The sequence below is a fragment of the Podarcis erhardii genome (assembly GCF_964252035.2).
Source record: "Podarcis erhardii genome assembly, chromosome: 2".
Taxonomy (NCBI): Eukaryota; Metazoa; Chordata; class Lepidosauria; order Squamata; family Lacertidae; genus Podarcis; species Podarcis erhardii.
This window is the reverse complement of record NC_138498.1, coordinates 92,850,632-92,922,720: the sequence shown is the minus strand read 5'-3', so window position 1 is coordinate 92,922,720 and position 72,089 is coordinate 92,850,632. Positions and strand designations below refer to the sequence as shown.

The window sequence follows — 72,089 nt, the reverse complement described above, 5'->3', positions numbered from 1 at the left end:
TTTTATTGTTACAAAATGTGTCCAGTTTCTTCTGTTGCAATATTAGTGTTAAGACCAAGTCTTAAGCGTTGCTTGGATAACTTGCCAATTCATAAAACCAAACTGAATTTCTCACCATAATGTGCAATATGTGTTTTTTTTTCTCTAGCCTAATACGGCATTGTTACAAAATGTATTTAATAGGGTGAGGGCGTTACTGTTTATAAAGGATCAGATGGTCTGGAAAATGTAACACAGATTTTACATTATAATTTGTATTAAATACTATTTCTTAATTCTGTGGTGCCTGTCTTTTCTGGAGTTTTAACAGAAAATGATATGTGACTAGAGGACGCTGTGGAAGAGGGTGTTTCATTTTCTGCGTCATGTGTAAGACTGGCCAGTTTTTACCCTCTACAGGCTTTAAATGTTGGAGGCCCTCCTTTGGACATGCTGTCATGATGTAACTGCAGAAACCTGTCTTATATTTGTCTCATTGAGCTTTATGCTGTCACCAGGTGACTTGAACGCCCAAACCCAAATTCATTGTTGCTGCAATCTAGGAACAGTATCTCCTTCGTGTGTGTGTGTGTGTTTTGTGTGTGTGTGTGTGTGTGTGTGTGTGTGTGTGTGAGAGAGAGAGAGAGAGAGAGAGAGAGAGAGAATCCTGCTAAGTTTAAAAGGTGCAGCTGTATTTTTCCTGCAAGCATTTACAGTTTCAGGTAGCTAAAAAGGATTTGCTTGAATCTACCCTTATTTTATGAGCATATGCCATAGGAGTACTCTTAGGTATGAAACCTGCCAAATTGGGCAAATGGGTCCAGGGCTTTCTGTACTAGGTGCTTTTAAAAATTGATTTGGGGGGGGGGGTGGAAAGACCTAAAAGGATTTGCTTCCCTTTCCTATGGTTTTGTGGGCAATGATTTTATTATGAAAATTGATTATTTTGTAGAGGTGCCTCGAGGAAAGCAAGCTGCAAACTTTCAGAAAGGATGAAGGATAGGAGAGTTGGTGAATTGGTGAATTGGCAGGGGGGGAGCTTTAGGCTTCTGCTCTGCTCAGTTGGTATCTAGAGTCATAGAAACTAAGTCCAAATATGATTTGATGAGGGAGTGGATGTGTGGGCATCTAGGACAGAGGCAGAAGGATTTCAGTATTCAACATCTTCCAAGCAAGCACGATTAACTGAAGTAGCAAACAGCACAGAACAGATAAGAACAGGATACATAATTCCAGTATCCCCTTCCCAAAGCACTGAGATTGGAAAGCCCTGGTAAAATAATTCCTTCTGATTAGAAACTAGGCCAGTCAGTCACAAAAGAGCTTTCCATCTCCCCACTTCCTTATCTGGCAAGCTGGAGATGTTTCAGTTTTTGCAGTTTGTTAAAAACATCTGAATTGCGAAAGTGCTTCAGTAGTAAGTTTGGGGCACTTTGGATATATTCTTTGGCTTGGACAAGCCCTGAATCTATCCGTAATGTCTTTGCTTTGTTTCTTGATTTTGGAGTTCATCTGAATCTTATGCACACTCCTGTTGAATATCCAGCCCTACTGCTTATATCAGAGGTTTTCAACCTTTTTGATTCCCTGGCTCCCATGACCAACTACATTCTTTCTGTGGTACCCAAGCCTAGTTATGTCACCCTGTGTCTGCCAAATGGCAGCGTCTCACACTTTTTCAAACACCCTCCCTTGTGGAGTGTCCTCTCCTCTCCTCATTGGGAGTCCTGTGGGCAGCTGCCACAGTCACCCCAGTCTCTGAGCTGCCTCAGTTCCTGGCAACCAGCACCCTTTGACCAGCCCCAGGGGACCATTTGCCTGGGGAGCTTGTAGCCAGAGCTGCTGCAACAAACAGCTGTGCAAGCCTTTGGGAGGCAGAGATGTGAGAGGGCATCAGAGAAGGGAGGGAAGGAAAGAAAGGGACAGGCCAGTGTTGCCCACAGCACCCCTGACCATCATTCAAGGCACCCCACCAGGGTGCCACTGGCTTATATATTTAGATATAAACCTTGCCTCTTTGTTTTGACAATAATTATCATCAGGGGTATTGCAAAACCCATGCGCGATGGCAAAATATATAAAGGTAAGATATGCCACCTGTCTTCTACGCATAGTGTCAAAACTCTCCATTACTAGATTTAAAAAATAAGATTGGTGGAAAAAGGAGGAATTAAAACAGGCTTGGAATCCGTGTATTAAGAATATCAAGTTCTCCTATCTGACAATCAACAGGGTAGTGCCAGTCCTTCATGAATTGCATATGAAGGAGTACCTTTGTAATTTAAAAGGTAGGAAAATAAGCAGGAGATGGCATATTTTGAGGACCCAAAGCTTGAGCGATAGAGTTTTGGAAATGTGAAACATTTTACCTAATAAGGCTGTATATATAAGTATGAGACTTTGATCATAGACAGTGGCAATATGAAAGCTCAGACACAATGGCGGCAATGAAGACAGCTCACGCTCATCTGCAAGACACCGACTTACGTAAACTGAGTGTCCACATAGAGGAAGGAGTATGTACGAATCATCCCAAAGGCTAACTTCTGGTTTGTTCTGCTTTTGTGTGCTACAGATGTGATTTGTACCCACAAGAGGGCACTGTGGCTTCATTGAAATCTTTCCTAAAGGGTGCAGAAAAGTGTAATTGCATATTTAAACACTTGTTTTTGAAAAAACATTTCCAGAAGCTTTGCTTTTCCTTCAGTTTGGTCAGGGAGAGATGTGCAGAGAGTTGAAAGATAGAGGAACCAAATTCAAAGTGCATATACTAGACTACATTACAAGCTGCTTCATGCTCAGCCAGACCAATTGGTCCCTCTAGCTCAGTATTGTGAACACGTGGCTGGCAGAGGCTCTCCAGGGTTTCAGGCCAGACTCTTTCCTAACTCCCTACCTGGAGACACCAACAGCTGAACCTGGGATTATGCATCCTTGAGGCATAAGGTGGTTCTCATCCCGCCACTTGCCACCCCAAGTGACATAACATTCCAGCTGCTTCCTTTCTGGACATGTGGAATCCCCTGCCATAGTTCCTGCAGTGTGGTATGTGAAGCCTTTAACTTCTGCACTCCAAATGGCAGGTGCAGGATTGATACCCCCACAAGAGACACAGATAAAAGTAACAAAACTATATTCGCATAAGGGGATGTCCTATTCCTATTTTGATATTAGTGTAAGATTGCTTGGGTATGCAGTGCTTAGTTACTCAAGGTTACGCAAACATAGTAACAGTTGTTTATAATGAAAAGAGTCTGCCTCAACTTATTAAATCTTTTAGCCCCCTGCCTTTTTTTTTTTTAACCCATACCAAATTCACCTCTCCTGCATCCCTGGTCAGTCACAAGTAGGGACAGATGCTTTATGCTCCTCTTCCTCTGCCTCAAGAGCTTCTCCTGCTTCTAGGGTAGTTGAACTGTATTAAAGAGTGCCTGCTAAGCCTCTTGGGCTTGCTGATTGTAAGGTCGGCAGTTCGAATCTGCATGACAGGGTGAGTTCCCATTGCTCTGTCCCAGCTCCTGCCAACCTAGCAGTTTGAAAGCATACCAGCATGAGTAGATAAATAGGTACCACTATGGCGGGAAGGTAAACGGCATTTCCATGTGCTCTGGCTTCCGTCACAGTGTCCCATTGCACCAGAAGCAGTTTAGTCATGCTGGCCACATGACCTGGAAAGCTGGACAAACATTGGCTTCCTCAGCCTGAAAGCTGCACCCCATAGTCGAATTCGACTGGACTTAACTATCCAGGGGTCCTTTACCTTTTACCTTTACCTGCTAAGGTTTTCTCTCCTGTCAGACCTCTCACTGAAACCTGCTATGGAGAACAGCTGCTTTCTTGAAACCTTGCCAACCCCTCATGACATGGTTCCTTGTTCTCAGCCACTGGCTCCCATCTTTGTGTCCTGTCCACAGCACAGTCCTCTCAGAGATCTCTAACTGTGGCTGTCTCCCAGTTGCCTTAACAGACCTGACTGTGCCTTTTCTTGGCCAAGACTTCTGACCAACCAAGCACCTACTCTTGTCGGGACACCCTGCCCATTGGTTGTCTCTTTTTCTAAGTGCATAAGATGAGTCCTGCTGGATCAGGTCCACGGCCTATCTAGTCTAGCATCATGTCCTCACAGTGGCCAACCAGATGCCTGTGGGAAACCCTCAGCTAGGAGCAGAGCATGGTCCCCTCCCGTGCCTTCCAGCAACTGGTAGGTATTCCAAGGCATTAGTGACTCAAGACTGTGGAAGCAGAGCATAGACAGCATGGCTTAGTAGGTATCGATAGCACTCTCCATGAATTTGCCTTGCCCTCTTTTAAAGTCATCTAGGGATGTGGGTGGCGCTGTGGGTTAAACCACAGAGCCTAGGACTTGCCGATCAGAAGGTTGGTGGTTTCAATCCCCGCGACGGGGTGAGCTCCCATTGTTTGGTCCCTGCTCCTGCCAACCTAGCAGTTCGAAAGCACGCCAAGTGCAAGTAGATAAATAGGTACCACTCTGGCGGGAAGGTCAACGGCGTTTCTGTGTGCTGCTCTGGTTCGGCAGAAGCAGCTTAGTCTTGCTAGCCACATGACCCGGAAACTGACTGCGGACAAACACCGGCTCCCTTGGCCTATAGAGCGAGATGAGCACCCCCAGAGTTGTCCGCGACTGGACCTAATGGTCAGGGGTCCCTTTACCTTTACCTAGGTTGGTGGCCATCACTGACTATTGTGGCAGCAAGTTCCATAGTTGAGCTTTGCATCACTGGTAGCCAGTCAGTGGTTCTGTATGGATCTTCTAACCACCAACCAAATTTGTTCACCTATCCACATTATATTCTCGTGTTCACCTGGCTGGTGCATGAACAAGTGAACACTGTCAGCTTGAAGCCTCTTCCTCTTAGTAACGGTTGCTAAGGCAACCACAACGGTCTTCTCTCCGATACAAAGCAACAGCACCAGTCTTCACCTTCTGGCTTGCTTGGTTACAAGACCAGCCATAAGCAGATGAAAAACTACAGTGGTTCTTCACGTTCCTCCTGGCTGAAACAAATGTGAGCATTCTGACTCTCCAGTATAAGGAGCTCCTGGACTTGGCTCTCTTTCAAACAGGCAGCAGGATTCTGCATGTGAACACGTATATGCAAGATCATCCATTTTCTCCATGTTCCCTTGATTAAGATGCTTTCCTGCCCCCCTCCCTGAAAGTCCATGTAGCTGCTAAGTAGATCCTGGTGGACCAAGGATCAAGTTTCTCCTGCAGCTGTGCATCTCAGCATGGGTTACATTTCCTGCTGTGTTTAGAGTTACAAACTGATGATTTTTTTTCCTATAGGAGGTGTACCGTACCTCTGCTTAGAGGTGTCATGTGAAAAAAGGCTACTGATTTATTCATTTATTTTTTAAAAAAACACACAATAACATTTTAGAGCTTGATGTTGACCCTAACCTTGTCTGTGCTGTCTATTCTGCTCTTACATCCTTTTTTAGTCCCATTGTTCTCTTTCTTCAAATCTACTGCCACACTTGGCTTCCTTAGGTGCAGGGACCTCTTCCAACCGAGCTTTGCGATCAGGTTCTCTTAATTGCCGTTCGCTTCAATCCATGACATATTAGTCCCTTCCAAAATGACCTTTCATTTGCCTCATTATGAACATTCCATGACTGATACCAGAGCAGCTCCGCTAACAAAATACCTTGGTGTGTTGCAATATAGGTGGGAATTTATGCCCATGTTTACTATAACAAGGGTAACCTGCTGCTACAGTAGAGGCCCTTCAAAAAAATTTTTTTTGTGTGTGGTGAGTTTCACTAAAGCGCTTAAAGTCTCTTCAAACACAAGTAGATGCAAAACAGATGGATGGTCTAGCAAGACACACATTTACAATAAGAGCTTTGTAATAATAAGCCAGTGATCAATCAACCAGAGCTCAGGTCCAGTTTACCCATCACACTCATTGCTTCTAAAATGTGCCTCTTATGAACCGTGTGGGAATTGTTATTGCTCAGAATTGCAGATGCAAATTAAAGCCATATAATGTTAGCCTTACTTTTATCCTTCCCCCGATGAGTCTCTATCCTTAGGCACCTATGATATATGGGTCCTTTTAACTTTTGAAGGCCCTGATCATGTACTTCTTCTAGCAGAGAGAAAATACTGCTTGTATGTGCTATTGACCATTAACTTCAAACAGGTTTTCACAATCTGTTAACCCAGATTATCTTCTAGTCATTCAGTTAAGGTGAGCAAAAATGCCCGAGAGATGTAATTATTCTGGGTTTTGTTTTTGGGTTTTTTCTTTTGTTTGCAGGGCTACAGCTCCTAGGGATGGATTGTGGCTATTGCTTATCTCTTCATTTCATACAAAGTACCCGTATTTTTCGCTCTATAACACACACCAGACCATAACACGCACGTAGTTTTTAGAGGAGGAAAACAAGAAAAAAAATATTCTAAACGAAATAGTGGATATATGATCACTCCGTGGACTGGATTGTGTCTGCGCAGACATGTTTTTTGGCATCTGTGTCTGCGCAGACGTGATTTTCGGCACCTGCGTCTGGGCAGATGTGATTTCCAGCACCGCAGAAGTGAGTCCCCGCACCGCACTGCGCAGGTTTAGCGCAGCGTGCGCGGACTCACCAAGCGGGCGACTTGTTTCGGGAGCGGCTTGTGGGCCGGTTAAATGACCCTTGTGGGCCGCTTGTGGCCCATGGGCCTTAGGTTGCCGACCCCTGGTTTAAATCCTCCCTTGGCTGCCCAGTTCCCAGGAAGGAACAGGATCACACAGCCAAGACAGCAGGACTTAATCTCTGCTCATCAATTGATTAAATCCTGCTCAAAAGCACTGTTTGAAGCAGCTTGTGTACAACTGCTGCAAATGGGTGCTTGATAGCAGTGGGCTGGGGGCAAAGTCTCGTGTTTCAACATGGGGGCTGCCTTAAAGCGCTTCTCAAAAGTGCTGCCTGAAGCACTTCAAAGGTGAAAGGGGGCAGCTTTTGTAACCCAGTGCTAAGCAGGATCGCTTTCTCTTCACAGCAGCTTATGCAATGGAGGAGCAATCTTGCTGAGCAGAATTGCTTGCAAATTTCTCTGCTTTGCTGCTTTGCTTGGGAAAGGTGTGCTTCTGTAATGCGGTAGAAATTTAACTGGTGTGTTTGGCGTGTATGTGTATATTGTAGCTTCATTGTTTTATTTTTAGATTTATGAGCCATGGTGGCATAGGAAAAGGGGTTAAAAAACTCCAATTAAACTCTTACCAACACCAAAATTACAAAATAAGCAGCAAGGGCAATAATAAACGGAAAGCACTAAAAGAGCAATATATAAGTTTCAATTTAGGTATCCATTTTAGCATAAAGTCTGAACAGAGTCCAACAGCATAATAAAACCCTGACCTTCCTTTTTAATTAAAAGCAGTCTAAAACAGAAACGTTTTCAGAAAGCATGAGAAGGGGTCAGCTGTGTCTCCTGATATGGAATGGAAGTATTGGGTTGACTGAAGTGACATCTCACAAATGTTGCACATGACCTGTGCATAGCTCTTGATGGGTCTTCGCTAGTAACATGGCATCTCCAGTGAATTCTGAACCAAGAGCTATGTATTTGGTGGCACCTTGAAAGAGTAAGCATAGGCCATAGGGAAACTGTTCTGGGCCAACTCTGGGCAGGGGATGCTCCCAGTCATATTTGGAGATGTAAGGGATTGAACCTGGAACCTTCTGAATGCAAAGAAGAAGAGAAGAAGAAGATCTTGGATTTGATATCCTGCTTTATCACTACCCGAAGGAGTCTCAAAGCGGCTAACAATCTCCTTTCCCTTCCTCCCCCACAACAAACACTCTGTGAGGTGAGTGAGGCTGAGAGACTTCAGAGAAGTGTGACTGGCCCAAGGTCACCCAGCAGCTGCATGTGGAGGAGTGGAGACGCGAACCCGGTTCCCCAGATTACGAGTCTACCGCTCTTAACCACTATACCACACTGGCTCTCCAGTGCTTTGCCACTGAGCTACAGTACATCCCAGCCAGGGGTGGAGGAAGGGGTGTGTGGGCCGCCCTGGGTGTCACCACTGAGGGGGGTGACAAAATGCCAGGTCTCACTGCGGGGCCTGCAGCACGCCCGAGCCACACATCTCTTCTGGAAGTGACGCAGTGGCTTGGGCACCCGCAGGCTCTCTACTGCCTCAAATGGTCTGCCTGCTGCTCCCCCTCAGCTGTAGGGTGGCTGAGTGGGAGGAGGCAGGCAGACTCCTCAGAGGCCCCATGGAGCGTCCTGCCCCAGCTTGCCCCACCTCGCAGGTGGCTGGCCCTGCCCCTGGGTGCAGGGCACACTCACCACCCCAGGCGCCCAATCGGCTTGCTCCGCCACGGATCCCATCCCCAAAACACGCCTGTAATTTCTTACAATGTTATCTTTTGAAGCTTCTGCTCAAGTGAGCTCTGACCCACAACAGCTGGTGCTCCAGTAAATTTGTTGGCCTTAGGTCACAGGAGCTACTAATTAAATTTGATGTTTTTATCTAATCAGGGAGAGTCAAGATTTAAAATAGCTGATTAGCTCCCCCCCAACCTGTTTTAATAAATACTGATAGGTGATTTAATTATCTATTTTGGACATTTTTATCCTATCTAAAAAATGAAATAGATTCCAAGGCAGCTCACAATAAAATTTCTCAGCATCTAAACCATTTAAACAGTTGCATAACATCATAAGAATCTTATCTAAATCTAATAATAAGATCCATAATAAAAAGCCTCTCGGAATAAAAAGGTTTTGACAGACTAGTTAAAACCTGGCAGAAAGGGGCTTGTGGGGAGATAGTACCACCACCAAGAAGACCCTGCTCCTGGCACCTGAAAAGTCTGATCTTGACTAAGGCGGGCCACAGAGGAAGACCTCTGATACAGGTCTTAGGCCTCAGCTAATCACATTTGAGCATAACCTGCCGTTCACATAACTTGCTCCTGTGCCATTAAGGGTCTTTAAAGATCAACGCCGAGACATGAAAACTGAGTCTGTAAATGAATGGTCATAGTCAATGTAATTTACATAGGATTGGTGCAAGATGTGTTGAGCTTGAACCTATAGTTTTGGACCAGTCCCAGTTTCCAAATTGTCTTTAAAGGCAGTTTTATGCGTGTTTGCACCGTCATGAAGTGTGACATTTGCATGCAAACCTGTAGTTCTCGTATGCAATCCTGACACCTATTTTAGGATTATTTGACAGTGAGGTCTTGGTGTGTCATAATACTGGCACTTTAATGCTTTTTAACTGCATACAGAGCCAGAGAGTGATAGTTGTCTGCATAGAATACCAGGCAGCAATTTTTATAGTATTTTGTAAGTGGTAGCGTCACCCTTATTCCAAAGAACTCATTCCCTCTCTTCCCCCATCCCTTGTGTAAGTGTGTGCGCACGTGTTGAGAGAAACCATTTTGTGACTACAATAGGACTTTGACTGCAGAAAAAAATATAGGCCTGCTCTGAAGATGGAAATGCTCTGAGCTTCACTTTGCTTATGGCGAGTAACTGCATGAATTGCATGAATGACATATCTGGTGCCTGTCAAGAAGCAAAGGAAAGACAAATTAGGAATCTTAGCTGGGAAGCATACTACTTCAAGAGATAATGCATGTAGTATTCCTGTCAATCTGATGGATTGTTATGTTTCGGTTCACGGAGTTTTATCCCAACCTGAAACAAGATTGATCATTGGGACAGTTTTATTGCTGTCTATAACAGGTGTCACTGTCTTTTTTTTTTTTAAATGTCCAGGTTAGCCTAAATCAGGCAGTCTGAGTGTACATTTTAACACGAAGGGAAATAATTTTTGTTACAGTTTTACCCCAGGTAAGTGCTTAAAGCTATGAATGAAGGAGCTTGCGAGGAACAGCCGACACCATCATTCACGCAAGGCGTTCTCCTGAATAATGATGGACATCCCCTGAGACACCACAAGGAGGCTCAAAGGAAAGGACGGGAATTAAGTTGTCAGCAAAAGTTGATTTGCACAATCGCAGGCAAGGCAAGGTGGAATAACCTAAATTATGGGAGGCGGTTGTCTAAAACAGAACGAGGAAATTGGAGCGCCGTGAAAATTTATTAAAATCATAGCACTTTTGTTTCCATTTACGTAACGCAGTTACATATTAAGTGAAATAACAAAAGAGTGGCGTGGCAGCTTAAAGAAGAACAGATCTATTGTGGCATAAGCTTTTGTGGACTAGAGTCCATTTTATCAGGTACAAAGTGCAAGCAGGTGATAAGATTTTAATGTATTTTTAATCTTTGTTGGAAGCCGCCCAGAGTGGTTGGGGAAACCCAGCCAGATGGGCGGGGTACGAATAATTAATAACAATAACAATAACAATAATTTGTTGTTGTTGTTGATAAGGAGGTCCAATTACTACAGAATTCTAGGCCAATCAGGCAACAGAGAAGGATATGTTGCACAAGCTACCTGGGTGTGTTGTTTCAGCCAGTACTGTAGCAGCAAAATCAGGGGTGAGGAAGGGCCGCATTCCCTCATGACAAACCTGTCAGGGGCCACATAACACATGGAATGGCAATGCAGCAGATTTCAGGGAAAGGTTTAAGCATGACTTGACCATCTGTATGCAAGCTACAGGAATGGAAGAAAAAAGAGGATCTTCAAAAGATACCCACATTTTTGCATATAGCAGGGCATGAGGCAGTAGATATTTTCCATGCCGTGCAATTAAGCCAGGAAGAGCAGGCTTGATTCTAAATAAATTTGAGTATTGCATGACCAGGAGCAACGAGACTTATGAAAGGTGTGAGTTTTAGCTCAAGAGTGTAGTATAAAGGGCAAACATTGAAATAATTCCTTACTGACCCTAAACTGATGAATCAGATACGTGACTTGGGGAGTTTAACAGATTAATTAATTAGAGATCTGATAGCTTTGGGGATTAGAGACTGGAAACAGCAAAAGAAGACTCTTGGAAGACTGCAATCTAATGCTAGAAAGGCATTGAAGGCTGCACAAGCTGCTGCTGCAACATGGCCTGGAATGCAAGCCCTGGAGAGGAAAAACTGCAAATGTTTCCATAGATACAAATTAGTGAAGATGGAAGCTGCAGGAGTCCTAGATGCAACGGGAGCAAGTTTACACCGAACTGTCCCTTGAATTAACACCTTGTCGAAAGAAGTGCATGCAGTGTGGAGGCTGTCAGAGGCACAAGCCCTGTCTTGCAATAGGGAAGTGTTGCAATGCCTGCAAAAATAAAAAAATAAATAAAATAAGCCACAAAGCATGTGTTACCAACCTAAGGCAAACTCAGGGGGAAAAACTATTAGTGTAAAAGGACAACTCCACACAGGACAGTGCTGTCACTGTCAGAGGAATACTTTTTTATAATAATGATTGGCTGAAAACTTTACTTGTTCCTTCTGATGCCAAGCTGTCATATTGCACATTAGTTTTGCTGTTAGGAAAACTATCTTGTTTATTCGTAGTATGGGGAAGTTTGAGTTCGTTTATTGTATCTCAGCATTGGAACAACACCTGCAAAAAGCAGTTTCAGAACAACGTATAAGAGTGGGGAAACCAGCTGTTTAGAGCACTTTAAAACTGCATGGGACTAGCACGAATGTTTTCAAAAGACCAGGTGTCTTCCAGAAGATTTGTGGTAGAAACACTAGTGCCACCTACCGGACAATAATAACACCACTGGAAAACAACAACACATAATTACTCTCAACTGGCAAAGTTGGTCAAAGATAGGCAAGTCTCTTGAAGATCAAACTCGCAAAATTTACTGAAGCATTTTAATCAGATGAGTGAAAATTCAAACCAATTGAAGTACTAATATGCACATTTTGGTCTTTAAAAACTGTTATTGGAAATTGCAAATATATTGCCTCTGACCTGCCTAGAGAGCACTTTCCTTCCTCCCCCCCTCCCCCCCCTCTCGTTCAGCTATTTATGTTTTAACCACCCAGTAATTCTCAGCTGCCTCCTGAACAATTAGTAAATAAACATAGTAAAGTGGTACCTTTGTTTGCATATGTTTTGGATTACAAACACGTCAATCCTGGAAGTGCGTGTCCCGGTTGCAACCTTTTTTTGGATTACAACCCATTTTTGCAGGATTACGAACAAATTTTTTTTGGAAGCCCCATTGGTGAAAACTTGCCTTGGGTTACAACCTGTTTTGGTTTACAAATGGACCTCCAAAACAGATTATGGTTGTAAACCAAGTTACCACTGTATTGCACTGAACATTCTAGCAGATGGATGCACAATCCAACAATTGTAGTCCTTTTGGCAGAAGAAATGCACTAAACAATACAATCCGTGGTTAATTTAAGGCATAAAGTTGTTCTAGTTCTGTTTAAAGAACAAGAAGTCCATGTTTACAATTACGGTTTTGAGCACTGTTCCCATTTTCTGATGTTCTTCCCAGATTCTCCTGGGTGAGGGTGAGTGATAATACTGTCAGTGTCATTTTTTTAAAAAATGAGGTGGCAGTTTTATTATGGCTCTGAGAATTCATCTTTAACGGAATTACAAGATCTGTCAGTTGAATAAGTAATTGTCATAGATCCCTCATTAATCATAATTAATAATAAGTGTTGCTAACTTTGTGTAATTCAGGTTTGGATGAATAAAATTCCTCACATAGATATGTTTCAAAATAAAACTGGCCTTTGCTGTTTTTTAATGGTGGGATTGCATCTGTAACTCTTTAATTTCACCTCCTGGTACATGCTATGGAACTACTCTTGAGCAGCTCTCATGAATGCCAATGTGGTTGTGCCCAAACATTTCCCAAAGGTGTGCATAGCACATTTCATTACTCAGGGATTTTTTTTTAATAAATTATTTCAACGAAGGAAAAAGAGGCGGGATTGAGAGTGGGGGAATGACAAGACATGCAAGTACTAGGAAGAGGTAAATATGTAAAAAGCTAACAAAACAACCACAACAAGAGTTGTGGTTTGACTTCCAATAAGTCAAAAAGGAGAGTTTTTCCTGCAGAGAAAAAGACCCATGTCAAGCTGAGCAGAGGCAGGTCAGACTTGGAGGGCCAAGGGCAGGATAGTGCCTCCTTCTCCTTGTTTGCGTGCCACAAAAAGCAGCCCCTCCACAAAAGGTGGCCAGTGGAGCTCGAATGGAGACAGAGCCATGACACAGAGACATATGCAGGCAGAAGAAAAACGCTGGGGTGGACCTGCAGCTTCTGTCTGCAAAGGAGTCCATCTTTTTCCCTTGACACCATCACTGGAGCCAGTCACCCCCTGGCTGCATCCAGAAACAGACACAGGCAGAAACTTCAGATCCATTCCAGCCTTTTTCTTCTGCCTGCATCTCTCTCTCTGCTTCCCTTAACCCCACCCATACATATTAGGGTGTGCCTGGCTCACCTGGCTCACACCTATGTCACCTCCTGATTGCACAAGCACCTCTGTACAATAATGACTGACATGAGTATGCATGTGTGATTTCATCCCAGTGTGTAGTCTTTGATCTCTGGGACGTCGTAAATGCCTAAAGTTTACACACCTATCCTGTGACCCCCTCAGCAAGCGCCAAACAAGCACACCCAAGTCAAATAGGGATGGTACTACCAAACCAGGATTTTAAGCTGTTGGATTTCAGGATTTGAAAAATGGAAGCGATATTGAAAATGTTTTATTCATAAAGAGAAAACTGAAGCTTTCCTCTGCTGTTGACACATGATTATTAGATTCCTGGAGACTTGCTCCACCTATGCATATTTTGTTAGTGACACAACACAAATGGTACCAGAGCTTCTTGAACCATGGAAGCAATTTAGAAATTCAATACCAGTGGTGGAGAAAAACAGGTATTGTCTGTTAGCATACAATGGTCCTTTAAAAACAAACAAATAAATAAATACTGCTGCAATTTCATGGCTGACCTGAGCTGTAATCTGATACTGGTGCTTTCTCTAACTGAATGCACATTTATTACTCTGGATTCCTAGCTGTTAGCAAAACTAGTTCAAGTACTCATCCATTTGTCGGATGGATTGATCGAAAGCAAAAAGGGTTAAGACAAATCCTTAAGAGACTTCCCACCATGCTTGTATAGTGATATTTTTCCTATTAACAAAAATCCCCAATGATTTTAAAAGCTATTATAATTTTTGCTCTGGGTCTCCACCAAATGTCTTTATAGGTTAAAAAAACATTTTCTGTAACCATTTTAGCTTTACTTTAGGGGATATATGATACTGACACTCAGTTTCTATCTATAGCATGGATGCTGAAAAATATCACCATGCCTGGATTATGCTTTCAGTCTGTTTTAGCAATATTCTATTTTAAAACAGATTGATTTGTTTTCTGCCATTAACCTTCCCCCCATACCCACAGCTGAGCTTCACAATTCACCCATGAGGCAAGCAGTAAATATGCATATCCTTAAATGAATTAATATATATATGTTTTGTTTATAACCCACCGTATCCTAAGGTGTTTCCCCCTGACTTTATAAAAAGTTGACTTGCATCAAAATTTATTTTTGTTTCCAATGTATTCCACCAGCATTATTTGGGAATGGCAAGCCACATGCCAAAATTAAGGTGCTGACCATTCGAGTGGAGTGGCCGTGTGCAGAGTTAGGCATAGAGTGGAATCGTAAGAAGGTTCAGCTGCATGCGGCTCACTCATCACTACTGCCCTTCAGCAGAACTCATACACCAAACTGCTAAACTATTCGTTGTTGGACTGTGTCCTCCTAACCAGGACTGCAAACCAGACTTTGTTCTTTGTTTGCAGCTCTTGTTTGATGGGCTTACTCAAACGACAGTCTGCACACAATATCAACCTATGGTTTCATAAAGAGGGAAAGTGACTTATTAAACTGCATTGTGAAGAAAATGGGTTGGGCTCATGGCTCTGTTCCTGATCCTCTGCCAAATGGCTTCACAAACCATCAGAACTCAACCTTTGCCTCTCAGACAAAAACTTTAGTCAAGACATTTGCTGCTTCTTTTCTCCACTGTTTCCTGACCTCTCACTTCCTGTCTTCACCTCCTCTTTTCTTGTTAATCTAAAGCAGACGTTAAGTGCTCCGGGTATGCTAAAGCAAGTAAGGCAGCTGATTCACTACTGTACTTTTTTTTTTTAATATAGCACATAATCACTGCTGAGTTCACAGTTGCAGTAACAGTGGTTGATGGCCAGAGGCAAATAATGCGGGTGGTGAAGGATGTTGGCTCTAGCTTGAAGGTCCACTATCTTGTTCTGTTTGAGCTACAAGGGGTAGCTGCTGATACATCAGTCCACACCTGGTAGTCCACTGCCGGTCTCTGTGCAGGTAAGGCAAAGCAGCTGTGATAGCAATGGTGAGACCAAGCCTGATAGCACCTCTCTCCTTGGCTATTGCATGCTTTTTAAATACATATATTTACAGTGGTACCTCGGGTTAAGTACTTAATTCGTTTCGGAGGTCTGTACTTAACCTGAAACTGTTCTTAACCTGAAGCACCACTTTAGCTAATGGGGCCTCCCGCTGCCACCACGCCGTCGGAGCACGATTTCTGCTCTCATCCTGAAGCAAAGTTCTTAACCTGAAGCACTATTTCTGGGTTAGTGGAGTCTGTAACCTGAAGCGTATGTAACCTGAAGCGTATGTAACCTGAGGTACCACTGTATTGGGTTTTCAAATATACAATAACAAAGAAGAACAACATATAAAAAACACACAAAAAACAAGTAAGCAACTCCTCCCTCAAATATCTCCCCAATACGGGATGCGTATAAGTCCATGAATAAATCACAATACTTCAGTGAAATGAAGAACAGAGAAGCAGTAAAAGGGCAAAATCCATTGATGGTGGAGAAAATTTCATGTAATCCAAACCCTGTTGTCCATGGCTGACATGTATTTTTGCATATCTGATGTATTGCCATATGAAATAAAGCCCCACCATATCACACTGAACACTTGCAATTTCTCTTTTCCTTGTAATAGGTGTACATTATGGGTAATTTTCTCCAATGTTGCAGTAGTCCAAATATTGCTACACAAACGACTCAGGTTTCCCTGTTGCTCAGTAAGTTGTTTAATAGGCTGCAATCAGTGGAAACGTAGGAGTGGTTTGGACTGAACATTTTAGTTTGGATCTTCCAACGGTGGCAATAAAAACAGCTCAGGTACAGAAACAATCTGTTTCTTAGCTATAGTAGAGTTTTCCTTGTGGACGGTAGTCCAAAAAGGCTGGATATGGGGACACTGCCACCTTGGCTACTACAAGCTGATGCTCAAAGAGCCCCTACTCACACCACAGCTCTTCCTGAGCACAGCACCACACCTTTCTCACATTGAGCAAGTGGAAGAAAACCCAGTAATGCAGAGCTGTGCCTACAAACAGGCCTAAACTGGTGGGCACCAAATTCCTAGAATTATTGTGGCTCATTTATCTTCACCTTACCCCCTTCTTTCTAAACTTTACCTCAGTAATGTCAAGATAGTGCTGTGGGGTTTCTTCCTTTTTCTTTTTTCTCATTGAGTGAGAAATGTCTCAATTACGGGGTTAATTAGTATTGCCGTTTAAACCAAGAGCAGAGTTTCATTAAATAAATGCATCTTGTTGGTAATGCTTTAATTAATGAGGTAATAAAGCCACTGTACCAACACTCACACACACTTTGTGCAGGTTAATGAAATCCGTGGATCTACTCATTAAGCATTAAAATGTTTCCCCTGTTAGAAGGCTCCCCTCCTATTTCCTGTTATTAAATTTTCTTCATTTTCTTTGTACGGTTCCTCCCATCACTAATGAGGTTCTTGTTCCTGTATTGTGTTATGGGAACCAAGAGCTCTAATGATGTCTAATTAGGTTTGGCTCTTCCTGCATAACAAAAAGATATAATATTTGACCTCCAATTTGTATTGGCATTAAGAATGAGGGTGTATCCAGACCCACAGCAAGTGTATTGCATATCACTGTTTCAGTCTTTGTCCCATGATGACCACAACGACCCATTCTTTCATTCTTCTCTACTGCTTGTTTTGATGTGCTCCCTGAATTGCAGGCGCTGGTATGGATTTAGCTTCCTTCATAAATGCTGAATGTATTCTTTCTACTTCTGAACTCCTGCAAACATGGGTTGCTTCCAGGTGACCTATTATTGAACATTCATTCTGATTTCTTTGTACAAAATTTTGGGAGAGACTAGATGATGTCTGCTATCTCCTGAGCATTCATTCTGATTTGCTTGTGGGGAGGAGGTTATATGATGGTGCATCAAGCAAATGTTAATACACACTTTTCAGTGCATTTCCCCATTGTGTTCTTTATTGCAAAAAGTCTGATTTTGGGTGTGTGTGTAGGGGTTGGGTTTGCTGGGCACGAGACCAAATCAACTCTAATTACACAACCTGAATTTGCCAGTACGTGATATGGAGCCACTCCATCACGACCCTATCTCATTCCACTGGTAAGAGTGTTGCAAAATCCTGTTCGCTTTTCATTGATCACCTGCCAGGAGGAGGCTGCTGACTTGGTGGGAAAGACTCATATGATCAGCTGTAGTCATGTGATTTCTGCTTTCACATACATTCCCAGCAATGCTGGATGGTGCCATTTTCTGTTTGCAAGCCCTACTCAGACATTGGTCGGGTTGCTATAGCATAGAAGTGGGAAATAATAATAATAATAATAATAATAATAATAATAATAATAATAATTTATTTATACCCCACCCATTCGGCTGGGTTTCCCCAGCTACTCTGGGCGGCTTCCAACAGATTAAAAGCACAATAAAACTTCAAACATTAAAAACTTCCCTAAACAGGGCTGCCTTCAGATGTCTTCTAAAAATAAGATACAGTGGTGCCTCGCAAGACGAAAAGAATCTGTTCCGCGAGTCTCTTCGTCTATCGGTTTTTTCGTCTTGCGAAGCAAGCCCATTGACGGCTTAGCAGATTAGCGCTATTAGCGGTTAGCGGCTTTTAGCGGCTTATCGGCTTAGCGGCTTAGAAAAAGGGGGGAAAAAGGAAAAAAACCCCGCAGGAACTCGCAAGACATTTTCGTCTTGCGAAGCAAGCCCATAGGAAATTCGTTTTGCGAAGCACCTCCAAAACGGAAAACTCTTTCGTCTAGCAAGTTTTCCATCTTGCGAGGCATTCGTCTTGCGGGGCACCACTGTAGTTGTTTATTTCCTTGACATCTGATGGGAGGGCGTTTCACAGGGCAGGTGCCACCACTGAGAAGGCCCTCTGCCTGGTTTCTTGTAACCTCACATCTCGCAGTGAGGGAACCTCCAGAAGGCCCAAGGAACAGGACTTCAGTGTCCGGGCAGAATGATGGGGGTGGAACCCTTTTGACTCCCTGGGCCAGATCCTGATCATACCAAATTTGACAATTGGATGAGGCCACCCACCTGTCAATCACACAGCATCACAATGATATTAAGGCTTCAAAGCACTTAGCAAGCAGATGCTAAAACAAAGGGGTTTTCCCCTGTGTTTTGGCAGGCGATTCTGATGCAAACCCCTTCCTGGAATCCCTTGATAAAATGAAGGAAAATGCCCGCCATTTTAGCAGGAGATTCCATGCAAGCCCATTTCTTAAAGCCTGCCTCCCTCCAGCAAAAAAATGATTGAACTATCTGACAGGAATGGAATTGACTTGGCTACTTCTGTTATACTTGCTCAAGAAATTATATTTTGAGGAACAGATGACATATTCAGCTGTAAGTTATTACCACACAGCCACATTTGAAGCCAACGTTTGTAACTAAAAGCCCTGGGAGGGTAATATCCATGCTGGCAAATGAAGCAGTTACTAATGTCCTGAGCCAACACAGACCCCGATTTTCTCCGAGGCTTATACAACGTACACATTGCAGCTATTGTTCCTCATCCCTAATCATACATCTCCATTTTCCCCAGGGCCATTTTGTGGATCTAGAAGCAACAGCCTATTATAGAATTTTGTTCTACCCGGAGGCAATTTGCATCTGCTTGCTTGGGGAGGTGATAACACCATTGCCTTTGTTTTCTGATTAATTTGTTTAATTATTTGCTCCTTCCCTTCAGTGGCTGTGGATTTCCCTAGGATTCTTCACAGCTAGATTCAGTAGTGGAAATTTACAGATTGATAAAAAAAAGAAAGAAAGAAAAAGTAGCAGAAAAAGCTGCACCGTCCCATGCTCCAGAGATTTGAGAAAACTGATGCACAGTTAAAACAAAAATACCCACGCTCTATTTTTCACAGCTGGGAAAATGGAATACAGCTATGTATTTGCTTCTTCTACATCCATTCTCGCTCAGCTTGCCGATTGAGATTTTGGTGTGTTAGTGTGAATGGAAGAACGTGCACCTCCTTAGAATCCTGTTTGCAGCTCCACATACAATAATTTCATGCCACAACCGCCTGGCTATTCTGACCCCTTAGAGGTCTACAGACAGATCCAAATATGGGGAGCTGTGCATAATGGTTCAACAATGCCACACAATGCTTGGGAAAGGTCAGTGGTACAGCATCTGCTTTATATACTCAAGGTCCCTTGTTCAGTTCCTGATATCTCCAGGTAGGGTAAGAAACCCTGCCTGAAACCCTGGAGCACTGATGATGATTAGCACAGACAGATTAGCCTGAGGGCCAGATGAGGCCTCTCTTCTAGCTGGAAATTTCCATTGAAGCTGAAGAAGAGCTTGCCTGGTTAATCATTGAGGGGGCTGTATCATGGGAGCGTACCTCTGCTGCCTCAGTCACAAGGTATTTAGCTCAGAATCACATGAAAGAGATAGTATTACAAGTATATGCATATGCTAATCTGGGAGGCATCCATGTTGGGCATGTAAACTCTTTGTTCCAAGCTGCTGAAGAGAATGGATGTGTTTTCTCTCTGCCTCCAGTAAAACAGCCTGAAGCCAATGGAGGCTGCAATGGAGAAGAGACAGAGCTTTGATCTCTAGCTCAGGATTAATATAAGTTATCATGCCTTATGCTGGGAGCGGTATAAGAAACTATGCAACTAAGTGAATGTAATTTCTATTTGTTTTAAGTGGTTTAGATTTTGAGTTCTGTAAGTAAAGCTTTTGAATCGTATTTTTGGACTGGATAATTTTTATTTCAATACAGGAGTCAGTTTTTATTCACCCAGCGGCTTTCACGTGCGCAATATTAATGATCTCAATAGTTTGTACATGCAAACTTCTTACATTTACTGGACCAAAGTCACTCACATACACTTTGGCCTCCAGTCCCAACTATCATTCATATGGAGTTCCTGGAAGGCTGCCCATGGGGGAATTCTGGCTCCCCAGCCCTGGTGTAGGCATTACTGACCTAATAGACTAATGAATCTGACTCGACATACAGCAGCTTCCTATGTCCTTCCACACACGCTAAGATGTTAACCTTAGCACCAGATGTCATGCAGCTTTAGGCTCAGATTCTGGATACATGTTTGCATTCTCAGAAGCAAGTTGCATGGGCAGCTCAGCTATCACTATTGCGAATAGCAATATTAAAGAATACTTGCATGCCTTCCCACTTGCCTGAGAGATGCGATGTTCCAGGGAGAAGACTGCTAGGTTCTGGTGTCCCTTGTTTGACTTGTGGCATTTTTGTACTGCTGGTTTTTAAAATAATATACAGGACAAATTGGGGCAAAATGTAGGTATTCTGAACCATACACACCTGCTACCCCATCTTAGATCTCCCAGGAGATACCCTGAAACCCCAAGGTACCTTCAACTAATTTGGTGGTCTCTGTTTCTCTCTCTGTCATTCACCCACCATCCCAGCCCTGTCCCCTCAGCTGGGTGGAGCAGCATGCCATTTCCCCAAAGCTCTGATATGTGCCTTGTTCCTAATGGTTAGCTCCAACTGAGAGAAGATCCAACACCCATGTTGGGCTATTAATCAACAGTCTATGTGAGGCAGGAACAGTAGACATCATGTAGACCAAATACTGAGCTCACTAATAACTGAGTTATTTGCATATCAAAAGAAAGTAGTCAATGGTAAACCTAAGCAAATTGGCTTTATTTGCCTCTTGCATCCATTTCTTTCATATGTTAAAGGGGACACTGTGTCAGGAATACCACCAGAGAAATATGAAACTGTGCTCTTATGACCAGCATAATATGTTTTTAATAGTCATCAACTTAACTATTTATCTTGTCTGCAGAGGCACTACATGATAGATTTACTTAATTGTCCACTGCGATTTCTAACCAGTCTGCCTGTCTGCACCCCAGTCCTTGTGAAATAAAAGTAGCCTCCCATGTGAAGTACAAACAACCCTAGTGGGGTTTAAAGAAGCACTGTAAAAATTGAGGTATATTGTTAAGTGAAAAAATGGATGATTGGAGGGGGGACTAATGGCAATAGAGAACAGAAGAAATGCGTAAGCAAGAGTTAAATATGGATGATTGTCAGAGAAGTTGAAGGAAGTCCAAAAGTATGGAATTTGTGAAAAATTGGATTAAAACTGTATATTTATGTTAAAAATTCAATAAAAAGTATTATAAAAAAAGAAATAAAAGTAGCCTCCATTACAATGCAAGGCACCATTCCCTAAAATCTGAACATTTCTCATAATTTCCATAACCCATTTATTATTGCAAGATTTTTCACTTCCATATAATTCTGGTTAGAAGCATACCTTTCTCTCTGCTTGCTGCATTCTGACTCTTGTGGTAGTTAACTAAACTGACAGCTGCAGAAATGAAGTGCACCCCCGAGGAATGGTTTTGATGCAAATATAGTAACCTGTTTATAACTTTTATCATTACTGATACTGAACTTGTTTTGTTACGTCCATCATTACACCCAATAACTTTATCGACTCTGCTTGTTAACCACACAGACATTTTGGTTCTTCACGATGCCTGCCTTGATCTGTGGCATACCTTCTCACTGAGCTTCTACTATTGTGGTTTTGACTGACTCCTAGGCATCTTGGGAGTTTTTACCTATCTGACCTTTCCTTCCAACTTTCTTTTACTAATCATCTCATATTGAGAAAGCTTTTGAATACAAAAGTGATTATGTTGGACCTCTTTGGCAACTGTCCACTAACATATAATCACTGCTTCAGTCGGTTTAATGATGCATCTTGCAGCAGATCTTGGGCAACACTTAAGATGAAGCCCAGGGTCACGTTCCCTCTGATCAGTTCCATGACCAACTCTTCCAGAGCACAATCATTTAGAGCAGGCATCCCCAAACTTGGCCCTCCAGATGTTTTGGGACTACAATTCCCATCATCCCTGACCACTGGTCCTGCTAGCTAGGGATGATGGGAGTTGTAGTCCGAAACATCTAGAGGGCCGAGTTTGCGTATGTCTGATATAGAGCTGTGGTTCCCAGTTAGCTAAGTACTGTGGACCCTGTTTTTCAAAAGACAAGCCAAGGACCCCCTCCTTTGAAATTTTTGATACCCCTATGGAAGTTTTTGTTATGTGAATGGTGCCACGGACCTCCTGGATGGGTTACAAGGATCCCTTGCAGTCCTTGGACCATTAATTGGGAACCACCAGTTTAGAGTATCTAGAAATTTGTCTGTCTTAATTGGAACACACATATACTCGGTCAATGTGAGGGAAAGTGACATTGCCCATTACTACAATATTTGTGTATGGAGGTCCTGGGCTGCCCAGAAAACAAGGCACCCCCACCCCCCGGCTACACTGATGTTGTCCAAAGGAAATTAGAGCAATACATTTGGTACCAGCTAGGCTGCAGAAGATGGGGAAATGCTATTGGGTGGCATAAAGAAGGTGGAACTACTCAATACCTACTCTGCCTCTGTTTTCACCCAAAAGGAAAGAAGTGCCCAACCTGGTGATAACATAATAAATGACACAAGGAGGGACCTGTAGCCCAAGATAGGAAAAGACGTGGTAGGGAACACCTAGCTACTTTAAAAGAATTCAGATCTCCAGGGCCTGATGAGCCCCACCCAAGGGTACTAAAGGAGCTTGCGGGTGTAATCTCAGAGCCTCTATCTATAATCTTTGAGGATTCTTGGAGAACAGGTGAGGCCCCTGCAGACTGGAGGCAAGCAAATGTCCCCCATATTCAACAAGGGAAAAAGAAGAAGATCCAGGTAACAGATAAATAAACAGGTAGGTAGCTGTGATGGTCTGCCGTAGTCGAAACAAAATAAAAAAAAATCCTTCCAGTAGCTCCTTAGAGACCAACTATGTTATTGGTATGAGCTTTCATGTGCATGCACATGAAAGCTCATACCAATGACAAACTTAGTTGGTCTCTAAGGTGCTACTGGAAGATAAATAAACAGCCAGCCTGTGAACATTTAGAAAAGTATGCTGTGATTACTAAGACCCAGCATGGGTTTCTCAAAAACAAGTTGAACTAGATGACCCTTCCAACGTTACAATTCTGATCCTATGATTCTATACTGAAGTGAGTGGGAAATCTGGTGTATCTGAAAAATATCTGAAAAATATATATTCTCAAATGAAAATCAGACCGTGCTCAAACACTGTGCCTGATTGTGCATGTCCCCTCCCCTCTCTCTCTCTCACACACTCTATCTGTGTGTTTGTGTATGTATATGTATGTCAGTATATATTTATATATCGGTGCTGGATGAAGCAAGCACTTTGGAATTCATAGCATGTTTGCTTTGAAAGATACAAGTCTGTATGCTTGTATTCCTGGATTTGTTCCAGAGAATATTGATTCTAAAGATTTCCTCCTCAAGCAAGGAATGATCCAGTGTACAGCATCCATTCAAAAACATACTTCGCGGGGGGAAACATTAACATCTACCGATAATGGTTATTATACGCTGACCATTCTAGAAGATGTTCCCACTAAGAATACGCACATTCAAGGACGTAATCTCTTTCCCTTTTCTCCTGCGTGGCTTATCCTATTCCACCAAATCATTTAACACACACAGCTTTTGTGCAGCAGCAGCAGCAGCAGCAGCAGCAGCAGCAGAAATCTATCTCCACTTAGCTGTTCATCACAGCCAAGAATAATGCTCTGAGAAACTGGCAATCTCTTTCCATTTTGTTTGGATGGCTGCCGCAAGTGCGAGGCACACTTTCTGTATTGATCCCAGGGCAGCCTGGAGTTTTGAACTCTAGCTAATAAAAGAGGACCATTTACAGATAGGTAGCCGTGTTGGTCTGCCATAGTCAAAACAAAACAAATTCCTTCCAGTAGCACCTTAAAGACCAACTAAGTCAGTTCTTGGTATGAGCTTTCGTGTGCATGCACACTGTTAGCCTGGGGCCGTATGCCCAGGCCTGTGCTTCAACCGCTGTCTACTGCAGGAGGGCTGCAAACTCTTCACCCTCATTAAAAATAGAAATAAAGAAAGTGTGGTTTGGGACCAGAGTTCCTCTGACTTTATTCAGGCTTAGCCACAACTTACCTTTCCTCTGCGCTTTCCAGGCACAGTCTGGGGCAAGAGGTAAGTATGCATAAACCCTCTGCCAATAATGCCACGAAGCACCCTGTATTCTGCCACTGTTTCTCCCTATGTTATTAAAGAAATAATCTCTTTCCTCATAACAATGCATTTTAGTGATATAAAATGGAAATATATAAAAATGTCCCCAAATAGCACAAATTTCCATTTTTACATGTTGTGCTGTCTTAACTCAAAGCCATCTAAAAGTGTGCCAAACCACTATATCATAATCTCTTTCATTATTTTTTTCTTGCTGAAATCATGTAACTCAAATTCTTATATTTCAATTAATCTGAAATTGGACAAAGAATATCGAGGGTCCAATACATATTTATTTTTAAAAGAGAATTTAACAAAAACTTACTTATATTGAATACATATAAGTATTTGGCCTTGTAAAAACACGGGAAATACTAAGAATACAACAAGATTTCTTTCGGCTGATTAATTTCACAAAATTCCAAAAAATGTCCAGAATTTTGTCTCTTTGCTTTGCTGGTCATGGAAGGGCATATTGAAAAGGGGTGGGGGAAAAGCTCATTTTGCTGCCTGCCAGCCAAATTACAAGGGGGGGGGGGGAATGGAGGCAGAAACGTGGAAATCAGCCCACTGCTGCTATATTTGTGTTGCTGCCTGCGGGCACATGGAACAGGCAGCTATGTTAGAGGAGCCTCAGTTGAACAGAAGGGAGATGGGGGCAGGATATGGCAACCCTTTATTGTTTCTGCTGCATGCTATACCTTTTATTCCATTATTATTATTATTTATTCACCCCCTCCCATGGGTGTAGCCAGGATTTTTGTTGGGGGGAGAGGACTTTGTTGGGAGGGGGAGAACGGTTGTAATTGGTCAGTTAGTTAAGTACAGTGGTACCTCAGGTTACAAACACCTTGGGTTACAAACACTTTGGGTTACAGACTCCGCTAACCCAGAAGTAGTACTTCAGATTAAGAACTTTATCTCAGGATGAGAACAGAAATCACGTGCTGGTGGCGGTGAGAGGCTCCATTAGCTAATGTGGTACCTCAGGTTAAGAATGGTTTCAGGTTAAGAACAAACCTTCGGAATGAATTAAGTTCGTAACCAGAGGTACCACTGTATTTCTATTGTTTTACTTGATCGGGGGGGGAGCTGCCCCCTTGCCCCCCATGGCTACGCCCATGGCCCCCCAAAAGGGCTGCACACAAGGACCCACATACCATAAATCTTCCACTGCATGTTATGTAAGTTGAAAAAGAAATGTGTTCTGTGCACACACATTTTGGTAAGTTTTTGGATTGATTGTGTATATATGCATATATTTGGCTCCAGCCTCAAACAAGTGGCCAACTAATTTTTAGCAACAAATAAACCATTACATTTTTCTCTGGCAGCATCCCAGCGGTAGGACCTAGCCTATTTATTTTTCTATAACAGGGAGCTGCAGTCTGTTCCGTTCCTGCTTCAGGACCAGTAATGATGATTCAAAATATTGCAGCGAACCTTGTCCTTGAAGTAAAACTCAGAGAAATGTCACGATCTGCCCTCTTTCTCTGGCAAGGATCGGATTCTGCTGAATTAACAGTGGTGCTTCCCAGCAGAGCTTCCCAATAACAGCACTGGTAGGGAGGGTGAGAAGCCATCCCTGAGAAGGACCCATCAACAATGTTACGCTTCATACAAATAAAACTGCTGGTATCCAGTGGGATGATAAGGAACAGCTGTTTTGTTTCGTTTTCAGGCATTCCAAATGGGAAAAACTAAATGCAATGTGGGAAGGAGTTGTGGGAACAAATGTGCTCCCTCCCTGTTTCTGTTGCCTTTGCACTCGTAAAAGACCCCTGTCTGCAGCAGGGAGTGTTTTGTATCCATGGATCCTGTGCTTTTTTCCCACCCAGAACTTGCTGGAATTCATTTCCTGCACCTCTCAGGCAGGGGTGTACAAAGGGGTGTGTGTGTGTGGGGGGGGTTCGGTCCACCCCGGTGCCACCTTGACAGGGGGTGATAAAATGGCGGGTGGCACTCGTCACCACGGGGCCTGCAGCACACATGAGCCACGTGTCTCGGTGCCCACAGGCTCCAAGCTGTCTACCTGCTGCCTCTCCCCCAGCTGAGGCCCCACTATGCCCCCTGGACCTATGGGAGCTGCGCCCCGTCCCTATGTGTGCCGCAGCCGTGTCTCATCCCTACGGGCGCTGCACACCCTGTGGTGCGCGGCACCCATAGGGACAGGGCACGCCACTGTGGTGCCCATAGGGACGGCGGCGCCCGTAGGGAAGGGGTGCGCTGCCATAGTGTCCATAGGGATGGCATGGGATGGCACAGCACAGAGCGCATGGTGCCCATAGGGATGGGACACGCCACGGCACCCATAGACACGGCACGGGACACTATGGCTGATCCCTATGGGCGGTTCCCCCTGCCCCTGGGCACTCCACCCCAGGTGCCTGACAGGATTCCTCTGCCACTGCTCTCAGGTGGGCACCATTGCCATAATATAAGAGAACAAGGGAGGTGTTCATGGTGAGTTCTGGCACATCTTTTTCATAGAAAAATAGCACTGCATGGAGTTTTAGAACCCAGCTTAGGAACATAAGAAGCTGAGTCAGACCATTGGTGAACCCAGCTCAGTACTGTCTTCACTGCCTGGCTCTCTGTCGAAGTCTCTTCCTGCTCTACCTGGAGATGCTAGGGATTGATCTTGGGACCTTCTGCATGTAAGGTGGATGCCATACCCACCAACAGTTCCATTTTAAGCGGGACATCCTGGAATCACAGAAGCCAATCCCGGTATGAGATACTCTAACTCTGAGGTGTGCCATTTTCCCTTCCTGGTTCCCCAGGCTTCTAAAACATGCAGGGTCTTAAAACTATGAGGTTATTATGATTTTACAGTTTCCTCTCGGGGCTGAGAAAAAGAAATGCAGGTTCCTGCAGCACCTCCTTGCCTGCCTTTACAGATGCCTTGCAGTTGTGTTCTGTTGCATAATTAAAGGCAGCAGCCTTCAAGACAAAGGCCATTTTTCTAGGCATTAAATTGATTCTGCTTTAACAACACAATAACACCGGTAGAATTATGTGCGAAGCCACAGGGCTCAATAAAAGCCTATTAGCTCTTAACACGGTAGGCACCTTTCCGTTCCCGTTGTTGGATTTTGGGTTGGACACTTATTGGAATGGAGAAAATAAACATTAAGGACTTGTTATGTGCTGATGCCCTGACAACTTTGTGCCAAATCGCCAGCAGATGCCAACTCGTTTCTGCTATGCAATTGCAGCTTAGCGCTGTAGTAGCTTATCCTCCTTAAATCACTCCACCTCACAGAATGTTGGGGAAACTTGGGTTGGACTGGGAAGGGGACACAAAGCTTCCTGACCCCACCTCTGCGTCCTGTTTTCCTCTGGAACCTCTGAATTTTGAACTGTTTCTTAAATGTTGTGTAGACCTTGCATAGCAGCATTTTACATTCTACAGAAGCCACATGGCAGCAATAAGACTCTTATCATCACTAGGCTGCATACGTGTTAGCAAGACAAAAACAAAGCTCCCTGGACAGGGCCAGATGGTGGAATTAGAGAAGATCCTGCTGGAGCTTGACAAGTCCAGAGGAGACAATTGCAGGAAGGTTTTTGTTGGTCTGGTTCTGAGTTGTATTCCCTCCACCCCTGATCCTGATCATATTACGTGAGAGAATGTGGTTTTACAGGTCAGACAGCTAAAAGTATAGATGCCCAAGGGTGTGGAGGGCCTACATGCTAATACCACACATTTATGTGGCTGTTAATGCTGGCCTGGAGCATTATCATGTTATCAGCCTACTGCACGCAGTAGCTTAAGGCCTCAACTGAAGGGGTTTTCATTATCCTCCACATCAGGCTATAATACATGAAGCTTCCCACAAAATATCCTAGAATTGTCCACTACCTCCTGAGGTAGACCATTCCACTGTTGAATAGCTCTTACTGTCAGAAAGTTCTTCCTCATGTTGCATCAGAATCTGCTTTATTTTACCTTGAAGCCATTGGCTCAGTTCTGACCCTCCGGAGCAGGGGAAAGCAAACTTACTCCATTTTCCATGTGTCAACCCTTTAGATATTGGAAGATGGCTGTCATATTTCCTCTCAGTCTCCTCTCATCCAGGCTAAGCATACCCAAATCCCTCAACCATTCCTCATAAGGTTTGGTTTCCAGAACTTTGATCTGAACCTGCTGGAGAAATATCTGCATTGATAGGCAATTTCCTTTACCATTCTGGTATGGGCCCATCACAGCAGGGACTGTCTGCCTGCCAGCTACTAACAATGTCATTGGAGGGCTTTAGATTCCTCTCTGTCTTTTGTTATGCAGATGAAGCTCCTGAGATCCAGGAGGCCTGAAGACCTAGGCCTGCCTTGCATGCATACAGCTCAGCTTCGGCCTACAATGCCTGCATACATAACAGGGTGCACGCCATTTAGCCCTGTTCCCTCTGTGGTGCCACCATTATTGGACATTCACTCTTCAAATGGCTTCATCCATTCCAGAAGTTTGCTCTTCCACTCGTGGAGGGCAGAATGCATGGGAACAGTGACATGATGGAGGGGCCTGGAAGGGCAGTGCCCCTTCCCCCTCTTCATGGACTCTAGACCCACATGAGCAAGCTGAGCACCTCTCCCTTGACCTCTTTAATTAAGCGTAAAGGGGACCCCTGATCATTAGGTCCAGTCATGACTGACTCTGGGGTTGCGGCGCTCATCTCGCTTTATTGGCCGAGGGAGCCGGCGTACAGCTTCCGGGTCATGTGGCCAGCATGACTGACCCACTTCTGGCAAACCAGAGCAGCACACGGAAACGCCATTTACCTTCCCGCCGGAGCGGTACCTATTTATCTACTTGCACTTTAACATGTTTTTGAACTGCTAGGTTGGCAGGAGCAGGGACCGAGCAACGGGAGCTCACTCTGTTGCGGGGATTCGAACTGCCGACCTTCTGATCGGCAAGTCCTAGGCTCTGTGCTTTAACTCACAGCACCACCTGCGTCCCAACCTCTTTAATTAGAAGCCTCCAAAAGTTGCCCCATGAAGAAGGAGAGCTGAGAACAAACCTAGAAGGCAGACATGCAGGAATACTACAGAAACAAGAAAATAAGGGCTTTGTTTAAGGAGATTAAGGAGTAAATTGAACTGAAGCCAAGTAGAAAAATGTCACGCCTGCAGAGCGGCTGCATAGCCCCTTTGTAATATAACAGTAACAGGCGCAGTAAATTAGAGGTACCTTGAAATTAAAATTTCTTATTGAGAAAACTTGGTGCTCGTGCTGTTGAAAAACAGGTCATGAAGCAATTACATGGTGATAAAGCTTCTGGGCTTTTAATCAATGCTGGAGGCTGTACTGGGCTTGCCTTTTTAATTTCGAGGTTATGATTCTTAAAAACCATTCTAAACTTATTAGATTAAAGATATTTCTCTTTTCTTCCCTCCCCAAGCCCTGTGACCTAGGGTGAATTATCTTTTCACTGATATTTATTGTGTCCCAGAAGATGTATACCTACCGGTAATCTCTTCTTGTCCATAATATTTGTTCATCAGGCACTAGGGGAAGTGGCAACAGTTTTCTAAAGGAAAGGCTTTTGCTTGGGAAAGTTGCTGTTTTCCAGGGACCCTGAACAATAAGCTGCTTTTTAAATGTTTTCAAACTGAGATTCTTCAATAGCCTCTTGTTCTCAGTGATCAGTTATTTATAACAACCAGCTCTGCATGACTAGTGTAGCCTTAAATTATGAGTAAATTAGGCTGCAATTCCGAGCATGCTTACTAGAAAGTATGATCCACTAGGCACAGTGGAAGCTATTTCTGGGTAAGCGGGCATAGGATTGTGGGTGGGGTTGGCTGATCTCCTGAAGCTCAGACCATGAAATGCCGGGGAAGAAGCCTGCAAACTAAGAGGTTGTTGTTGTTGTTGTTGTTGTTTAGTCATTTAGTCATGTCTGACTCTTCGTGACCCCATGGACCAGAGCACGCCAGGCACTCCTGTCTTCCACTGCCTCCCGCAGTTTGGTTAAACTCATGTTAGTAGCTTTGAGAACACTATCCAACCATCTTGTTCTCTGTCGTCCCCTTCTCCTTTTGCCCTCAATCCTTCCCAACATCAGGGTCTTTTCCAGGGAGTCTCCTCTTCTCATGAGGTGGCCAAAGTATTGGAGCCTCAGCTTCACAATCTGTCCTTCCAGTGAGCACTCAGGGCTGATTTCCTTCAGAATGGAGAGGTTTGATCTTCTTGCAGTCCATGGGACTCTCAAGAGTCTCCTCCAGCACCATAATTCAAAAGCATCAATTCTTCGGCGATCAGCCTTCTTTATGGTCCAGCTCTCACTTCCATACATCACTACTGGGAAAACCATAGCTTTAACTATATGGACCTTTGTTGGTAAGGTGATGTTTCTGCTTTTTAAGATGCTGTCTAGGTTTGTCATTGCTTTTCTCCCAAGAAGCAGGCGTCTTTTAATTTCAAAACTAAGAGGTGGTACCTGCCAATCAGGTGGTAGAGCCTGGTAAAGTTGATCTTAAGGGCAGGTTCCTACACCAAATGAGAGTTTTTCCTAGTGTCTAAATACTTGTGCACACACTTTTGTGTGCATCAGAAATACATAGACAGGATAGCTCAGTTGGTAGAGCATGAGATTCTTAATCTCGGGGTTGTAGGTTTGATCCCCACATTGGGCAAAAGGATTCCTGCATTGCAAAGGGTTGGACTAGATGATTTTCGCGATCCTTTCAAGCTCTACAATTCTAGGATTCAAGGACTTGCTCCTAGATCCATGAAGCTTTGAATTCTCAACGTGGTCTAGCTGCAACTGAAGCATACATCTCACAACACTATACTTCATGTTTACTTGAGCATGTAGATGAGCAAATAACTATTGTGGCTGCAAAAATGCAGCCTGCAGCCTGGCTGTTCGTTTTCAAAGCAACAACACAGGTAGAATTCCTCCTCTAGAGGCTGCTGTTGTAACGGTAAAAGGTTGCTATTCCCCAGAACAGGGGAAAAAAGTATATTCCAAGGAGTATGAATCCAGTGTGGGTTATTGGTTATGGTGGATTTGTTAAGCAAAGTTCTTAAAATAATTAGATTAATTAAATGGGTATATTGTGTGCAGACATCTGTTTACAAGCCACCAGTATAGCAGGGTTGAAGTCCACCTTGGTGACATCTGGATCAAACATCATCACTAATTGACAATAGACCCAATTAGAAATTAGGCCTGGGGACTGAAGAAGGCATATGCAGAAGAGAGATTAGAAGGGCAAAAAATAGGAAAAAAACCAACCTACTTCTTTTCTCTGGCACATCCCATCTGCTTGTATATCATAAAAATAATCTTGCCAGGTTTATTGTGGATGAGGCTTTCTAAGGGCACAAGAAGAGCTCTGCTGGATCAGATCAAAGGCTCATCAAGTCCAGCATCCTGTGTTCCCAGTGGCCAGCCAGTTCCATACTGGAAGCCTGCAAGGCAAGCAGGACTGGAGTCCAAGAACACTCTCCTCACTTGGGATTCTTGTGTTACTGGTATCACTGCCCCTGACACTCAAGGTTACACAAAGCCATTGTAGGTTGTCACCACTGATAGCTTTATCCCTCATGCATGTCTCTAACCCCGTTTAGCAGTCCAATGGTGCATTCAGATGTGGGAAGTACTTTGATAGTTTTCCTGATTATAATGCTAGCGCTTTTGTCCTGTTTTCTATTGCTACTTTCACACTGGACTACCTGTTATGGAACTGTGGCTTTTGGACCAATATACTGGCATGTTGTGCTAAATTTTCTTCACATTGGTGGGGGTGGTGTGACACAACAATGAATGCCATAGGACAGGGGGCAGCAAACTTTTTCAGCAGGGAGCTGGTCCACCGTCCTTCAGACCTTGTGGGGGGCCAGACTATATTTTGAAAAAGAAAAAGAAAAAAAGAACGAATTCCTATGCCCCACAAATAACCCAGAGATGCATTTTAAATAAAAGGGCACATTCTACTCATGTAAAAACATGCTGATTCCCGGACTGTCCACAGGCCAGATTTAGAAGGCGATTGGGCCAGATCCGGCCCCCGGGCCTTAGTTTGCCTACCCATGCCATAGGATAATGTAGCTACTCCTCCATCCTTTCCAGACATACGTACTTCTGCTCCCCCATTAAAACAGGAGGAAAGAACTGTGTGCTGCTGCTATACCACCCCATATCTCCTCTCTTTATGCCTGTGATTTTATGGGTTAATAGGGTTGCAAATGGATTCTCTCCCCGCCCCCTGGAAGCAATTAACTCAGAGGTGAGTGCTAAAATTCCATTATATTCCACTAGATTTTGGGAAGTGTCTTTTATGTCATGTGAAATCTCAAATACAATGCAGAAGTTAATAGTCATGGAAATGCTGGGGGGGGGGGATGGAAGAAGCTGCTGTGTGAATGCAGCCCAAATTGGGCTACTTGGTGGCACTGTGATGACCCACCTGTCAAATCTGATCTTCTGGGGCTGGGGGAGAAAATGCTCCAGTCAGAGCTCCAACATTCTGCTTCCTTGCACAGTGCTGGATTTCAGTATTATGAGAGAGGGAGAAATCCATCTCTCCTATCCACTTTTTCCACTTTTATGTATAATTTTCATATACCCAGCTGGCAGTGAGAAAGACAAAAGCCAGGGAACTAGTTGTGTATTTGTCAGCGGGCAGAAACCAGAGAGTGGGAGCTGTGCTTGATTTCTGTTTGAATTCAAGGCTATGACTAAGGGAGAAGCAGGACCTTCGAGGGTGTTGATGCTTTGGGGTCCTTCAACTTTGGCTCAGGTTATATGTGTTATATATATCCTATATAACAGTCTCTGCTGTTCCTCACTGAACCCTAGGAAGCTCCTGGAAACCCTAGAATCTCATAGATTGTGGTGGCATGTCTGTGTAAATTGTGGGATTCTCTAGCTGAAATATACTCGGAGTCCTGTAGTGATTTCATGCTCTTTATTGCAGCTTGTAAAACAGTGATTGAATTGCCCCCCAAACCTTAGGCTTTTATATACATTATTTACACAATGAGTCCCATCTGATTGGCTGATTCTGCTTCCCTCCTGGAGCCTGATTGGTCTTTTCCTGCAGGCCAATCAGTTGTTGCATTCTAGGATCCTACTTGCCTATTGTTCTAAGATCCAAGCTTAGTACATAACACTAGCAGTGCTTGAAATTAGACCTTTCCCCTTGATGTCACCTGGCTGGGGGGTGGGGCGTGTTTCATGTTGGAATCTGATGAGAAAAAAATCAGGTTGCCTGCTTTTTAAGTGAGTTGCATCCAGTATGAAAATGTCAGCATCTCATCCCTCCAAACACTTAAGAGATGAGCTTAGTATTGTTTTACCTGCATATAAATACAACCATTGTCATTAAAGGTTTAAGTGGAACATCGATGCATTATGCAAATTAAATGCGCACAGGTTTCCCACAGGAAGCAAAGATATAATTGACTCTCCCCAGATCAGTTTTAATGGCTTAAAATAAAAATAAAACCCATTTGTTTTTATTTCCCTCTCCTAAGTGATTGTCCCTTGGCCTTTCTTTACACTAAGAATGCTAAATCATTGTCTGTTTGTGTGCAGCTGTGCTTCTTGTTCCTGTCCCCCCCCCCTTTGTTGAGCAGCATCCAAAGCCTACGGAAATGCAACAGAAAGGTGGTAAGATGTGGTTTAGTATGTTATCCAGAGTCCAAAAAAGAAGAAGCACTTTCCCAGTGCCACGGGTTTTTTGTTTCCCTTCCTCCGCTGTCCAGTCTGGGCCAACTGGCAACTTTAAATTAGTTAAATTATTTAAATTTGCTAATAGAACAGAATCAAGGAGGTAAAAATAAAATAAATCCAAACGTTCAAAGCAAGTTTCAAACCAGCCAGGTGGTCCCTTTTTTGTGCTCTTTTAAAAAGACCGGTCTGCTCAGTTAGGGATACTTCATGCGGAATGGCCCCAACTGTTTTGTAAAACACAGCCAAATGGAACAGTACAGTACTTTTCCATGTATAACATACCCCCATGTATAAGACGCCCCCTTTTGGGGGGGATTCAAATTTAAGAAAATGGGGGGGGGGAGAGATGGCACAGAGTTGTTGAGCTTTTTGGTGGGAGGATTGCCCTGGGTTGTTGAGCACAAGTTGCAAAATCCGCCTCTCGTCTGTCCCCTCACCGGCAGACACTGCCAATCACCCGCCAAATTGCCACAGCGTCAGCCAATCAATACCACCCATTGACGCAGCAACCAATAACATGCACAATAGTCACTGACAGCTGCAGCAGCAACCAATGAAACATCCACCGTATGCACTATAAGCCAACTCTCACTTTCTAGCATGATTTTAAAAGAAAAAAACCTAGTCTTATACATGGAAAAGTAAGGTAACATCCCCAGATGCTCCTGTTGCTTCCTGGTGGCAGCTTGTGTGAGTGCAGCCCATATAACTGTGTTCACACTTATATCACTGCTAAGAGAAAGCAGCTCTTCCAAATGTTGCTTCTTCTATGCTAATCAACTGTTTGGGATGCCATAGTGAGTATTCTCAAGAAGACGAGCCTTAGAAGACAAAGTCTGGGTTCGCAGCCTGCAAGGACTCTGATGTCCACATGAAAACCTTCACGAGCTGACTTTTTTGTGTACGTCAATGGAGAGGGTAGCTCTGCACCTATTTTACTGTGTGTGTTATGGAGCTTCCTGATTCACTGAAGATAAAGAAGAAACTTCTTCTAAAGTGGGTGATATATTAATTGGTGCTCCTGCATCTGCAAGACATCATTGGATGAAGGGTGACTGAATTTAATTTTGCAGATCTGTGGTGGAAATGTTCGCTTTGGGGGACAGAACTGCTATGGTAGGTTTAGCCATTAAATATCTTATTGTAATGTTGGAAAAACTATCGGAAACATCTTGAGGTCATCTGGAATTTAGTAAGCACAGTTAATATATTAATCCAAGACCTGGTGAGATGCTGACACTAAGAGAATGCTTTTTATGACATTGAGCCTGGTGTTAATGGCTAAAGTGATGTGATATGCTCAGCTGGACAATGGCAAGCAGTACAGGGAGACCTGTGGAAGAACTTCATGTATTACTTTCATGAAACAATTATTTTAATGTAGATATGAATTTATAAAAGGCATTTTCATTTTTTTTAAAAAAAGTCTGATACTGATAAGCTTTCACAATATGCAGCAGAAATGGCACTGCAGATGTTTTTATGTATATTAACTCTATTTTGCCAACTATCAAAAATTGTATATGCAAACACACTCAAATCTAATATGAAATATGGAAAGATAACTTTGTCTATTCTTTCAGCATTCAAATAATATCTTTTAAAAACTCCCCTGCATTAATACCCTGGTTTGAAGTCCAAAATTAAACCACAGCTTGATATTTATAAAGTACAGAGGGCATAAGAAAGTTTTCCAGCATGGTTGTAATTTGAAAGTGTGGTATAAACACATCATATGTGTCTAAGCCAGCGTATTTGTGGAAGAAGAAATGAGTGGTGTGTGGTACTGTGAATGTGCAGGAATGACACATATTTTCCGCTAAATAAACCATGGTTTATTATTATGGTTATTATAAACCATGGTTTATTAATCTGTGATCATATTTGAACTGCCCAATATTTGAACTGCAGTATAACAGAATCTAGGACCTAGACTGAGTGGTATGTGCAGAATGAGATCCAGAGGTTGAGCATGTACAATGAGCACACAGGTCTCTCTGTGGGCAAAGTCAAAGAGCTCTGATTTCGAATGCTACCAGCTGGGTAAATCAGTTCTGCTCATTCTGCAACCCACGCATTGGCTAAACGTTGGAGTTCACTTTTATTTCTGAAATGATCTTTTGCTTCCCTGAGATAATTCTAGTTCCTTAGCCAGTTTCTGAACTTTGAAAATATCTGCTGATCTGGCATTCTTAAATAAGTGTGTTGATGATTTATTACAACTTGACAAATGGGCATATATAAACTCTTTGACCATTTCTGACTGTACCTTCTTCCCACACTTAAACTGCAGATTTTGCTTCTGGTAATAATAAATCTGCTGCTGAATACTTAGACTGAGCAGAGTTGAGTGCCTCCGACCTAAAGCAACATTCTACATTTTACAGTCAGGAAGTTAATCTACCTGGAGGGTTTGGTTACTGACAAATGGAATATTTCCTTTTAAGTGACAGTTTCAAGCTACAAGATGCTTAAGCTCTGGTTTTACTCATACCTTAATATCTTCTGGCCATAACATTTCCTTCCACCATTGCTATTTTATCGCGGCAGTGAAAGAAAACTCAGTGGATCTATAATGCGACTATATAATTATTTTGTAGACTCAGAAACACTTTAGCAATAAATTATTAAGGGATGAATTGACCCCCAATTAAGTAACTGTAAACAACAACAAGAACCCAAAATGTATTAAGATGATCTGCTATGTGGGGTTCAGTTATATGCAGGAATTCAGTTATATGCAGAAGGTCACTAATGGGAACGATGTTGCACAACAGAGCCTCTCTGGTTCAGAGTGACTCCACATTCCAGAAGTATATGTTCTAGAAAAATCTATGCCTTTTATGGAGGCATCAAAATATAGAGTGCAACAGAAATATAAGAATGGTATTCTAAAGTAAGATAAAGAGAGGAGAATAAGTTACAAAATATGAATTTCAGCAGTATACATGCAGGATCTCATTCAATGCAGGCAAGTTAATTATCCCAGTTAAATTATTTGTGCATTATATCACAACAAAACCACTTGATGCCGTTCTCGACAAAGTAAGCATCCTGACCCTTTGCTTAATACCACAGTGCTGGACATGTTCTTTTCCTATTTATTCCAAGAATCAACCTCCCTTTCTGGCCAGAAGAAGTGGTGTAGAGTGTGTGTGGAGGGGGGGCTGTGGCCACAGACACGTTTTTTAAGGGGGCCCCATGACAGACTCCCTCATCGGAGCCTGGTTCTGGAGTGCAAGGGAGCTGCAGAGACAGCTTCCTTGCATGATGGTCCAATGCCACCAGCCACAACTCCACTCCTGGGCCAAGGCTGACCTGGAGGTGGAGAAAGGTTGTGCTGCATGCACCTCAGGAGCGCTTTGTGAGGTGAGTCACAGTGGGCTCCTTCCATGCCCTGCCCCATGCAGCCCCACTCAGACAGAGGTGTTTTGTGTTCCAAGTTCTTGAGTCTAGGGAGTGGGAAGATGGCCTGTTCTGGATGAGGTTGTGCTCCCCTGGAAAGAGCAGCTTGGTACAGTACTCCTGGATCCAATGTTGTCATTTAATACTCAGGTGACCCTAGTTGCAGCTACAGTTAGTTTGCCAGCAATGGCTCCTTTTGAACAACGATGACTTGACCACAGCATTCCACACTGTCCAAATTGTTGCAGCCAGATGACTGGCTTGACACTGAGTAACAGTGTGCCTCAGTATCCATATAAGAAATAAAATCATGCTATATAGAGGAAAAAAATAGGTCATTTGAGCTCTGCCCTTTAGATACTTTCAGTTTATGAGATACCATTTCAAGGAGGGCAGTTTGCCAAACCCTAAAGCACCAGCAATCCAAATTATTAAGATGGAAAGTCTTGCAGGGCTTGACAAAGGAGCCCCAGGCTGCTGTTGAGAGATGTGAGACAAGTTCTATAATTTTCAAGTATCATTCCGTTTCATCACCCTCTGAAGTTCAGATGGTGGTGGCCTGGGGGGAGGACACTCTCTGTGGTAGCTCCTAGCTCATTTATGGCTCAAGCCCACCCTGGATTATTGTGGGGGGCAGGAAGGTAATAAATCTAGTAAATCAAATATAAGTTGGGGTCTCATCTTTGTCATACTTTTTTTTTTTTTAAATGACCATGTCCTGCAAATGGAAGAATAAGAATTAATGAAAATTATCTGTTTCATAAGCGCAGTGTGGTCTCTTCTTATTTTCACCCACACACCGACACACCCCACACTAGAGCCATAAAACATGCTACCTTAATTGGCTTCAGGGAGACCCCAGGGAAGATGGAAGGTTGATTGATAAAGGGCAGGCTTGTAGAAACAATCCCTCTTTTATCTGGTGGCAGCAAGTACTTTGAAAGGGAATAGTGAGCTGAGTGGGGGCGTACATTCTGTGCTAGCAGGGAACACCCTCATCTCAGACAGCATGGGATGCAGGCTGGCTGGGAGGTGGCCATCACAATTGCCCCTTCGTTATGCCTAAAGAACCCCCCAATAGAATTGGAGGATTTAAACACACATACACACACCCCAGGAATGATAAGAAATTATTCTTGAAATGAGATGTAATTATGCCAGAGAATGAAAACACAGGCTTCTTGCCTTTGCCCTCCTTATGGCTATATTAATATGAAACATTAATCATTAAGGAGAAGAAAATTAGTTCACCTGAATTGATCCTGAAGCTGAGCAGAGAAGTTAGGCGAAATAATGATTGCACAAAATTTCTTGCAAAGCAATCATTCTCCTTGACTAATTTTGCTAAAGGGCACTACTTAGCAAACTCACGGGGAATATGGAAGCTGGCTTCTGCTTTCCCATACTGGCGGCTTTCGTATATGAAAAGAAGATGAAAGGAGTACATGCTCCCGTGTGGCTAAGTTCAGGGATAGAGGATTCTCAGGTGATGGAAAGGCTGATGTTGGTGCCTACAAATTGAAAATGATTTTGCAGGTGTGGTTATTATATCTTCATATCCCCTATCTTGAGTTCAGAAATGTTGACAATGCCCATTTAGAACTTCTCTAGTTTTGCACATGTGCCTAGATTTTGAAAAACAAACAAACAAACAAACAAACAAACAAAAAGACAGGTGTACTATTTCCTGATGACCAATAATTTTGACTACCTGCTTGCTCCATAAGGTAAATCCAACATGTCAAGACTTTCCTTAGAATCACAGAATTGTACAGTTGTATGATATGCAGATGACACAACCTTGATGGCAGAAAGTGAGGAGGAATTAAAGAACCTTTTATTGAGGGTGAAAGAGGAGAGCGCAAAATATGGTCTGAAGCTCAACATCAAAAAAACGAAGATCATGGCCACTGGTCCCATCACCTCCTGGCAAATAGAAGAGGAAGAAATGGAGGCAGTGAGAGATTTTACTTTCTTGGGCTCCATGATCATTGCAGATGGTGACAGCAGTCACAAAATTAAAAGACGCCTGCTCCTTGGGAGAAAGGCAATGGCAAACCTAGACAGCATCTTAAAAAGCAGAGACATCACCTTACCAACAAAGGTCCGTATAGTTAAAGCCATGGTTTTCCCAGTAGTGATGTATGGAAGTGAGAGCTGGACCATAAAGAAGGCTGATCGCTGAAGAATTGATGCTTTTGAATTATGGTGCTGGAGGAGACTCTTGAGAGTCTCATGGACTGCAAGAAGATCAAACCTCTCCATTCTGAAGGAAATCAGCCCTGAATGCTCACTGGAAGGACAGATCGTGAAGCTGAGGCTCCAATACTTTGGCCACCTCATGAGAAGAGAAGATTCCCTGAAAAAGACGCTGATGTTGGGAAAGATTGAGGGCACAAGGAGAAGGGGACGACAGAGAACAAGATGGTTGGATAGTGTTCTCGAAGCTACAAACATGAGTCTGACCAAATTGCGGGAGGCAGTGGAAGACAGGAGTGCCTGGCGTGCTCTGGTCCATGGGGTCACGAAGAGTCGGACATGACTAAACGACTAAACAACAACAACAATGCGACCATGAGGGTCATCTAGTCCAACCCCGCCCCCCCAAGATACTTCCAAAAAACCACATTCCAATACTATAAATATAACAAGATTACTTAGACATGCAACATCCAATAAGAAAATAACAAGCGGACATCACAGAAAGAAGCTGCAGTAGTGCTGGGCTGGCCCTAACATTAGGCGGGGTGAGGTGGCTGCCTCAGGCAGCTATTTCGAATGTCACAAAAGGGCAGCAAATTGTGAGTTATTTAATGTCTTGCTGTATTTTTACTGGCAGGGAGGTTGCTATATGCTTTCGAGGAAATCACTCTTTGGCTCCAGTGGGGGATTTCCCCCTGAGATATATAGCACCTCAGGATCGCAGCAGGATCCCTCCCAACCCAACTCTATGCCTCCTCTGATTGTATTTATTATTAGTCTACTGCATGGTGCAGTTTGCTTATGAAAAATTCACAATTGAAGACATGAGCAGTTTGGCCCTCAACTCAAGAGTAAGTGAATGTCTTCTAGATGGGACACTCCAATCCCTAAGGAGCTGCACGAAGCTTGGGTGCCTGAACCAAGGATGAGATTGCACTTGCCCAGCTGTTCAATGGCACTACAGACCTGCCTCAAAGAACATGATGCATGATCAGTTAAGTGGGAATATAGCCTCTTATCATAGCATGTAATTCATTTGCATCTTCAAGAACAGATCAGAAGCTGAAGTGAGAAGGGCAAAAGTAAACAACTCATTGAAAAACTCAAGGTGTGAGGAAATAGTCATTTTTATTTGGAAGGGTAGCCCTGTTTAGATAGCATTTATTTATTAAAGTTCTAGAATGGGTTGCTGAATGCTAGTTTGGCTGGTAAGGAGATTTAACCATCCTGGTCCCAGGAGCACATGCTGAGGCATAGAATATTACCACTTGGATAGCGATTTCATTAGTGGAGTTTGACAAAAGCAGGGAGGCATAAAAATGATCAGAAACTTAGTTAAAATGGGTGTGATATATAAGGAACAAATGCCTTTGTATAATAAGTGTTATAGTACTGTAAGGTAAAGGTAAAGGACCCCTGGATGGTTAAGTCCAGTCAAAGGAGACTATGGGGTTGTGGCGCTCATCTCGCTTTCAGGCCAAGGGAGCTGGCATTTGTCCACAGACAGCTTTCCGGGTCATGTGGCCAGCATGACTAAACCGCTTCTGGCGCAACAGAACACCATGACGGAAGCCAGAGTGCACGGAAACACAGTTTACCTTCCCACCACAGCGATACCTACGTATTTATCTATTTGCACTGGTATGCTTTTGAACTGCTAGGTTGGCAGGAGCTGGGTCAGAGCAATGGGCGCTCACCCCATTGTGGGGATTTGAACTGCCGACCTTCTGATCGGCAAGTCCAAGAGGCTCAGTGGTTTAGACCACAGCGCCACCCACACCCCATATATAGTACTGTAATACATACTCAAGTTGTGGAAAAGTGTTTAAAAATTATATCCCCCTTCTGCAGCTTGAAAGCGGTACAGTTCTTTCCAGCACCTCAGAATTACACCACCCCACATAAAAGGCACATAAAACCTGGCCTTGATCTGAGACTTGACAGCAAGGCGTGTGTGGCTGTTCGTGTAGGCAGGAGTTCTTGAAATGACCATTCCCAGATCTTATTTACATATATGCCGCTCCTGCTGCAGCACCGCTGCAAAGTAGAGATGGAAAGTACAGGTTGCTAGCTTAACAGCCTCCAGATACACCTGCCAAAGCCAGAAGTGGGGGGAAGTTTTTGCTTTCTTGCTCCAAGCCATCTGCTGGCCTGAGTGTATTTGTTTGTTAAAAGTTGTAAATGTAAGGTGATACAATATTAATGTGATGTAATGGATGCAGGAGGCTTTGGCTGGCTTCTGCCAGATGCATCATAAAATGACAGTGTTGTTAGCAGTAAACAGTTTTAATTTATACAGGTGACATTTAAAATGCAAATCAGACCTTAAGATAATTGCTAGAAGTATGGGAGCCTCTGTTGGTTTAGGGAACATTTCCAGTTTCTATGGAAATTATGTAAAAATATAATAGGAGATCAATGAAGGAACTGATGTTTCCGCAGACTTGGCTGGACTTCTGTGAAGTCCCAAAGTCTCTCCCAGTGTAAACAGTGTGAGTCACTTAGTTGCCTGGTATAATTAATGTATTATGGTCCATTTCATGTTATACAAATAACTTCAGCATAGAAAACCCATTTTGTATATCAAATCTGTTTATGAAGGAAAACAGAGGTAGTCACCCCACACATTCAATTTAAGAAAGAAAAGGATATTTACAAATTTCTTCTTAAAAACTGGCTATGCTGTACTGGGATAGAGCAATGGTTACCATGCAATCTTCTGCACATCTGCTCAGAAGTAAGTCCCATTCAGTTCATTGGGGCTTACTCCCGGGTAGGCATGCAGGATTGCAGCTTTAGCCTTTGGCAGTGGAGGTGGAACATTGCTGCTGTTGCTGCCTCCTACATCCCATTACATGAAGAGTCCTCTATGCCAGGCAAGTGTTTTCATAACTGTATTTTCGAATGATTGCTACCTGCCACCAGTCTATGGTGGGAAAGGAATAAAAGCAAGAAAACACTCCCACTTAAAAAAAAAAAAAATCTTTTGTGTTTCCAGGCAGACTTGGGCAACCACTCACTGGCAATTCTGCCATTCTTTCACATTTTCTTTTCTGTTTCATTGGCACCAGGTGGCTCACACTCTGCAATTTCCCCTTGTCTGCGCTGCCTACTTGTTTGAACTCTCAGCTGCTCCCATCCTGTCATAAATGCCTTCTTCAAATGGGGCAGCATTTGCCTCATATTACAGTCTCAGTAGGAGGTGCTGTTGAAAGGATGGAATCTATAGGAATCTTGCTGAAGGAGTGCTTGCCTTCGCTGTGCTCTCCTGTATATTTGTAAGTAAAGCAAATAAAGGGTTGACTTCCCTAGGTAAATCAGTATAAGGATGCAGCAGCTTAAACCATGTTAATTTGCTCTTTTGGAACTTCTTTTTTTAAAAAAACAACAACATTTTTTATTGAAAGTTTCCCACTTAAAATACAATAAAAGCCAAACAAAAGAAAGATAGGAAGTCCATCTGGACGTATGGCAACCCATGTCAGCAGTGTTGTTTTTGCCGATTTTCATTAAAAAACCCATCAATATTTTTTTTGCAATTTTGCCCAAAAAGCTCAACAACTTTTTCACTTTTTGAAATATGGCAACCCTAACCCACCCATCTTTCACCTGGGAGCCTTGTCCCCTTCTCTCAGCCTTACGTTTCACGGCTTATGGAAGTAGGGAGAGTCTACAGAACCAGTTAGTAATGTTTGTTGAACCCCTGGGTGTTGTGGGTACCATGCATTTGGCTTCCTCTGTGGCAGGAGAGGTCTGTGCTGCAGCTGCCCTCTGCTTTGTTTGACGAAACATTATTTTAAAACAGCCCGGGGCTCTCTCCGACCTGTCTTTCTCACAGCATGTCTGGATGCTTGCCACACGATCCCTTTCTTCACATAAGCCTGGACATCTGTTGCCTTTGTTGTTGGATCTGCAGGTTAATTTTCATGTCCAGCATGATGCCCACTCTTGCCTCTTTCAGTCAGAAGATGAAATTGGCAGGGAAATTTGATTCAGGTTGCTGGGAGCCAGCAGGCGGAAGAGTCCTTTTGCAGTGGGGGAACATATATATATATATCGTGTTTTGCCTCACAATATGCCCAACCTGTTTGCTTTAACCATGTAAATTTAACTTTGTACCTGAGATGAAGAAAAGATGATGACTACCTGAATGTTGTTAATGAGGCTTCCCTGCACTGTGATTACAACACACACACACACACACTCTCACACACTTACTGGCTGAGGCTCTTTGAAGTAGAAATAAGAGGATAAAGATGTTAATTTTGGAACAGGCCACACTGAACTGCAAACTGCGATCAAACTCCATAGCTATGGGTTTATTTAACCTGGGTGGAGGTGCAACACTACATCGGGGTGCTCATAAAGGTAAAGGACCCCTGACAGTTAAGTCCAGTCACAGACGACTCTGGGTTTGTGGTGCTCATCTCACTTTACTGGCCGAGGGAGCCAACGTTTGTCCACAGACAGTTTTTCTGGGTCATGTGGCCAGCATGACTAAGCCGCTTCTGGTGCAACGGAACACTGAAACCAGAGCAGCGCATGGAAATGCCATTTACCTTCCCACCGGAGCGGTACCTATTTATTTACTTGCACTTTGACATGCTTTTGAACTGCTAGCTTGGCAGGAGCTGGGACAGAGTGACGGAAGCTCACCCCATTGCGAGGATTCGAACTGCCGACCTTCTGATCGGCAAGCCCTAGGCTCAGTGGTTTAGACCACAGTGCCAACCGCCATTCCCCAAGGTGCTCATATTGGCGCTTAAAACTTGAGCAACTAATGGCTGAAGTATCTGAAAACCCACCTCCTTCCCTCCAGACCTTCTCTGGTGCCACATTTTAACTATGTACTATCTGAAACGCATTGGTTGCCAAATGTGAAACATATTGGCATTATTTTCAGCTCTACTTGGGACTTTATGGAGAACGGTAGGTAAAAAATAAAATAAGATAAATAATAATGATACTGAAAAGCAGCCCTCCCCAGCTGTGCTCCTTCAGATGTTGTTGGACTACAACTCCCATCATTCTCTGGGCCATTGGCCCAATGACATCTGGGAACCCAAGGTTGGGGACGGCTGGGGGGGGGGACGGTGAAAGGATTTGTGCAGGAAAGTGGAAGACAAGCAACATCAGGAAATGGCACACCTGTGTCTGGTGTTGCAGGTCATTGACTGTTGGCGGAGCTGAATTTTTGTTTGAAGGTGGTGGAATCCTGAACTGATCAAATTCCCTTGGATTTGTAATCAGTTCATATATTCAAACATGAAGCTTGGGAGGCTACAGTTATTTTACAATGCTATAATTCAGAAACAGTTATAAAAAGGTGGAGGTTAAGAGAAGGAAGCGGAAAGCAGTATCTAATTGCAGTGGCAAAGAGGTATAGATTGGCAGAATGTAATTACCTGTGCCCAGAACATAGCAGTTAACTCTCTTAACTCCTACAGTAAATGCTGGAGGAGGTTTAATGGCCACGAGTAGTCAGGACCTCAATTTTATGCATTATCTAAATACACAGGGTGCAAAAGTAATTTAATTCAGGCATCACAATTAGAGAAACAATTATCTCTCGTGTCTTAGGCGGACCTTTAGGTCAACCTGCCAATATCCTTTCTGATCATATTAAGAATTTTAAATATGAAATGAATTGACTGCCATCTTTAGAAAAGGTCAGGGTTGTTTTTCATGTGTGCAGTGCCCACAACGACGCATCAGTGGCGGTGATCTTTCAAGGACAAGCAAATGCATTTTGAAAGTGACTCTTCAGTGAATAGAAGGCTTTACTCACTAGATGAGCTTCCTAAACAAACAATGCTGGATGGGGTAGAAGGGCACGATTTATGTGGGACTGCGGAGTGTTCAAAATTCATCTTTCCATCATTTGTAAATATTACCCGTGTTTGAGAGTGACACCAGTATTTGCATGGCATATCAAGGAACATTTCAGAAAGTTAGTGGAAATGTGTATTCTCCTTCAGGCTACAGTTCAGACAGAATAGAACTCTTCTCATATTTCACCTGTTTATCTGCATGCTAAAGGTAAAGGTAAAGGTACCCCTGCCCGTACGGGCCAGTCTTGACAGACTCTGGGGTTGTGCGCCCATCTCACTTAAGAGGCCAGGGGCCAGCGCTGTCCGAAGACACTTCCGGGTCACGTGGCCAGCGTGACATCGCTGCTCTGGCCAGAGCCAGAGCCAGAGCCGCACACGGAAACGCCGTTTACCTTCCCGCTGGTAAGCGGTCCCTATTTATCTACTTGGACCCGGAGGTGCTTTCGAACTGCTAGGTTGGCAGGCGCTGGGACCAAGCAGCGGGAGCGCACCCCGCCGCAGGGATTCGAACCGCCGACCTTTCGATCGGCAAGTCCTAGGCGCTGAGGCTTTAACCCACAGCGCCACCTGCGTCCCTATATCTGCATGCTACTTTCCCTCAAAGTTGTGCATGCTACTTTCCCTCAAAGTTGTGCCCAAACTGTCTCACCACATAGGAAATAAACAATAGCAGTTCAAAAACTTTGGGAGCCATTATAAATTATAATATCAGCAACTACACAAAACCCCAATCAATAATACAAATAGCTACCTTGATTAAAAATATTAAATGGAAGATAAACTGATACCAATATCAGAAGTAGACTAGTACCATACAGAACATTTGGTTTGGTTCCAAGACTCAATTTTTAACACCCAAGAACCCCACCTGGGGCAGTGCAGACCCTCCCAACCTGGCTCTCAACCGGAGGGGCCTTATGACCACTATTATAATGGTTTCTCACTCCACATGGTGGCCAATAACTTTCCTTCTACTCTCTCCCACTAAATAACATACTTTCAGTCAGGCCAGGACCATGGTCTCACTGAGGTAGTGTCTCCCTCTTGTGGTGGCCTCCAAAGTGGCACATTGCCAAGGAATTTTCACTGCATGGGTCGTTCCACCAAGCTACCCACAGCCTCTGCTGCTCAGGTAGGGCTCATAATAAGGTAGGGCTCACAAAGCAGCAACCAGGTTTCTCTTCCAGCAGGGCTGGTGCAGCCTTCCTTTCATTGCAGGGACAATCCCACTGAGCCAACCACTGCCTCCACCATCCCATTTATTTAAATATGCACATTACGGAGTGGGAACTCAGCACGAGGCTGCCAGTTTTAGCAACAGCACCTCATTTCTTTTGCCATGTAGCTCTACCCTAAGGGCCCCTTTGCACACAAGGGCAGTCCCATGCCTCTTATGGCAACATGCAGTTCCATCCTCAACAGATTGCCTGGTCAGTAGACAAATCAAATGGCCAATTGTGTGCCCTCCACTGTTGGAGGCAGCAAAGCTTCTGAATATCAGTTGCTGAAAGACACAGAAGAAAAGAGTGCTCTTGGGCTTGGTTCCTGCTTGAGAGTTTCCCACGGGCATCTGGTTGGCCACTGTGAGAACAGGATGCTGGACTCAACAGTGAGTCAACATTGTGATGTAGCAGTAAAATAACCAAAACCTGATGGTTCTGCATCAAACAGAAGTATAGTGTCCCAATCAAGGTAAGTAATAATACCACTCTATTCTGTCTTGTTTGGACCACACCTGGAGTACTGTGTCCAGTTCTGAGCACCGCAATTTAAGAAGGATATTGACAAGCTGGAACATGTGCAGAGAAGGGCGACCAAGGTGAGCAAGGGTCTGGATACCAAGCCTTAGGACAAATGGTTGAAGGAACTGGGTATGCTTAACCTGGATAAGAGGAAATTGAGAGGAGATATGCCAGCCATCTTCCAATATCTAAAGGGCTGTCACATGGAAGATAGAGCAAGTTTGTAGGACCTGAACCAATGGATTCATGCTATAAGAAAGGAGATTCTGACTCAACATGAGGAATAACTTTCTGACAGTAAGAGCTGTTTGACAGTAGAACAGACTCTCTTAGAAGGGGGTGGACTCTCCTTCTTTGGAGGTTTTTAAGCAGAGGTTGGATGGCCATCTGCCATGGATGCTTTAGCTGAGATTCCTGCATTTCAAGGCATTGAATTAGATGACTCTCAGGTTCCCTTTCAACTCTATGGTTCTATGACTAGATGGGCCATTGGCCTGATCCAGCAGGTTCTTCTTATGCTCTAAGGTTTTTTTTATGTTTTGAGAAGAGAAAACAAAAGACACACCTATATAAAGTGAATGCTGCTGGAGCAAGGCTAGTCTCCCGTACATTGCTTGGCTGCCAGCAATTTGCTGTGACTGCTTTAAACAACCTTAAATTAGCAAAAGAAGTTCAATGTGCTAGTCCAGCCGGGGTCCCATTTTCTGGCACCTGCCCGAAGATTCTCACAGTTTGGACAGAAACATGACAGATTACCGATGCCTTCTCCGCTCCTCTGATTTGTAACCATTGCAATCTGAGGTGATCAGCTGCAGTTAAGGAATATCTGGGCAAGTGATGAGACCGGTGAGGTAACAGTTTTAAAGGCTGACATCTTTAATCATGTGTCTGCTGTGAGGCAATTCAGGAGTAGACAGTTCATTATACAAATGGAGAATTCTTGAAGAACTGCTTTTTTTCCTGTCGAAAAAGGGAGTGCTGTTGATTGCGTTCAGGGCGCCTGGATGAAACTGTTGCTCTTCACTGCACTGGGCCATTCTCATTGTTTAAAAAGAACCCTTTTTCTAAATACCACTTATTTACAAGAAAGCTATGGGTTTTGTTTTTGTTTTGTTTTCAAGTTTTATTGCTTCTTGAGGGAGTGACAGCAGAAAAGGCCATAATCTTGAGCGCTGGTTTGTCCCTGCTGAAGACCTGTCATGCTGCGGAGTGTAATCAATAAATCACCTGTCAGTTGTGGTTATTTTGCATTCCAAGTCGTGTTGGTGTACTTTTGTTTCGTAGGTCAAGACAAGTGTGGCTTCCATTGGCCAGTTAATACTTCCAAAGGAATGCTTATCAGCTTAGGAATATAGAAACCAGCCTTATACTAGGCCCCACAATATGCCCATCATTCAGTGCTGCCTACCATGACTGGTGAGGCTCCATACGTTTTCCCATCTACTTGTTTAAACTGGAGCTGCCAGGGACTGAACCTGCAACCTTCTGCATACCAAGCACCTGTTCTGCCACTGAGCTGTGGCCCCTCCTGGTTTCCTGTTAGCTTAACAAACACTTTCCTCCTTGAATTTCTCTTATATCAGATGTGACTTCATTTTAAGATTGTGACAGGGTTAAGAATTGCCTTCCTCAAGGGAGCCTGAATACTTTTGTTTGTGCATGTTGGGAACATATGCTTTCTGATTGCAAGGACTCATGTAGGGACACAACAGGCAGCCTTGACCTGAGCACAAATAGTTCTGCTTGAACTCTGAATGGGGAGGAATTGAACGAGCAAATCACCTCCAATGCCCAAGATAGTTTGCTGCTTAAAGAAGAACCTAACTGCCTCCCCACCGGCCAACACTTTAAAAATTCATGCTTCCTTCATCAATCCTTCCCCATGCTGCCTTCTGAAACAGAATGATTCACCTGTTGCCTAGCTAGCCTATTCTGTTGGCTCATACAACAGAATACCTGTCCTTAGCACAGGCTGGTTGGAAGGAGACAGGTATCTAGTGATGTTTTCCTGATATCTAGTGATGTTTAAGACCCCTGGCATGAGAGCTATTGCCAATACTGGGCTGGAAGGACAAAGTCTCTTACCTGGTTTGAGGCAGCTTCTGATGCACCTGTGGCAACGTTGAAATAGGCAATGTGGCTAGGGCAATAGAGATTCAGGCATAAAAGTTCCAATTTTCATCCTTAAGCAACAGAGGTGCTTGATATTTTGTTGCCTAGATGGAACATTAAAATAGCAGTGCTTAAATAATGTGATCAGTTTTTAAATTATGATTTATTTATTTTTTACCAAGTCTGTTTTGAATGGCATTTTGTATAAAACTAGTAATATTTCAAAAGCAGGATACAAGGTTGTTGTTGTTGTTTTCTGGAAGAGGGCAGGCCTTTTAGTATCTGAACTGTATTTATTAGAAAATGTGTTTTACAAAGCATAAATAAATTGCACTGAGGAAAAGACAGCATATGTAATGTAACAGCTGCAAAATCTTGGGATTCTTAATTAAGGTCACGGAAACGCTGAATCATTGCCTTGTTAATTTGTTAACTCTGTTTCAAAGCGAGTGTTTGTGTGTCTTAGGTAGGAGGGGTGGGAGTTGGAGGTTGGCTGGTTCTTTTGCTAAGTGTGGGAAACTTCAAGCACATGCTATGTCCAGAAGTGTTTGTGAGGATAAGCAAGCAATGGACTGATAACTTACAACATGCACTGCTATGAAGGAGTTTTGGAAGAAGCAAGAAGACCCTCTCTTGGGCTCCAGGGAGAGAAATGCTTGCATTGGACTTGATATCCATAAATAACGCTGCTTGTTCATAGCTTCCATCCTGCAAGTAAAGAGTAATTTTCAAAGTCTTGTATGTGGAGTCTATTGTCAGTTTGCATTTCTTAGTATTGATCTGATTTGTAGAGATCTTTCCTATTCTAATTAATCCAAGAGGCTTCCGGAAGCTTCTCTGTGTGAAAGAAACTTCATGATGTTTGGGTTATTCCTTCAGAGAAGCTGAGTACAGCTGGCTTAAAGTGGTTTTTTTTAATCTCTTATGCTAAGGTCATGCTGAAGATAAATATAGGCCAGAAGGAGCCTGGGTTTCACTTTCGCTTTCTATCTCTTTTCCTTCTGGTGTGGTGTTCTGTGCATAGTATGCTTAGTGTTAAAGTTTAGACTTATTATAAGTTATTGAAAGTTTAAGTTGAGTTTGCTGCAACTGGATTTCTTATGGACAGTGCCAATCCTGAATGTATTGGATTTGTGACCATTATGCTCATTTGCCTTCAGTAGCAGTAAAGCTCTGCTGGATGAAATATAATTGTCTCTGGTCTATTTTTTGGGAATCCTGCAACTTGTCTAAGTTTTTACTCTGCTAACTATACATTAGAATCTGCTCTGGATCAAAACTGAGTAGAATTTCAATGGCATCTATATCACCACTAGGGATTGGAGGGTGAAACTGCTGCTTCACTCTGTATGACTCAGAAAAACAGCAGACAAGGCTTCCACCCCTCTCCCTGACTTTCCACCCACTTCTCTTGCTGCAACACCCCCTTCCTTTTTTCCCACTCTACCTCTTTGCTTGAACTTCCAGAGGGTTGCATTTTGGAGAGCCACGTTTGTTTTAGATTGGGTGTGTGTGTGCCTACATAGTGGCTCCTAGCTGCACACCTTGGCCCTTCCACTCATGGAGGATGATGGGCTCAGGTGATGAGGCAAGGTCAGCTAGCGCATCCCGGCTCTCTCCTTCATTGCATCAGGACTAGAATGACTGGCTAGGGCTAAGGTGGCTTTGGCCACTTCCAAAATCCACTTGGCCAAAATCCACTTGTGCTGAAGGTTCCTCAGAACGTTTAGTGCAGTGGAGAAAAGTACACAGTAAGTGGGAAAATGGGTGAGAGAACGAGAGGAGAACTTTTTTTTTTAAAAAAAGACAAGCAAATCAAAGGTGAATTAATTAGTTCAGCATTCTCATTCTAATGCTTAAGTCGCAAGAAGGTTCTATAAATAGCAATAGTTAATAAAACATTATCATTTCAGTGCCTGCATTTAGCAATCTGCTACGCTTAATGAATTTAATTACATGTAGCACAGTGGAATTTAGAAGTATTGTCATAAGGCAAGTGCTTACAATGGACTCTGCTGCCTGATTATATACTGCGGGCTGCTTTTTCTCCCATTCGCTTAATTAATATCGATTACAAAAAGTTAAAAGTCTTTCTTCTAATTATACAGCTTGCTCAAGTTACCCATTGCCCCGAATTCTTCATTCACCAGCCCTATTATACATACACTTTAGTTACACTGTATGCCTTAATTGCATTTTCTCTGCTCTCAACTAAATTATTATATTCCTTAATAATGCAGCCTTCTGCCTGAATGTTACTTTAACTAGCGCTGGAATGCATGTGCTGCTGTCCCCCCCTTGGCACTCATGCCAAGCACTGTGAGAGCCACTGCTCAGAGACGCTATTCCACCTCGCTGTGGAGTACGTGTATTAATATTGCAACCATCGGGGGGGGGGGAGCTTTATGGAAACCCTGGCGCTAGAGAGGCTTCGTAGATTGTCTCTGCTTCCAGGCAGAGAAAAGATGTTACTTCACTAGGAGTCATCATTAAACGTGGCCGCATAGAGCCGGATTCAATGCAGTCGTTTCACTGGTGCCAGCTAGACTGGTGACTGGGAGCGGCCGCCGAGACCATATAACACTGGTCTTGAAAGACCTACATTGGCTCCCAGTACGTTTCCAAGCACAATTCAAAGTGTTGGTAAATTCAAAGTGTAAAGCGCTAAATGGCCTCGGTCCATTATATCTGAAGGAGCGTCTCCACCCCCATCGTTTTACCCGGACACTGAGGTCCAGCACTGAGGGCCTTTTGGCGGTTCCCTCACTGTGAGAAGCCAAGTTACAGGGAACCAGGCAGAGGGCCTTCTTGGTAGTGGCACCCATCCTGCAGAATGCCCTCCCACCAGATGTCAAAGAGAACAACAACTACCAGACTTTTAGAAGACATCTGTAGGCAACCCTGTTTAGGGAAGCTTTTAATGTTTGATGTATTACAGTACTTTAATATTTTTTTTTTTTTTTTTTTTAAATAATTTTTATTGGGTTTTTACATTTTATAACAACAGACGCACACACAAAGACAAAGACAAACAAACACACAAATACAATTACATACCCTAAGTTTCTTTACCCACTTTCATTGACTTCCCCCCACCCCCTCCTCTTACATCCCAATTCCAAAGTTAATTCAGCAAGTTCTTACCTAACCTCTTAAAGATATTCACATTGCTTTTGAAAATTAAAATCTTTTGTTTATCTGTATTCAACTATCCAATTCTCTTATAATCATTAATTTCTTTTTTTTTTTAAGGTCGATCTAACTTCCCCTTCACAAATTTTCCCTTTATTATATTAATTATAGGTCACATTGACCAAGTAAAACAAAACATAACATTTTATAATTCTATTCTCTCCCCCCCCTTTAATATTTTTTTTGGAAGCCGCCCAGAGTGGCTGGGGAAGCCCAGCCAGATGGGCAGGGTATAAATAGTAAATTATTATTATTATTATTATTATTATTATTATTATTATTATTAGGACTCAGCACAAGGGCTTTCCCCCATCTCCCTTCCCTGTGTTCCCCACAACCCCAGATCAGCTCTGGCAGGGGACAGCCGGCAGGGGAAAGAGGGCAGGGAAAGCCCAATTGTGCTAATGGGAGCCTTTGGACAGAAATGTTTGTGCTGGCAGAAAATCTGTTTTAGCATGACAATGAATTCTGCCCATAGACTATTATGTTTTGTGATTAAAAATGTTGGAGGGCAGCAGTAGTTCGCGAAGTGGTTCATTGGTGGGAATCACTGTGGGGAAATGGGGTGGAAAGGGAATGCAGACTTTTGCTGGACAGTGGCAAGGAAGACAAAGGGCATCTCAAGCACCACTGTTCAAGCCTGTGGTTGCTTACTGGCTAGGAGCCAGTGGCATGAGAATAACCTGTTGATGCCAGTGAGTTTTACCAGCTAATCAGGCACCATAGACCTGGCATGGTGCTGAGATGCCCCAGACATTAAGGGTGGCATTCCTCTTCCTTGAGATTGTCTCCCATCAGAGAAGCACCTCATTGGCCACTGCTGTTGTAGGACATCAGTACAATAACTACATAACTGGCTTGAAAATTTAAAAGTAGAATTGGATAATTTAATTCCACTAATGTTAGTTTCCTGGATTTGCTTCTCTGATTGTTTGATGGAGTGTTTGTGCAACCAAATCTGCTTTCTGGTTGATACAGGTTTCCATTATTTAGAGAACTGTATTTATTCAATTTTTATACTGCCCTTCATCCAAAGAGGATGTGACTTACCTTTCTTTGCCATCACAACAACCCTTTGACATAGGTTAGGCTAAAAGACAATAACTGCCTTGTTTAGAGATATATGGTCTGTCACATCGGAGCATTATTTTAAAAAAATCTGAAATTCACATGTACCCCTCCCCCCCAGAGTGTGTTTCTGGGCCCAATACAAGCTGGTTTTACCTTAAAAGCTCTGAGCAGCTTTGGAGCAGGTTATCTGAAAGGTCACCTCCACCCACATGTAACCACTTGGACTATGAAATGATCTTTGGAGGTCCTTCTGCCAAGGAAGGTATGGCAAGGAGCTTCCTAGGGAAAGGGCCTTTTCAGTGGTGGCACCCAAGTTAATGCTCTTCAAAGCGAAGTTTGCCTGCAGCTTTCCTTATACTCTTTTCAGTGCTTGTGAAGACCTTTTTATTTTTTCAGGCCTCTTAGACGCACTGAATTCTTTTAATCCAGTGAATATTTCATCTGCTTTTAGTGATGTTTATACACACACACACACACACACACATATATAGATATATAGATATATATGTTTTATTATTGTAAGCCAGCCGGAGAACACTGTTATTGGGTGGAATGCAATGTACTGTAAGCAAGAAAGTAAGTGCATATGGTTAACTTTGCCCTTTGCCCTTGCCCTTATGATTTAGCTTGCAGCTACTGCTAGTTTATGGTGCTGCTGACTCTCATTTCCACCATGCAAAGCTTGTTTTCCTTAATGTTCCATGGGATCCTAAAGTTTCACCATCCTAGTCCTGGGTTTCCTAAGTTACTGAAGATTTTGATGAGTGCAACTTACTTACTTCTCTTTATAAAGCAAGTTTATAAGGAAAGTCAAAACTGTGTTACCATATGTGAAAAAAAACAAGTTTATATTAAAAGATACTGTGCAATCTGTTTCAAGTTGCAAACTCTTTATTTAGGAGTACATTCCGACTCCAGAGTTTTATGCTATCGCTTATCTGACATCAACAGCCTCTGTTCTAGCACCCCAAACAACCACTCTTTATTCGCCTTTGCAAAATCTGCATAACGTCACTGAGCTCACCAGTCATTAAGGGATTTGTTGTGTTTAGACCTGTGTATAAATTCACAGGAGCCAGCCATGGAAGTCAAGTGGTGTCATTCCACCTGAATAAATGGATTAAGAGGAGGTTTACATTCTTCCCTTTCTGCATTAATGTCTAGCTCCGCCATCACTGAGAATGAACAACTTCCAGCTACAAGCAGCTTAACCTGAGCTGACCTATTGAATTCCATTGATTCCTATCCTAGCTTAGTGTGGGCTTAATGCTGACATCCCTGTTTAAAGGAGGCTAGAAACAATGATTAAATCTATATCGGAGAAATCAAAATGCTTATACTTAACAGATGTATCGCCTTTATGGCACATGCCAAATGCCTTCAAGATGTTCTGATGACACCCCCACCCCCTGCTGGTTAATTTTCATTATTAAACCATTTTCCCCCCTCCCCTTAAGTTGTGCTATTCAAAGAAGTACAGAATGTTCTCCCTTTGATAGTTTTTCTTTTGCATTTGCAGAAATGATTGTGTGTGAATGATCTGTGTGCTGGTGTTTTGGAAAGGGGGAAAAGTAGGGAAGGAAGCATGAAGTGCTCCTGGCAGACGGCTGCGTTGACCCTGGACTTAATGAAGCACAGTGGACCAACAGCAGCTCATGGCATGGCTCCCCAAATCAACACAGACTGTGGAAACTTCACAGTGGACTTCAAGCATCTGGCATTGTGTGCCTCCCCATTCTTCCTCCAGACTCTGGGTCCTTGGTTTCCAAATGAGATGCAAAAGCTGCTCTCACCAGAAAAGAGATTTGGGGAGCCATGTCTTCAGCTGGTGTTGGTCCACTGAGCTTCATTAAGTCCAGGGTCAATGCAGCCGTCTACCAGGAGATTTTGGAGCACTTCATGCTTCCTTCCGCAGAAGAGCTTTATGGGGATGCTGACTTCATTTTCCAGCAGGACTTTGGTACCTGCCCATACTGCCAAAAGTACCAAAACCTGGTTCAATGCCCATGGGATTACTGTGCTTGCTTGGCCAGCAAACTTGCCTGACCTGAACCCCATTGAGAATCTATGGGGCATTGCCAAGAGAAAGATGAGAGACATGAGACCGAGCAATGCAGAAGAGCTGAAGGCTGCTATTGAAGCTTCCTGGTCTTCCATAACACCTCAGTAGTGCCACAGGCTGATAGCATCCATGCCACGCCGCATTGAGGCAGTAATTGATGCAAAAGGGGCCCAAACCAAGTACTGAGTACATATGCATGCTTCTACTTCTCAGAGGTCCAATATTGCTCTATTTGCAGTCCTTGTTTTGCTGATTTCATTTAATATTCTAATTTTCTGAGATTGTTAATTTGGGGTTTTCATCAGCTGTATGCCATGATCATCACAATTATAACAAATAAAGGCTTGACATATCTTGCTTTGCATATCATGAGTCTATCTCATATATTAGTTTCACCTTTTAAGTCGAATTACTGAAATAAATGAACTTTTCCATGATATTCAAATTTTCCGAGTTTCACCTGTATACTAGTTCACATAAGTGTCTTTTATGCACAATTGGCAGAAGAGACATCATAAGAATGCAGTGGCTGTGATGTCATGGAATATTCACAAAGTCTCTAATTACTGAGGGGGGAGGGAATCAGTGCTGACAAACTGCAGCTGCTGTGAGGGAATTGAAACGAGTTTAGCTATAATTTTTATGCAGGGTCTAGAAACAGGGAATGATGTGTGCTATTATCTCAGGTCAACTGACCATGAGTACCAGGTCACATATGTGTCTATTCCTTGCCTATAAAATAAGGATAACCACACCTCCCTATGTTGGATAAGTATTATTGGATATATAAACATTTCGGGAAATGCCCAAGTATGACATCAGTTGGTACCATAAACCTTGGTGCATGGTGCCTTGACTCTGGAAAGACAAAGTGGTCACATAAGGGCTAATGACTGCAGAATACAAGCCTTGTTTACACCTACCTGTGCCCTCCAGAGGTTCACCTCCTTACAGCTACCAACACTCTTGACTGATGGCACCTGTGCTGTGAGACCCCACTGTCCTTATCAGTTTGATGTCCACCACAAAGGAAAGGCGGTGGTCCAAGCAAACTAGAGACCAGTAGATTTCTGGAGGAAGTGTAAATTTTGAAGGATGGCTGCTGTGAATTTGGTAGGTTCACCTTTAAATATGAATGGAACCAAATTCATTCTTGTCCCCTTATCCTCTGTTATTGTATTTTTTTCACTGTGATTTAAGAAGTGTCTGAAAATTACATGTGTTTAGATAGAGCAGGGTACTTCAACTCAGTTCTTCCAGATTACTTCAGCCTAGGTTTTTTTTGTGTGTGTGTCAGGCATTCTTCCGTGCATTTGATAGAATGTGTGTTCAAGTGACAGCAGCATTTGCACTTCATTCTGAGGCGCCAGTGTGAAAAGTGGCGAATCTAATCCATCTCTCAGACAAGAGTACATGGATGCTCTTAGCTGGGCCAGTTCTGATTCTAGAACAACATTAATATAACCATCTGCCACTGGGGTACACTTAAGGAATGCTCTCATTCAGAATTTCTTTCATGTGCCCTGCTAGTTATGATGCCACCACATTGTATTGAATAAAAGTAGATTATTAGTACTCTGTGGAATTTTTGCTGATTAGCACTTGGCTAGGCAACAATCTCTCTCTCCCCCCCACCATCACAGATTTATCTGAAGAGGTTCTCCCCTATTTAATAGCAGAGTGAATTAGTGAGAGGGCTAAAACATTCCCATTCCTGCACATAGGATATTATGGAGGATTTGCTAGTATACTTTGCTCATTTGGCAAGCGTAGTTTCGTATTATTTATGATAGCACTTCAGAGCACATTTTGTGGTACATTATTCTTGCCCCTTTATTGCTTCATCACACTCTCATCAATTAACAAAACCTACTCATTAGCTCCATTCAAATGAGATTTAGTTATATGTTCTGCTTCTCTAAGGCATTCAGTGCAGGCTATTCTTTGGTTGGAATCCTGAATTAAAAGAATAAAGAAAAAAGCTTGTTTTCCGTCTTTGGCTTTTCCATAAAAATAAACATTTTGGCTGCATTCTTGGTTTATTGTTTGGGGAATGATCAGTTATAAGGGGGTGGCTGGAAGCTAGCATTTCATGTTTGATTAACCACAGTGTGCTGTGTTATCCAGACCAAGAAACTGTGGTTAACGACAGTGGGTTTTGTAGTAGGAGGAAATTGTAGGGTTAAATTCTATGTCTTCACTGTAAAAGGTTGGAGTTGAGGACTCCACCCTCAGATTTTTCTTGTGATTTCTTTCATTTTTCTATTTAGTTCTGCTTACGGTGGCCATGGGGCAGTCATCCATTTGAAGAGCTGTCAGAGGACGGCCAAAGTGGGTGGGACCAAACACAGACCATTCATATATACACCAACCTCAGTTACACACAGTGGCGTAGCGTGGGTTATCAGCACCCGGGGCAAGGCAAGTAATTTGCGCCCCCTAACCCATGGATTTGCGCCCCCTAACCCGTGGATTTCCCTAACCCCCAGATGTTGCGCCCGGTGCGGCCGGCCCCCCCTGCACCCCCCACGCTACGCCACTGGTTACACACACACACACACACACACACACTCAATTACTTGCTCACTCTCGGGTAGTTTTATTCTCTCTCTGAAATCCACATCAGGAGGTGTGCTTCCAAACAACACTGGATATAATTGTCACTATGGGTGGGACTTTATCCTCATGCCTGTCAGATGAAATGTGGCCCTTGTCTGGTCTGTGGCTGATAGAATGGTTAAGAAAGAGTCTGGAGGAGCAAGATATTAAAGCTCCTCCCAAACTTTCTACAATTTCCAGAGCTCCTTGTGATAAGCGATTGTTAAACCACTCTGAGAATTGTAGCTCTGGGGAGGGGATATAGGAGTCTCTTAACGACTCTCAGGACCCTTAACAAACTACAAACTAGAACCCAAACAGTTTACAGCTGCAAACCCTTCTAACAACTAACCACACCCTTAACAAAACTACAATTCCCAGGATTCTTTGGGGGAAGCTGTGACTCTTCAAAAGTGGTATCGTAGTGCTTTAAATGTATGGTGTGGCATGTGTAAGTGAAATAGTCACACACTCTTCTCCTGTGTACTTCTGCCTCCCCTTCCTGTGTCGATTCCCCTTGCTTGTAAGCTCCTTGAGGCAGAGACTAATTTCTTTGCCCTCCATAAGCACCATTGTACACCTGTGGCACTACATTATTATGTTCTGAGCTGTAAAGCAAGGTCAGCCACTGTACCTTACTGGTTCCCAACAAATATGTCTGTATCCATATGAAATGCACCTGGCTTTGCTCCAGCATTGATCCGGATGCTGGAAGCAAAGCACTGATTTCCTGCACTGCGTTTCCCCTACAATTCCTTTCCTCTTTCAGTTGACTCATTGTTTGTGACACCGCAGTTGGGACCACTGCTTTATATACTCTGCTCATATAAATGGGAGAGGCGAGGGAGGGGGGAATCCCCGAAGCTAGGAAGAAATAGAAGGCTGTGAAATATGGCTGTAAAGCTTCCTGTTATTGTTTTCAGGCATAGTTCTGTGTTGAATTATAAAATGAAAAATGGGAATAATAGTGGGCACCAAATATTAGATCACTTTGACAAGGAAATTCATCGTTGGGAACTTTCCCATAAAGATTACTGTTGTCTGCTCATTTAGAGTCAGGAAGTTACTTTCAAAAAATTATACTTTACAAATCTACCTTTGTTTTTCATGGTATTCCGGCATGATTTAATGCCCTTCCATCTTTCACTGCTGCTTTACAAAATACCCGCAGCTTTTCTAGTGCCGTACCTCCTGCTGTGGATCATTATTCTGTCAGCTCTTGCGCTCTCTCTCTCTCTCTCTCTCTCTCTCTCTCTCTCTCTGTGTGTGTGTGTGTGTTGCAAGCAAGGAACTTTGAATGGGTTTAAGGTTCTGCTCTGATACTCACTAAATGTGATTTAAGACCAACAAACAGAATAGCATGATCGGTATGTTGCTGTGAGTCTCTGTCAGGGAAAAAGATGGGTTATAAAGAAAATAACAATAACAATAACAACAATAATAATGAATTTTGTTACCTCCTCATTCCCTAAGACTCTTTCATCTGAAATGCCAGGCTCTCGTTTAAAATGCATACTTCCTGAATTTCCTTCCTCCTCCTGAGCTCCTGAACTCTGCCTCTGCTTGCCTAAATAACAGAGTACAGTGGTACCTCAGGTTACATACGCTTCAGGTTACATATGCTTCAGGTTACAGACTCTGCTAACCCAGAAATATTACCTCGGGTTAAGAACTTTGCTTCAGGATGAGAACAGAAATCGTGCTCTGGCTGCGCAGCGGTAGCAGGAGGCCCCATTAGCTAAAGTGGTGCTTCAGGTTAAGAACAGTTTCAGGTTAAGATCAGACCTCCAGAACGAATTAAGTACGTAACCAGAGGTAGCACTGTACAGCAGTCTTCTGATTTTAACCAGTGGTAGGCTATGCCAGGGGCCTTTGTTTTGTGAGGCTGGGGTCCGCAATGGACCGCAACTACTGCCCACCCAGATACTGGGTAATTGGCCATTTCCCATCACCTGAGGCACAGAACCTGAATGTGTCTCCCCACCCAGTGCATGGCCAGTTCAGTCTGAAGGGAGCCACTTCAAGTTGCATCTAGTTTCCTGCACAGGTCAGTCTTCACCATGCGGAAGTTGGTTCCCCTTCTGACTGAACCGATCATGTGTTGGCTGGGTGGGTGGCCCTGGCTTGTGCATGCCTTGCCATTTGAGGGGGTGGGGCTCTCCACTCCCATTCCTGCAGGCCGCTTCATGTGCTCAGGACCCCTGGGGATGGCATGTCCAATTAGGGCTGCTTCCTCACATTAGACTAAGTCATAAGCGACAAGCCATTTCCTCTTCCTCTTTCCTGGCATTGAGTAGCCTGTGCCATTGCGCTTCATACAGTTGCATTTGGCTGAATACTTTGTGTGCTCTTGTGAGAGATGAAATGCAGGCCCATTTTTTTGAAAGCAATCCGTCTGCTTTCTAATTATGGTTCTGACCACCAGATTATTGGAGTTGTGACCATGACAGGTTGGTTTGGCAGTGTTGTGCCCAACAGATGCTTGCTGGGTCTCATTTTGCACTCTGTATTATTAGGCTATAATTTGTTCCTAGAGAAGCAAACTGAGTGGTTTTTTTGCATAAACTTTCACATCTAAATCCCACACAGTTGTTGTGCTTTGCGGGGTAATCAAATCAAACAAAGCAATCCTTTGTTGACCACATTTCCACACATTAGGTTTTTAGTGTAAAAAAGCACCCAGTGGCTACCCACTTTGTTGTGACTTTCCCCTTTAAAACGATGCTCCCCCAGTTGTGAGTCTGCCACATTTTCACAGTAGACATTGTGCTATGAATTCTTCACCTGGGAAAACGAGATTCTTTCCCCACTTCTGCAACAAGGTTGTGGGAACTGCCCAGGTGTCTCATGAATAACACCCATGATTATATCAGAAAGTTGATCCATACCATAACTTTGCTTCTATACCCTCTTGAAACATCTAGTTTTTAAAGTATAAAATATGTATGTCCCTGATATCCATGCAACCTGTTGTGAAGCCAGCAGCACTGGAAAACCTATGCAGCCCTAGTTTAATATATTGTTGTGCACACTCAAATCTCCAAATGACGAGATGCGCCAAAGGTACATGTGCTTTCCCAGGGCTCAGTTTCTTTGGAATGAAGATTAGTGGAGACTCGGATGTCTTTAGGATATATGGCTTTATTTACATATATATAAAAAACCTGGGCATAGGATGGAAGGGCTCACAGCATTACGACTCCAACAGATCTTACTTCTCCATTAGGTTTCTAGGGAAGCCCTAAGCCACTGTTTTAGGTTCAGTACAGAGAAAATACATCTCTGTGTCCCTTCAGCTTGTAACATCAGTAAAACTGACAGACACCCAGTCCCCTATTCGTCTATTGTTCCCCATCCTAGTATGAAATGACACCCAGCCAAGTGTGGTGGGAAAAAGCCCACCCATTTGTCTCTATGGCAACCTCTTAGGAGATGTAAACGGCCATACTTAACTGACCAGCCAAGGCTGTTAGTTTAACCTGCTTCACCAGGTTTCCCTCTTGTAGATTTTAATCTTGCAGTCACAGGATCACAGGTTCAGAAGAAACCTCTGGGTGTCATTCAGACTGAGCCTCTGCAGGCCTAAAACAATATTGACAGCCAAAGAGTGGTGAGCAATCACTTTCTTTGCACGCTGGCTGTGTCCTGTTCTACCTCTCACTTTGTGGCATGTATGTATATATGTATATATATGCTCAAACTCAAAAGACGCCTTCTTGGGAGAAAAGCAAGGACAAACCTAGACAGCACCTTAAAAAGTAGAGATCACCTTGCCAACAAAGGTCCGTATAGTAAAAGCTATGGTTTTCCCAGTAGTGATGTATGGAAGTGAAAGCTGGACCATAAAGAAGGCTGATCGCTGAAGAAGAATTGATGCTTTTGAATTATGGTGCTGGAGGAGACTCTTAAGAGTCCCATGGACTGCAAGAAGATCAAACCTATCCATTCTTAAGGAAATCAGCCCTGAGTGCTCACTGGAAGGCCAGATCATGAAGCTGAGGCTCCAATACTTTGACCACCTCATGAGAAGAGAAGACTCCCTGGAAAAGACCCTGATGTTTTGAAAGATGGAGGGCACAAGGAGAAGGGGACGACAGAGGATGAGATGGTTGGATAGTGTTCTCGAAGCTACCAGCATGAGTTTAACCAAACTGCGGGAGGCAGTGGAAGACAGAAGTGCCTTGCGTGCTCTGGTCCATGGGGTCATGAAGAGTTGGACACGACTAAATGACTAAACAACAACAACAACATGCTCAAACTCAGGATGAAAGGGAGAAACGTGCTAAGAGGAAGGCACACTTGGCAAACCCTCACCATGATCAACTCCTGCCTGGAAACTTATGTCCCCACTGTGGAAGGATGTGTGGATCCAGAATTGGCCTCCACAGTCACTTCTGGACTCACTGTTAAGACTGTGTTTATGGAAGACAATGTTACTTGGCTATGAGTGATCACCAAAGTAGAAGTAGAAGTATGTATATATGTATTTACAGTGGCGTAGCGTGGGGGGTGCAGGGGGGGCCGGCCGCACCGGGCGCAACATCTGGAGGTTAGGGTTAGGGATAGGGTTAGGGGGCGCAAATCCAGGGTTAGGGGGCGCAAATTACTTGCCTTGCCCCGGGTATTGACAACCCACGCTACGCCATTGTGTATTTATGAAGCTCCATCAGTACACATTGCACTTCCCAGGTTACAAGAGAGCAGGTTCCTGCCCCCAAACAGCTTACAATTTAGAATCCAATGCTGGAAAAACAACAGAGGAAGCAAAGGGAACCAGTGGCAGGGGTAAGGAGGGAAAAATTCAGGTCAGACAAAATAAGATACTTCTTCACACAACACATAGTTCAACTAATGCATGATGCAGTGATAGCCACCAACCTGAACAGCTTTAAAAGAGGATTAGACAAATTCTTGAGGATGCAGTTATCAATGGCTACCCACTACGATGGTTGTGTTCTTCCTTCACTATTGGAGGCAGCATGCCTTTGAATACTAGTTGCTGGGAATCACAAGTGGGGAGAGGGCTGCTGCCCTTCTGTCCTGCTTGAGGTCTTCCCATAGGCATCTAGCTGGCCACTGTGAGCACCTGCAGAGATTTCCTCCTCTCTGCTTGTCATTTTGTTTTTGTTGATGTTCAAATACAGTGGTGCCCCGCAAGACGAATGCCTCGCAAGTCGAAAAACCCGCTAGACGAAAGGGTTTTCCGTTTTGGAGGCGCTTCGCAAAACGAATTTCCTATGGGCTTGCTTCGCAAGACGAAAATGTCTTGTGAGTTTTTCCGACTTTTTTTTCCTTTCCCCCCCTTTTTCTAAGCCACTAAGCCGCTTATCTGCTTATCCGCTAAGCCGCTAAAAGCCGCTAAGCCACTAATAGCGCTAATCTGCTAAGCCGTCAATGGGCTTGCTTCGCAAGACGAAAAAACCGCTAGACGAAGAAAATCGCGGAACGGATTCTTTTCGTCTTGCGAGGCACCACTGTACTTTCGGCAGCACAGAGTGTTGGTTTTATAGTGCAACTTTCACATTGAAGCATCCATTAGATTATGCTGGAAGTGTGAGTTTACAGGGAAATGTTCTAAGATGCATTTCTGAGGAGCTCCGTGAGAGGGATTGCATAAGAACAGTCACCTTGCCCACCCACCCTCACAATTCCCCCCCTAATATGCATGTATTTACAAAGCAATTTGTATGCTATTTTCACTCGTATGTGCATTTATATGCGATATGCATCTTTGTACGCCTTACTTGACTGGAGAACTGCATTGCAAAATTCGGAGAAGTGTGATTTTTGTGTTGGAAAGTGTGAATTATGTAAGGTCGCTTTAAGTGCAGATTGAATCACATGCCTCTCTGCTTTCCCCCCCTCCCTCCCTCAAAAAATCTTATTGTTTGTACAGAAATGAATATTGTTTGCCAAAGAGAAGGGCAGTTTTGGAGCTAGAAAGAAACAATGGAACTATCTGTTTAAGGCACGTTCTGCATGAGTTGCGTCTCCCCAATGAGATGAGTGTTTGATCTTTTAGACATTTCCAGTCACTGCTCAGATTCTCGCTAGCTTTATGCTAGCTTCCTTTACTTCCAGAGCCAGTAGGTGGAGCTACAATCTTGGACAACACAAGCCAAACTCAAATATATTAATCAAGACTAAAGCTATCAGTGGCAAAACACACTGGAAGTCTTAGCTAATTTTTAAAACACAGTATCAAGAAATGTGTCGATCTACAGTTACAGCTGTGAATCAATGCATCAGTTCTGCAGAATATTGAATGAAGAATATAATATAACCTTTTCTGCGTATTTCTTTTAAATGTTTAGACAGAACATTTTTCGCAATTTCAGCAGAAAATTAGGTGGTGATATTAATAACATGACAATCATTTCAATATAATATCCCCCCCTGACATATTTTTGTTTGCAAATCAGAATATTTGGGATGGCTGGGTGGGAAATGGTGGGAAACTGTGGGAATATATATTTTTTAATTATCATGCTACTGCGAATAATTTAGATCTTTTGTGAGATCTCTCATGAGATAATTTAGGTGGAAAAGGCAATGCTCCAAATAAATGATGCGACCCACACCACAGGGGCCTGCACATGGGCAGAGCAATTCATGTAGGTCTTTGCAGGGAATCAGCATCTGTGGTGGCCACCTGATTTGCCCGTGAATGCAGTGATGATCCTGGATGAGCAGGGAATTAATCCTGGGTCCATAATCCTGGGTCCATATCCAACATTCCCTCCATGTCACAACCCTGGCAATAGTCTTTGGGGATAACATTTCACTTTCCACAGGCAGTAAAAGAAACATGTGCCCTATTTCTTGGCAGCAGAGCCTGTAATTCATTTTAATTTCCCTTGGAATAATGTTCTGCAGCTCGCAGCCAACACACAATCCAATTCTGTAGCCATACTCTTGTACACTTCAGCTTAATCTATAGGGTGAACTCAGAGGTTGTTAGCAATGGACATTGGCCAGAGCTAAACCATCAGTCTTTTTCTTTTTTATAGAATGGATCTATCTTGAAGCTTGATTCCTGCCAGTTTTCGCAAAAGCAGCCATTGGAGTCAATGGATACATTATCCGCATTCTGGACATAGTTTTGGGCTTGCAGCGAGATCACCCCCGTCTCCCATTCACTCCAGCAGTTGAGAGGCTCTAGACATCTGCTACTGCTCGATGAGGCCAAGGATGGGCTACTTGTAGAGCTGCGCTGGAAGCCACTGTCTGGAATAGACTCGGTAGGCTTTTATTTATGAATGATTGACGTAATTTGCATAACTTCTGCATGAATGCTAGGCCACAGCTGGTGGACACATTGTACTTAACGATGCCATTTGTGCAATTTCCAGCAAATTCCATCTGGTTTTTGTGTGTGTGTTTTTAAGTGCCTAGGATATTTTGGAAATGACCAGTGATCAGTTGAGACATTGCTTTAGAAGGCTTGGTAAATAGCCTACTTACTCGAACCCCAGCTCATTGGGAATGTTCAACTGGAATGTGATGATATCTGCCCTCTAGTAATGCTGAAGGGAGAACAAGGAAACGGGCTCTGGAAAATGCCCAATGATGTTTAGGATATTCAGTGCACTTAAGTAATATTCTGGATGGGATCTTTGGGGTTTGTGTAGAGCAGGGGTGTTGTTGTTGTTTAGTCGTTTAGTCGTGTCCAACTCTTCGTGACCCCATGGACCAGAGCACGCTGGGCACTCCTGTCTTCCACTGCCTCCCGCAGTTTGGTCAAACTCATGCTGGTAGCTTTGATAACACTATCCAACCATCTCATCCTCTGTCGTCCCCTTCTCCTTGTGCCCTCCATCTTTCCCAACATCAGGGTCTTTTCCAGGGAGTCTTCTCTTCTCATGAGGTGGCCAAAGTATTGGAGCCTCAGCTTCACGATCTGTCCTTCCAGTGAGCACTCAGGGCTGATTTCCTTAAGAATGGATAGATTTGATCTTCTTGCAGTCCATGGGACTCTCAAGAGTCTCCTCCAGCACCATAATTCAAAAAGAGCAGGGGTAGTCAACCTTTTTATACCTACCTCCCACAAATGCATCTTTCTTGATGGTAAAATTTCCTTACTGCCCACCAGTGCTTAATGGAAGAAGGATTCCGCTTGTGCCGTAGAACCCCCTACCACCAACCTAGAATCCTGAAACGCCCACTAGTGGGTGGTAGGGACTAGGTTGACAACCCCTGGTGTAGAGATATGTTTGTGCTGCCCAGGGTGGGCGCGCTCCGGAGGGGCGTGGAAGGTGCCCTCCCAGGTGTGGGATAGCTGCTCAGGTGCAGAGCGAGCTGCCCACGGGGGCAGAGCAAGCCGCTTATGGCCGACATTCGGTGAGCCACCTGTCTGCAACTCCCAAGCCTCCCCCAGCTTTCCAAACAAAGGGGGGAATACCACCGGCAAAGCAGCGCAGCTCCCCCCTTCCCCAATGGCTGAGGGTAGGCTTGGGAATTGTGGGCGGGCGGCGCGCCGAATGTCACACCCCTCAGACAAGACACCCGGGGCAGTCCACCCCCACTGCACCCCTCTTCCTCCTTCCCTGCATACTGGTTGGGGCTGTGGAGAGTTGCAGTCTGGAGGGCACCACTTTTCTTACCATGGTGGTAGAGCAAGAAACCTGAAGGTGATACACATACCCTCAGCGAAGGCTAAAAGGCCCACTATGATGATTCACTGTCTCGGAAATTGATGCAAGAGCTCCATCTGGAATGCTTCATTACGCCAAAAAGAAAGGTGATCCCATTAATGCCAATCAGACTTTAGCCAGGGCTTTTTATTATTCATCTCGTCCCGCTGAGTACACAGTCATCACTTCTATAATAATAGATGCGGCTTCAGTTGAATTACTCACCATGTCTGTAGTTATTTTCAGTGCCTTGCCTGGCTATGGGGCTTGACACTGACTAATAGTAGGAATTGGAATAATGCTATGTGTGATTAGGATTGAATAAATCCCCAGAATTGAACTTCCCATAAATTTGCTCGTGTTCTTTGAATAGCCTATATTATAATATCACCCATTTGAACAAGGCCTAGAGAAAAGTATCAAGGCAAACGTATACACATACTTTGTGATTTGGGAGTGATATTGCAAATCTCGGCATGGAATTCTTCCCATGTGCAATCTCAGGAACAGTATTATTATACAGATTGAGAGAGAGAGAGAACGAACACACACACACACACACAGTGTATAATGCTACTGTTTCTGAGATTGCACATGGATTGAATTCCATCATGAAATGCACCGTAACCTCAACATCCTCACACTTTCTGCCTAACTTTATCATGGAAATACCTACCCGCCCCCAACAATTGTGTTGTTTTTCTAGTTCACTACAACTAGCCTTTTGCAGTCTGGATACTTCTTTATTTTATTTTTAAGACTCATTGTCAAAGACTCTGAGGTAATTATCAATGCCTTCCCCATTGCTTGTGGAACAACTCCTTCCCTTCATCCACAAATGAGGCCCTATGCGTTTGTTTTTCTTTCATTATTCCTCTTGAATTCCCTGGCAGAATTTGGATTATCAACTGTCACACGGGCCTTGCTGAGGGCTTGTTTAGACTGACGAGGGAGCTGTATTCTGTGTGAAATCAATACTGGCTTCCATCTTTGGTGACAGTCTAGGAATACGTTAACTTCATTGTGGTGCTCTCCACAGAGAGCAATGCACACCTGTATCTGAATTAGGTTCCCATTTGCTGAACTGGAGATGCTCCAAGGCAGCTGTGTCTGAAAGGACTTTTTTCCCTTGGAAATATGAAAAAACTACAGAAATATTGCTGGGTGCCACAGTGCTATATTTGTTGTTTTCAAATCTTAGTTCTTATCATAGAGACACTGCTTTTAGATGTATACATATATTTTATTTGCATGATTTCTTTCTCTGAGAAAAAAACCAAACCATTGTGGGAGCCTTTGATTTCTGCAAGGCAGAAATGTAAAAATAGATCAATAAATACTCCTCCGAGGATTTACAGTTATATAATCGGTTTTGCTGTTCTTTTTTATTTTTATTCTCCCTCTTTTTGGTCTACTGGTTTCTTGTTGTTATTTTTTAAAGTTTCACTTTAAAAGTTTCACTTTCTCAAAGGGCATTTGATCCTAATCCAAATGCAAAAGAAAACACAAACAACCCAGTTCTACTCCTCTCCAAATTTAATATGGGTTTCCAATGTGAATTCACATCCCAGATCACCTCAAGCAAATTCTGAAGTTGTTTTATTTCCAGTGAATGTATTCTCATGCAGTTAATCTGCTCTGGTTTCTCTGTCTCTCTCCTGCTCTACTGTTCCTTGTTTCAAGTCTCCCCAGTTTTCTTCCAGAATGCCCACTTTCTTCTCAAGCTTGTCCAAAGAACTACAAAAGCAGCTTTCCATCTTGGATACGGAGCAGGAGGACTAAAGCCAAAATTTTAGGCGCACTTACCTGGGAGCAAGTCCTATTGAACATGGTGGGGCTACCTTCTGAGTAAACATACAAGGGCTACACTGCAGTTCACTCAGGACTGTGTGCCGATTCGGCAAAGGGCTGTCAGCTCTTCCCTCCAGATCAGCTTAGTGATAGCAATGGGAAGTGCTGCAGGTTGATGGTAGACCATCTGCTTTGGAATTCAGAAGGACATAGGTTCAATTCCTGGCATCTCCAGGTAAGGCTGGGAGAGATTCCTGTCTGAAACCCTGAAGGGCCACTGACTGTGAGTGCAGACATGAATACAGAGCTAGATGGACCAAAATGACTGGTTGAGTGCAAGGCAGCTTCCTATGTTCCAGTGGCAGCAACGGGGGGCAACAGAAGCACCATGATCTGCAGCACATTAGCATATCAAACTGTTGCTCTGGGCAATTTTTTGAGACAGATCTACATCTGGAGAGGGACCGGGTACCCCCAAAGCATGCTACCGTACTGTGAACCTTTGGCACACTCCATGTTTTTATAGCAGCTCTTCTAAGAATCCAATTTAAAATGTTTCAAGCCCTTGACAGGAGTACAATCAAGATCTCAGCAGTGGGGGCCGTTTGGACACTTGGTATGGCACGTATCATTCCTAAGTTGGAAACCTAAGAAAATGTCGAGAGGTCTGCAATTTCGGAGCTTTTCTAGCTAGTCCTTAACCAGGCATCCAATTAGTGTTGCTCGGTCTAAGACAATTCTGCTGCAGAATGTAAACTGAACATTAATCATTGGTTACGGCATGAGAAAAATCATTAGGTCATTGCCTGAAGCTCTCTTGAAAGAATCACATACACACACACTGAAGCTTAAGCTACATGCTATTTTAAAAACAACGCCCAAGCCCAAGCAGCCCTGGATGGGCAAGACGTATAAGCAGACTAAGCAATGGCACATACAGAGCGGTTACTAAAATGTAATCTCTGGCCCCTTTTCAGAATCAGAATACTCCTTAACCCAGTGCATATTTAAATCCAAGTTATGATTAGAATATGAAGCCCCTCACAGCTGGGCCCCAGTTTACCTGCAGGATTGCTTCATTCCATATATACTGCTGCAGGTACCCTCCTGAAATTTGGCAGAATCCATTCCTTCAGAAAGGGTTACCTTGTCTGCACAGTTCATCCAGTGCTGAGCCCCACAATGGTAATCAGCATAAACCCCCTGGGCCTATTTTTCTGTAATTTGGCAGAATTTATCAACTCTGAAGTGGTTAATGTGCCTGTAAATTCCATCAAGCTCTGTCAAAAAAACAAATAAATGTGGATGGAATTATAGCCATATTTAAATTTCTCTATAATAGTGAAAGCTTAATATTTCTGAATTAGGCTTTGAAGTTGGGCCTTGTGCCAAACTGGATGGGCTCCAAAGCACATTAGACCAAATTTCACTCTTTTCTGAAGCAGGGATCCAGACTTAATCTCTGCCCTGTGTACACCCCCTACAACACAGAACACCTCCTTGCAAGGGAAGATCCTGGCCCTTCTCACATGGCGAAGCTATATGTGTGTACGTATAGAACCTCTTACAATGTGCACCAAACATGCAGATGGGCAGTGGATGCCTAGTACACATCATCCTGTGAGCCCCTCTCCCATATTTTTTGAGCACAGGTAGAGGACTTCCTGAAGACCTCACCTTGTGTGTCTTGTCGGTCCAGTATATGTGAAGGAGTGTCTCCACCCCCATCAATCTACCCGGACACTGAGGTCCAGCACCAAGGGCCATCTGGTGGTTCCCTTGCTGTGAGAAGCCAAGTTACAGGGAACCAGGCAGAGGGCCTTCTCGGTGGTGGCACCCGCCCTGTGGAATGCCCTCCCATCAGATGTCAAAGAGAACAACAACTACCAGACTTTTAGAAGACATCTGAAGGCAGCCCTGTTTAGGGAAGCTTTTAATGTTTGATGCATTACTGTATTTTAATATTTTGTTGGAAGCCGCCCAGAGTGGCTGGGGAAGCCCAGCCAGATGGCCGGGGTATAAATAATAAGTTGTTGTTATTATTATTATTATTATTTGACCTAGCAGGATCCGCACACAAACTATGCTGATCTATGCTTAGCCTGTTCATCAGGCGTGCCAATTCTATGGGGCTGAGGTGTCTTGGCCCCCTCAATATCTGTTGGTAGGCTGCTGAGGCCCCTCAATGTTAAGGGGGTGGAGGAGGCTGAGCACAAAGTTGAGCATGGCACAACTTCAATGGGTGGCTCCACCTGAGTGCGAGAGAGGAGGAACCCCAGGCACTGAAGCTGTGCCACGCTGGACTCTGCACGAAACCTCCTCTCAACAATGCAACGTTGGGTGTGCGCTGCGTACTACACACATGACGTCACGCGTGTGCATGATCACACACGCAATGATCGCACACATGATGCAAACATGACGTCACAAATGTGCTTCGTGCGCTGGGCCCCCTTGCTCTTGGGCGCAAGTTGGCGCCTCTGCTGCTCATAGGGTGAACTACACATTTGAAGAGTAGGCACACCAGCCTCCATTCCTCTAGCTTGATGGGAATCCAACTGATCAACACTTTTAGCAATGTGTGTCTCTCTGGAATTGTAAAGTGCTTTCATTCATTGTTCAGGTAATAACATGATTACAATATATAATAGCAGAGAACTCACAAGAGCTCTTTTACAATACCCTAAAGAGGTCTGCCCAGGAGCCTTTCTCCTTACATATATATCTGATGCATCCCAAAGTGAAATCCTTTGAAAATATATTTTACAGTCTGCTGCTTTTAGTGCAGGTAGTCATTCTCAATAATCTGTCAGGGCAATGAACGCCTTGGCTGTCACATTTATTCTTAAAACTAACATGTATATACTTCTTTGCATTGTCAGCCGTGCAGATTATAAATGTCCTTTCTCTTCTGCACCTAATGGATTGGAATGAACTATACAAGTATAATTCACACCCTCCCCACTCCGCAATAGCATAATGGCCAGGTAGCTGCATGCTTGCCTTACAGCTTTCACGTATGAATAGATCTGTACGGCTTTGGAAGAAGAAGGCAGCGGCAAATGCCAAGTCTTTTGAGCCCTTTATGGCCATGGCAGTGGCTAGTATGTAGAAATGAGCAGGATCATATGAACACATCAACAGGCTGAATAGGCCAAAAGCACACTGTTCTCTCAGGTGTCTATGGGAAGCCCAAAACCAGAATCTGAGCACAGCAGCACTCTCCCCTCCTGTGATTCAAACTGGTATTCAAAGACAGTGGAGGTAGAATGCAGCCATCGTAGCTAGTAACTGTTGGTGGCCCTCTCCTTCTTGAATCTGTCTAATTCTTTTTTTTTTTTTTTTTTAGCTAAAGTGGTATCTC

The 72,089-nt window shown here is 43.5% G+C and overlaps 1 protein-coding gene across 1 annotated transcript in view; it reads left to right on the top strand.

The window, feature by feature from the left end:
* Window positions 1–275, top strand: part of EDEM1 (ER degradation enhancing alpha-mannosidase like protein 1) — a 22,700-nt gene extending 22,425 nt beyond the window's left edge. The window contains exon 12 of the mRNA XM_081850148.1: window positions 1–275. This exon is cut by the window's left edge and continues 2,924 nt beyond it. The gene's annotated coding sequence lies outside the window, so the exon portion shown is untranslated.
* The last annotated feature ends 71,814 nt before the right edge of the window (window positions 276–72,089 follow it).